Source organism: Cydia splendana, chromosome Z (genome assembly GCF_910591565.1).
Source record: "Cydia splendana chromosome Z, ilCydSple1.2, whole genome shotgun sequence".
In the NCBI taxonomy this organism is placed as follows: Eukaryota; Metazoa; Arthropoda; class Insecta; order Lepidoptera; family Tortricidae; genus Cydia; species Cydia splendana.
Genome location: NC_085987.1, coordinates 15,679,241 through 15,751,329, shown reverse-complemented (window position 1 = coordinate 15,751,329; position 72,089 = coordinate 15,679,241). Strand labels below are relative to the sequence as shown.

Below are 72,089 nucleotides of genomic sequence, written 5' to 3'. Positions count from 1 at the left end.
TACCGCCGACACCCGATTGAAATCCGGATCCGACATCCGACATAGTGAGAACAGCGGCAACGACACACGATTAAAAATCGCCACGACATCCGACATAGTGGGAACGAGCTCTCAAAGTCAACTCACATAATTTCTACCTCTATGTAAAGTACAGTCAACGATAAACACATAGTTAACACTTTCTCACCACTTATACCATTGTAACAAGGCGAAAAATGAAATGTAGTGTAAATAAAACCTAGCTCGATAATACCGTAATATTAATCCATCACCAAAAAAAATACATAATAAGTACTATGCCAAATATGCTAAATGCTAAGTATCAAAATATTTCTAGAGCACCAACCTCCTAATTTGTTTACATTTGTTTAGGAGTTGTAAACATTGCAGTTTTTCGTTATACAACGCTACACGTCGACTTCGCACATTGTCGTAATGATTTACGAGTTTAAATAATAGTTTGCGAACCTCACTCAGTATAGACATTTTTAATATTATTTAAAATAAATACCTCATAAACCGCAAACAATTTGAATGAATGACATGAATTGACAACTGACTTTTAGCTTTTTTTTTAAATCATAGACGATTGGTGATACAACAACGAAATATCTGTCAACAATTTTTGGCTAGCCAGACTCTATGAACGCTTAAAAATCTTGTGAGTCGTACTGCCACGTACGCATTTCAGCAAAGCCATACTTTATTTGCTGTTACGACGTATTATTTGATTATAACTTGAATATTTCAGGAATTATAGTGGTAACACACTATCGCACCGCACCAAGGTCATTGTGCGACGCACCCATAAGTAAGAGCGAGAAAGCGATATCTCTTTCTCGCTCTTACTTATCGGTGCGTCGCACAATGACCTTGGTGCGGTGCGATAGTGTGTTACAAACTTTAGTAAGCATAAGTTGACATTTTTAAGGTGAAACTAGAAAAAGGGCGGGAAACTTCGTGCGCGGCGGACGCGGTTTTCGTAACTAAAGTTTTGAAATTGTATTTTTAAAGGATTAGAGTCTGTATTTAGTGAATATATTTGTAGATTTAGCTTTAGTTTTTAATTTTATTAAGTAGTTAGGTGTACATATAGGGGTAAGTGCTAATTATATGTAATTTATATGGGGGATGGCCAGACCCCCGACCCTGGGGGAACGATTCCCTCAGGGTCAAAAACACCAATAGATATTTTAATTTCTGCGATAGAGTCATCGATGGATGCTGATGCGTCAGTATCAAATACTACGGACGTAACTTTAAAGAGAAAAATTCTTTCACGGATGTGTATCAATTGTAATAAAAGAAAACGCAAATCTGGGTCAAGCAAGAAATAAATACAGATTGTGTTTGCGTTGCTGAAGCAAAATTAAAAGAGAATGCTACCAATCATCCACAGCCAACAGTAAATCCGAATCCCATTGTAACCTCGAATTCTGAAAATACAAATACTCTTAATAATAACTCCCCACCTACTCATGTGCCTGTTGGTCGTGACCGCTACCAACAGTCTGACATTGCACCTTTTGTTGTACATGTTCAAAAAGAAGCTACCAGTGATGGCACAACTCTCCATCCTATCACTTTTGGTCGTTTTATGCGACAAAATAACATTCAAGGTGTTGTGAACGGCAGTCTAAAGAGAATTGGCAGAAATAGAGTCAGCATTGCATTTGCTACACACACTGATCCTAACAATTTTTTAAGTAATGACAGCTTAGGAAATAACAAATACAATGATTTCCTCCCAACTTCCAATGTCACACGAATGTGATGGGAGTGATCAAAGGCGTACCACTTGACTTGACTGATGATGAAGTACAGACTTCTATATTATCCTGCCAATTGGCTGTGGGCCAATTATAAAAATTAGAAGAATAAAAAGGAAAATTGTTGTCAATAACACTACTCGATTTGTGAATACTGGTATCATTATACTTACTTTTGATGGGCAAGTATTACCAACCCGGGTGTACATGTGCTACATGGCCTTGCCAGTAGAACTATATATATATCCAACGGTTCAATGTTTCCTTTGTTGCCGCTATGGGCATGTTAAAAATCAGTGCCGCTCAAATCCAAGGTGTTTCAAGTGTGGACAAGGTCACCCCGGTGAATTTTGTGATGTAGAGGAGGATGACTATCAGTGTTGCTTGTGTAAAGGTTCACATCAAAAAATGTTTAGAATTTAACAGACAAAGAGCTATTAAAGAAACTATGAGCAAAAGTTGCATCTCTTACATGGAAGCTTCCAAAATTCACCCGCCTGTGTCTAAGGTCTCATATGCTGAGGCTTTGCTTGCAACACCATTGTCATCTTCTCAGCACAATCTTCACAAACACAGCACGATTCACAGAGTTATCAGGATAAAATATCAGAGTTGAATAACCAATCTTATAAAAAAACTGTTTTTCTTAAACCCAGGGCTCCTGTAAAGTTAGGCAAAGGCTATGATAGGTATGCTCATTCAGAAATAGTAAGACAACCAGTTATTCATAGGGAAAATCCTGTTTTTAGTAGTGGTAACTGTAGTAGTAACAAAGAAGAAACGCCTAGTATTGATGCTATAGTAAAAGCTCTTATGAATTTAATGTCCCAATCTAACACAGTATCACCGTCCAACGTTGCAGCAGTTATTAATGCTTTATACCAACTCAGAAACAACAATAATGGATCAGAGAGCCTTAGTGGTTCAGTGGAATGTTCGCAGTCTAATCAATAGAAAACAAGATTTAATACATGTTATTAATAAACAAGATCCCTTTCTAATCTGTCTTCAAGAGACATGGTTGAGAAAGGATTCAGTGTTTAAAATACCAGGATACGTCTGTCTGAGAGAAGACATACCTGATGGGTATGGCGGAGTGGCCATACTTGTCAAAAATTCATTAACATATAATTATATCACTGTACCTGTACATAGTGATGAATTATCTGTTATAGCAGTTGTTGTAAATAGTATTTGTTATGTATCATTATATTAAAATAAACCTAATAATAACATTTTTAAAGAAATTGAAGAACTTTTTAAGTTCCTGCCTAAACCATTTGTATGCTTAGGAGATTTTAATGCTCACCATGAGTTCTGGGGCTGTGCTCAAACTTTATACTATGGAGAAAAACTGTTGGAACTAATTAGCTCATGTAATTTATGCATATTAAACACTGGATCTCCAACAAGGCTCGCTCGAAATCCAAGTGCAATAGATCTGTCCATTTGTACTCCAGATCTTGCTTCATCTATATCTTGGTCAACTGCAGTCTCCACTTGTGGTAGCGACCATTTTCCTATTCTCATTACCTTTCCTTACTTTAAGAAGCCTCAAAAGCATGTCAGACAGCCCCGTATTAAACACAAGTTGATAGACGATAAATGGGATCAGTATAGAGAGGCTGTAGAACAAAAAATTAATAATTTGCCTGAAATAAGCCATTTGAATATATTAGACAGTTCACAAGCATTTGCCACAGCTTTGGTTGAGGCTGCTAATGAAACCTTTCCATTGAAAAGTAGTGGTCCAGAATTCATTCCATCCCCACCTTGGTGGGATTCAGACTGCACCCTTGCAGTTAAACAAAGGAAGGAGGCAGAGAAAAAGTATTGTCAAGAAATGACAATACTTTGATAACTACTTAGAAGTTGCTAAATCCACTAAATAATCACTCAGAACAAAAAAGTTTGAAGGGTGGCATAGGTTTTGTAAATCATTAAGTCCTAATGTTTCACCATCTATAGTTTGGCAAAACATTAGAAGATTTAGATCAGCATTTAAAGCCACACAGAGTAAAATATCCCCAGTTTTAGCAGAACAAGTCATGGATCGTTTGGACCCACCTTACGTCCCAGAGCATCCTATGATTTTAAGGCCACTCATGTTATCTAATAATAATTCTGAAGATGTTTTAAATTCCCCTTTTTCACTTTTTGAACTGAAAGGAGTCCTTTCATCAACTAAAGACTCCGCACCCGGTAAAGACGGGATTCCTTACTCTTTCTTGTCAAAACTTGACGATAACAGTCTTTGTTACTTCCTTTCTTTGATTAACAAAGTTATGATAACAGGCTCTGTTCCTAAAGAGTGGAGGACTCAAACATTGATTTTAATACAGAAGCCGAATAAACCCAATTCAGATCCCACATCTTATAGACCGATAGCTTTATCAACTGTACTAGCTAAAGTTGCCGAGCACTTAGTAAAAATTCGATTGGAATGGTTTCTAGAACATAATAAACTTTTATCTTGTAATCAATTTGGTTTTAGGAAAGGTAAATGTACTCTTGACAGTTTAAGCATTTTTACCACAGATAGCAGAATAAGTTTATCTAGAAATTACTTTTTAGTTGCTGCCTTTCTAGATATAAATGCTGCGTATGACAACGTCAACATTTCAATCTTAAAAAATAAATTAATTTAACTAGATGTTCCCAACTTTTTGATTAATTTTATAATAAATATGTTGCATGAAAGGTATATAAAGTATTCATTGGATCAGTCAGGAAATGAAGTCATTAAAAGAACAGTTTGGAAGGGCCTGCCACAAGGATCTGTCTTGAGTCCTTTACTATACAACATTTATACTTATGATTTGGAACTTTCTGTTGAAGGGCAGGTAAATGTTCTTCAATATGCCGACGATTTGCTCTTATATGTTTCTGGGCGATCTTTAGAAAACATTAGTAAAGTATTATCATCATCTTTGGGTGCCTTAAATAATTGGTTGAATAATAATGGATTAGATCTTTAGCCGTCTAAAAGTTCTGTTGTAGTTTTTTCACGAAAGCAAACTATTCCACCTATTAACATAAATTGCAATGGTATTCCATTAGTAATTAAAGATAATGTAAAATTTTTGGGAGTTATACTGGACCGTAAACTTACTGGAATTCCTCATTTTGAATATATTGCATTAAGATGTGAACGAAATCTGAACATTTTAAGATGTCTGACAGGAGTCTGGTGGGGGGCTCACCCTTTTACTATGAGATTGCTATACAACGCTTTGATTAGAAGTGTTTTAGATTATGGCACTTTTCTTCTACACCCTGGTAATGTTAAAGCTATCAAAAAAATTGATACTATTCAGTCTAAGGCTTTAAGATTGGTTATAGGTGCAATGAAATCGAGTCCAATAAGTTGCTTACAAGTAAAATGCTGTGATCCACCTCTTACGTTTAGAAGACAGTTTCTCTGTGATAAATTCTTTTTCCGTACTCTGCAACTGGATTCTCATCCATTGCTTTTAAAATTAAAGCAATTAGCTGATCTGGTCGGAACCTGTAATTATTTGTCCCATAAGGATTCTCCTTGCCTTGTTAAGAGTTTTAAAAAATATCAAGCTTTAGAAGCACCCACTTACAGAAACGCGACTGTGCCTTTATATCAACATGATTACAACAGTCTCATTACAGATCCACATATAGTAGAAGAGCCGGCCGCAAATTTTCTAACCGACTTGATACCACGATGAAATGCACAATGGTTTCCCATAAAAGTGATGCTAAGTCCGAATTCGATAGTCTGCCACGGCGGAACTTGCCGAAAGTACGAAAAAGAAGGCCACTTCCGGTGCTAAAAAGGGGTGATGATTTAACCCATCTGATACCGAAATAATAGTTATGGCAGCAGTTAGAAATTTACATGTAGACACAGAAAAGCGAAGTCTGCCAGTATTTTTTTTGCCGGAAGTGCTTGGCAGACGCTCTCAAAGGTGGCCACCAGGACCCCTAATTTAACCCATCTGATACCACCATGAAACCAATTCCAGTCGGTAGGTATGAACCCTCATGTCAGGAATATATAAGTCTGCCAAGGCTATTCCTGCCGTAACACCTTGGCAGACGAGATTATGTGAGCAAGGTAACCATCGGTTACCCTACACTAACCCATCTGATACCACCATGAAACCAATTCCAGTCGGTAGGTATGAACCCCCATTATATGAATATATAAGTCTGCCAAGGTTTTTCCTGCCGAAACACCTTGGCAGACGAGATTATAAGCAAGATGACCATCGGTTACCGTACACTAACCCATCTGATACCATGATGAAACCAATTCCAGTCGGTAGGTATAAACCCTCATTTCAGGAATATATAAGTCTGCCAGGGCTTTTCCTGCCGAAACACCTTGGCAGGCGAGATTATGTTAGCAAGGTGTACATCAGTTACCCTACATCAACCCATCTGATACCACCATGAAACCAATTGCAGCCGATAGGTATGAACCCCCATTTCAGGAATATATGTCTGCCAAGGCTTTTCCTGCCGAAACACCTTGGCAGACGAGATTATAAGCAAGATGACCATCGGTTACCGTACACTAACCCATCTGATACCACCATGAAACCAATTCCAGTCGATAGGTATGAACCCTCATTTCAGGAATATATAAGTCTGCCAAGGCCTTTCCTGCCGAAACACCTTGGCAGACGAGACTATGTTAGAAAGATGTACATCAGTTACATGAAACCAATTCCAGTCAGTAGGTATGAACCCGCATTTCAGGAATATATAAGTCTCCCAAGGCCTTGGCAGACTTGACTTGGCAGACTGGACTTGTCAAACAAGGTATCAGATGGGTAAATGTAGGGTAACTGATGTACACCTTGCTAACATAATCTCGTCTGCCAAGGTGTTTCGGCAGGAAAAGCCCCGGCAGACTTATATATTCCTGAAATGAGGGTTCATACCTACCGACTGGAATTGGTTTCATCGTGGTATCAGATTGGTTAGTGTACGGTAACCGATGGTCATCTTGCTTATAATCTCGTCTGCCAAGGTGTTTCGGCAGGAAAAACCTTGGCAGACTTATATATTCCTAAAATGGGGGTTCATACCTACCGACTGGAATTGGTTTCATGGTGGTATCAGATGGGTTAGTGTAGGGTAACCGATGGTTACCTTGCTCACATAATCTCGTCTGCCAAGGTGTTTCGGCAGGAAAAGCCTTGGCAGACTTATATATTCCTGACCTGAGGGTTCATACCTACCGACTGGAATTGGTTTCATGGTGGTATCAGATGGGTTAAATTAGGGGTCCCGGTGGCCACCTTTGAGAGCGTCTGCCAAGCACTTCCGGCAAAAAAATACTGGCAGACTTCGCTTTTCTGTGTCTACATGTAAATTTCTAACTGCTGCCATAACTATTATTTCGGTATCAAATGGGTTAAATCAGCCCCCTTTTTTCGCACCGGAAGTGGCCTTATTTTTCGTACTTTCGGCAAGTTCCGCCGTGGCAGACTATCGAATTCGGACTTAGCATCACTTTTATGGGACACCATTGTGCATTTCGTCGTGGTATCAAGTCGGTTAGAAAATTTGCGGCCGGCTCTTCTACTAATATTAGATTTAACATAGAGTTATCTAAAAATGATATTAATCCAAAAATGGAATTTATTAATTTTCTTAATATTGAATGGGCTGATTGGCACTGTTTATACACAGACGCCTCCAAACATGGCGATAGGAGTTGCGTTGGTGTTGGAATTTTCCATTCACAATACAAAGGATTACAACTTATCAAACTGCCACCTGAAACTTCTGTCTACACTGGTGAATATTATGGTTTACTTAAAGCTATAGAATATATACTTATGCTGAAGATACCAAAAACCATAATTTTTTCAGACTCTCGCAGTGCTTTAGAAGCCATAACGAGGTTCCCATTTATATTAAGTCTCATAAACAGTCTCCAGTTGTCTTTAATATTAAACATCTTTTATATAAATGTTCACAGAAGAGTTGTGCTGTCGTGTTGGCTTGGGTACCAAGCCATGTGGGCATTCCTGGGAATGAAAGAGCTGACCAATTGGCAAATGAGGCTATTCACGTGGGAGACATTGTGCCATACCATAATTATTGTCATGAGTTCATGACTTAATAAATTTATCAAAATTTTATTTGTATGAGGATTGGAATGGGATTTGGAATAAGGAAACCTCAAAAGTTGAACATTATAGGCATATTCAGCCGTCAATTCCAAGGAAACCATGGTTTAACAGAATGTTATTTTCGAAAACTGTAACTTCTGTTTTGTGTAGAATGCGCCTGGGGCATGTTTGTTCCCCGGAGCATTTACACAGAATAAATAAAAAGCCGGATCCTCATTGTCCTTGTGGTGACTATGGGGATCTGAACCATATTTTCTTTGCATGCTCTCTTCATGATCGGTCTGATTTCCTTTCCAGCATTACGCATCCCATTTCCTACATCCATAATTTGTTTGTTATTTAGCAACTCGTATGATATTTATAAAATCATATCAGTATTTTTAGAAAAGAATGATATAAAAATATATTTATAATATTATAATTATATATATTACAGTAAATCCAATCCTTTCCTTTCCAAATTTTCGTCTTATCCGTATTTCCTAATTCCTTGTTTCCCTAACTTTTAATACCTTCGGGTGGATTTCAAAATCCTGCGAAAACTTATGGTTCGGTCTTTATAAAAAAAACTAGTAGGTTGTGCGAGTTGCAACTTTTTTATATGTTTTTAAGAACTATTATCTTCATGTTCCTTCAATTACCATATCCAATAACTTAATAGTTTTTTTTATATAAAATGTTTTATGTGTCTAAAATCATCACCGTCTACCGGAAAAATCTGAACCTTATTGTTTGCAGTGAAAATTATAGCATACCTATCGTACGATTGCGATTTTTCTTTTACTTATATCTTTTCCATGTTGTTGTTTAACACATGGGAAAATATGCAATAATTCCTTCACCGAGAAAGTACATTTAAAAATATTATAATTTTGTCACGAATATTCGTCAACACCGTCATGGTAATGTCAATGTGAGCTTATCTCCGTGTATGAACAACGAAATACCGCTAAAGGTCCTTGCCCTATTTTTCACTTTAATATAGAATGCCAAAAATGATTTCACTATAAAGTCACATCATTGAATCGTGAGAAATATTACGAACAAATTTGTAAAACGTAGTTTGTCACAACAGAGCATCATCACCGTTATGCTTTGGTTTAAAAAAGTTACAAATGATAGATTAGAAATAATTATTGAAATGAATGGCAAACTACATGAAGTTTATTGTGTAGCATAGACATTAACTACTATTATTCGTATTCTAGAAATAAAAACAAGAAACTCTCAAATCGTCAACACCATACCCATCATCACCGGGAAAAAATGACGACCGGTGATGATTTCATGTGTATGGTGATGACGGTTCTCAGAAACTTTTCTAGTTATTTTGCTATAATTCATTATGAAATTAAGCTGTATGTTTGAAAAACGTTCTCTATGTCTTCTAACACTATATAATGTCTACCTAACTATATGTCTACCTTATAAATGTAGAATAAATGTAGAATAAATGTAGAAATGTGCTACACAGCGGAACGCAATAGCGATTAATTGAAGCTTCAATATCTTCGTTAAACATAAACATAATTGAAATGCTAATGGATAATGAATATATTATAAATAATTATAATATAATAAAATAATTCAATTATTGCGGAACACCTATTTTAGTAGGTATTTATGTATTTTAATTAAATATCTGAACTTTCCCTTGGTTCCCTGCTGGAGAGTGACTATAAAATTGTGATCTGATACTCACAATAAAGAATAAAAGCGTTTTTGTTTATTTTAGGTATCGTTAAACCTTTGAAGTAAAATTAAAATTGCAAGAAATGTCGATAGTTTATCGATATGACTTTATCGACATGGCTACAGCAAGGTGGGCCACATTGTTAATCGTACACTAAACAAAAGTGGTCCCACTGACAGCTCGCTTGGAAGGTATCTCTGTATATTACTATATCTATGGGCGCAGCGACCCAAAGTGTGTCTTGGCCTCCAACACGACTGCTCGCCACTTACTGATCCCGGTCCTGTGCCGTTTCTCGCCAGTTCTCAATCCGTAGCTCGCGCAGATCAGCGCTAACTGCTAAATAATCGTGATTATTTAAATTTAACGAAAGATATTTAAAACCGGAGGCCGCTACGTACTGTATTTTGTATTTAAGTACATACCTTTTGAATACATCAAACTAGTTTTTTTGTTGCTGGGTTCGTCGATCAAGAACTCAAAACAAAAACGGCCGTTTTAACTTTGGACGCATAGATTGACGAATCCAGCAACATAAAAACTAGTTTGATGTATTCAAAAGGTACTTAAATACAAAACACAGTACGTAGCGGCCTCCTTTTTTAAATATCTTTCGTTAAATTTTAATAATCACGATTATTTAGCAGTGGCGCTAGTGTGCACGTTGATGGGCGTTAAAACCCGACGTTGGCGCTTTTTTACCGTTTCTAATATTTGTGTTCATATGAACGCTTAAAACTCACTTGTGAGTCGTATTCCCTGCCTTTTGAACGTGTAGTAATAAAAACACGGTTCGTTTTTAAGTAGTTTATTTCCGTATTCCAGTAAAGATTTAACATTTAACATTTTAATGGTCGGGTCGTGACTCGAATTCTATTATACATACACTTGGTCAAGCAGATCTTGTCAGTAGAAAAAGGCGGCAAATTTGAAAAATGTAGGCGCGAAGGGATATCGTTCCATAGAAAATTTGAATTTCGCGCCTTTTTTTACTGACAAGATTTGCTTGACCGTCTATATTAACAATTGGGGATCGATCTCCCACATAGTAATTTATTACGAATGGTACGACATACTATGGATACAAACGCATCTCAGCACAGCCATGACGATTGACACCAAAGATTGACACTTGACAGCCAACTGACAGGCGCCGGCGCTTTTAACGCCTGTGAGAACAGATACACGGAGTTCCGTATGCTCAATTCAATTTAACACCAACGCTCAACGCCGAAAATCGAACAGTGCTCGATAAAAAAGCGCCGCGATTAAAAACCGCCTTCGTGCGAATACATACATAGTTATCCATTTGTGTCATTCAAACGCTTTTTTAACGCGCGTTGAAAAAGCTCTCGTGTGAATGGGACCCAAGGGCGCATACTAACGAGCGCTTTTTCAACGCGCATTAAAAAAGCTCTTGAATCCGTCCGCACGCGAAATTAGATTTAACGATCAACGCTTAAAGTCGAAAAGCCAACAACACTTAATAAAAAGCGCCACCGCCATCGTGTGAATAAATACACATGTATCCATTTGTGTCAATCAAACGCTTTTTTAACGCGCGTTGTAAAAGCGCTCGTGCTAGTGAGGCCGTATATCGTACCATTCGCATTCGTAATAAATAACTAAGTATGTGGGAGAGCGATCCCGTATTGTTAATTCTAGAAGTCGTAAATCTTTACCGGAATACGGTCAATACGGAGATAAACTACTAATAAAAATGAACCGTGTTTTTATTACTACACGTTCAAAAGGCAGAACAGGGAGTACGACTCACAAGTGTTCGGTATGATGGAGACAACGTACAGTGCGAATCATTGAGGTATATGTATCATTGAGGTATATGTTATACCTCAATGGTGCGAACTAGTGATCCAAAAGACACGAGCCTTTAAGCTCTTTTTTTAAGGCTCGTCTCATCTCTCGACGCCTAAAAGGCTTAAAGACTATTTAGCTCTTTAGCCCCCGAGCCTAGTTCTTTTTAAGAGCCTAGACTCTTGGGGCTAATAACCTTATTAAAAGACTAATTCATAATTTATTGCATAATAATCATGTGGTTACATTAGGGTAAGTTCACACATGACATGAACCCTGTTAGGGCACAGCAAATGTTTCTTAAAACTAAACTATAACTAGGACGTGCAGTGCATATTTTAAAAGCTAAAAGTCTTTATCTAAATATTAAGACTCGACATTTTTTTAGCCTCGAAGCCTTTTAGGCTCAAGGCCTAATGTAACAAAGGTTGTTACTACTACGTTTAGCTGACCTAAGTTTAAAAAGTCTACCGTACGAAACTGATAATTTTATTTAATAGCACGACTTTTGGTCGTTCTTGAAATTTTGTTCAAATAAAAACGTCACTTTTGACACATATGTCAGTATCAAACAAGTGACAAAAGTGACGTTTTTGTTTAAAGAAACGTCACTTTTAACACTTGTATGGATGGGATATGTCAGTGTCAAACAAGTGACAGAAGTGACGTTTTTGTTTGAAGAAACGTCACTTTTGAGACTTGTATGGATGGGCTATGTCAGTGTCAAACAAGTGACAAAAGTGACGTTTTTATTTAAATAAACGTCACTTTTGACACTTGTATGGATGGGATATGTCAGTGTCAAACAAGTGACATAAGTGACGTTTTTGTTTGAAGAAACGTCACTTTTGAGACTTGTATGGATGGGCTATGTCAGTGACAAAAGTGACGTTTTTGTTTAAAGAAACGTCACTTTTGATACGTGTATGAATGGGATATATGTCAGTGCCAAACAAGTGACAAAAGTGACGTTTTTATCTAAGAAATGTCACTTTTGACACTTGTATGGATGGGATATGTCAGTGTCAAACAAGTGACTAAAGTGACGTTTTTGTTTGAAGAAACGTCACTTTTGACAAGTGTATGAATGGGATATGTCAGTGTCAAACAAGTGACAAAAGTGACGTTTTTGTTTGAAGAACCATACCATACTATTCCATGTTACCATGCCAAAAATACCGTACCATACCATACCGTACCTTACCATACCATACCATAAAATAGTATATTATTACGGATTTGAGATACAACTATAGCGCCTGGATAAAGTTTAAAGAATGATTGCTATTCAATTAACGTAGGTAAGCATAATATGCTAAACTTTAATTGGAAAAACTGGTACTTACAACTAGTTTAAAGGGATACTTTAGTTTTATCTACATACGGTGTAGTGTAGACTATCAAATCTTTACTCACCTACTATTATCTAAGTAATTAAGTATGAATGCATTCATAAAAGTTAAGAGTTTATATAAGGCTCAAGTTCTTTTTAAGGTTTTAACCTTAAACTTTAGACTTTAGACTTTCTGAAGGCCTACGAAGCACTATACTGTCAGGACCCTTTCTCTGAAGAGACTATCTCGACGGGCGAAGATTTGATGCGTGAAATATCGGCTAACAGAAGGGAAAAATGGTGCGAAGCTGTGAGCAATATCGATATGACCCATAATAGCAAGAAAGCATGGTCAAGCTTGCGCAAACTCACCGGTGAATCGCCTTCACCAACGAACCCAGGCCAAGTCTCGGCTAACCAGGTAGCTACACAACTTCTGCTTAACGGCAAACCCACTGGCTGCGTGCCCAAATCGACACCGATACCCGTTAACCATCAGACTTGCACCAATCTCAACAAGCCCTTTACCCACCACGAACTCGAGACTGCCATGAAGTCACAAAAAAATGGTAAAGCTGCTGGCATTGACGATCAAGCATCTTGGGCCGAAAGCCAGGAACTGGCTCCTGGAACTATTTAATAGCTGTCTCTCGTCACTCAAAATCCCAAAAGCATGGCGCAAATCGAAGAACGAAGTAATCGCACTCCTCAAGCCAGGAAAGGACCCCTCGGAACCGAAAAGTTAACGTCCCATATAGAGATATAGCATAGCAGAGGCTATGCCACACTTATAAGCTGCTAGAGCGATTACTCCTAAACCGCCTCGTCCCGATTATTGAACCGCAACTAATCCCAGAACAAGCGGGATTCCGCTCGAGAAAGTCATGCTCGAGTCAAACGCTAAAGCTAGCACAACACATAGAGGACGGGTTCGAGCTTGGCTTGGTTACAGGAGTGGTCTTTGTGGATCTAACAGCCGCATACGACACTGTGCTTATACAAAGGCTGCTCTTAAAGGTTAAGGATATGACGGGTGATGCTGGATTCACGAACGTTCTTCGCGAACTGCTCCACAACCGCCGATTTCAAGTACACCTACAATCTGAAAATAGCCGCTGGCGCTCGCAAAAAAATGGTCTCCCGCAGGGTAGTGTGCTAGTCCCGATGCTGTTTAACATATACACCAATAATCAGCCAAACCAGCAGAAAACGCAGCGATTCGCATACGCAGATGACCTAGCACTAGCGGCTCAAAGCGACATCTTCGAGGGTCCAGAAAAATCACTGTCCGCGGCCTTAAAGGGTCTAACGACGTACTATGAGATGAACTGCTTGAAAGCAAACCCCCTAAAAACTCAGTCGTGCGTATTCCACCTTCGAAACCGGGATGCAAATAGGCAGCTCAATGTTGCCTGGAATGAAGTCGCTATTGAGCACTGCCCCTGCCCAAAGTACCTCGGAATAACCCTAGACAGAACATTGTCCTTTGAGACCCACTGCGTAAAAACACGTCAAAAGGTTAGTTCGCGAAACTGTCTGCTGCGAAAACTCACTTCAACCCACTGGGGCGCGTCTGCGCACACCCTTCGCACTACTGGCCTGGCACTGTGCTATTCAGCTGGCGAATACGCGTGCCCGGTGTGGCACCGCTCTACTCACGCAGGACAAGTTACCTCGGCACTTAATGACACCTGCCGCATAATCACCGGATGCCTTAAACCAACTCCGCTTAATAAACTATACCCTCTGGCAGGAATTGCGGCCCCGGAAACCCGCAGAGAAGTAGCGTGCAGCGTCGAGAAATTGAAGCAGGAACAAGACCAAAGGCATGCCCTCCACGCCCACAAGCTACCACCATCCCGTCTGAAGAGCCGCAGGAGCTTTATGCGGTGTACTGGAGTCATTCGGATTCCACCGCCCCAAAACCGACTAGTCCAATGGGAAAGTACCCGCGCCCCTCCTGACGACTACGTTCGCCCCGCTGAAACGCTTCCCGCCGGGCATAAACAACGGTGGCCGATCTGGAAAGCCTTGAACAGATTGCGCTCCCGGGTCGGCTGCAGCAAGGAGAACATGCTGAGGTGGGGTGCTCTATGCGGGTCAGACATCCAATGCCCATGTGGGACGGCTCCACAAACGATGGAGCACCTGATATCCTGTCCAGCGTGCCCGCATGCCTGCTCGGAGCAGGATCTCCGTGATGCGACAGACGGCGATAAATGTCGCTACCTTCTGGTCCCGTACAGTCTGAAACCATCGCCACGAGAAGAAGAAGAAGACTTTTAGCCTTATTAAAACCTTTAGCCCTTTGAAACCTTTTTCATTAAGCCAGCTCTAAAAAGAACTCGGGAGCCTTAAATTTCGGGCTAAATGGGCTCGAGTCCTTTGGAACACTAGTTCGAATAGTAGAAAATAAATGAGGGCGCCACCTACGTAACTGTCACATTTTTGACGTAAAATGCAAACATGGCAACAACAATTTAGTATGGCAATTTTTAGTTCCATTTTATTTAATTTCTACTATTTTATGTCGCTCTATCTTCGAGCAACACCGGCTTCCGACACATCGGAAGGGAGGGGCCCAAGCGATATCTCACCGTACAAATCTTTCTGCCATTTTTCGCGGGGGGAAAGTTGCACACAGTCGCACTTCTCACACACTTACATACAAAATCCAATCTGTAATGACGACACAAATACATAGAAAATGACTCACGTCAAAGACAAATCTTGCAAACCTCGATCTCTTTTTGTGTACGGACGAGTGACAAGTGTCACAACACGCACACTAACACATTTTCGTTGAAGTATGTTATTGTATTCTGAGAGATGAGAAGTCGGATTTGTCGCTCGACCGATCCGCAATTTGTACTGAGCGAGCAAAATCGATAAATCCAACAATTACATGAGACTAAAATATAATAATTGTGTTTGAATGTAATTAAACGTATGATATGTAAAAAAAAAATATTACATGTGAAATGTAACACTTTCTTTTTGTAAATTTGATGTCCCCGACCTCTTTTTATAACAAAAAACCGAGCAAACAGGCATTTTTGTGCAGCAGTGTTCACGCGCGCGTCTGGACTCGGTCTAGTGAAAAATCCAAGTGCAACTAGTTTTATTACCCGCGCTAGATTAGATTGACGCGCTAATCTTGTACCTCGGCAGAGGGGAAATAGTGCGAATGCTGCCTCCCTTCCGTGTTGCTCGAAGCGCTCTATAGATGGCTGCCGGATGCTGCTGGATGCCATCTTGGCATAGAAAGTTTAAAATATACTTCACGATTTTTTTGAGTGAAGTTGAAAAATAGCAGGAGGAAATAACATGTCAAGTGGTTGTTTCCCATTTCCCCCAAAGTGATTCTTAAGCCCGCTCCAGACTCATGCGCGAATCGCGGCGCGAAGCCGCGAACGCGAGTGTGGAGTCAAAATCGCAGATCAGCGAAATCGACTCCACACTCACGTTCGCGGGTTCGCGCCGCGATTCGCGCACGAGTGTGTAGCGGGATTTAAGCGTTCATATGAACATGCACAAATATTAGAAACGGTAAAAAAGCGCCAACGTCGGGTTTTAACGCGACGCTTTTTAAGCCCTCGTCTGGCTCTCGTGCGTATTGGGCCTAGCATGGGCCTAGGCAGATAATGTTTTTCGATGTTCGCGATTGACTCTCAGACCAAACCAGGAGTATATTAGGATTGGGCCCCATACATTCCCCGACTCACCTCTTTCCGCTCAGACAATATACTTACCTACTATACTCTTTGGCACAAACTCTAATGATGCATATTATGCCATTAAGCTATGTCAGTAGAAAAAGGCGGCATAATAGAAAAATCTAAAATAGGATTGAAACTTGGTGTAAGCTCGGAGGATACCAAAAATTTAAAGGTCAAACTCCCACCTATATATTTACCCCCTATATGTTAGTCGCACCTATTTCTACTGACAAATTAGGTTGCTAGAGTATACTTTGGTAGTTGAATTTCAGGGGGTAAGTGTCCAGACGGGACAATTTTCGCGGGTATGTGGGATGTGGACTAATATGTATGGACGCAAAAAAGTAAAGCAGACTTCAAAAAGGACAAAATCAAATATCATCCTGTTTTATATGCGCTGAGCCACTGATACGTTTGAAGTCGGTGCCAAGCCAAATCATAAAAGCGCCAACAAGCCGTCAACCCGAAAGCCGACCCTGGTGTAGCTCGATAAGAAAGAAAGAACCAGTATTGTAACTATTTGGCTTGGCACCGATTTCAAACGTATCGCAGCTAGCGCATATAAAACGGGATGATATTTTATTTTATCGTATTTGAAATCGGTTTTACTTTTTTTAAGATTAATTTTATTTTTCCATTTTTAGTTTTTCTAACGAGTGATATATGCATCATACTTACTTTACTCTTTGTATGCATCATTCTGCAACTTCTGTAAGACTCGTTCCTGTCTGGCCAAACTGTCATGTCACTAAACATTTATTGCGCTTTTGGTGCGTTCCAAGTTTCAAGGTCTGGATCTGTAGCCATGAAGATTTGGGGAGTAGATCTCATGGAACCCATCATCAGAACTAGACCTTAACACAAATGCTCCTTCAGGCCCCAATTTCACATCGGTGACAGGTGCGGCGAATTGTAAAATCACTGTTGCTGACGTCACAGGCATCCATGGGCTACGATTACCACTTACCATCGGGCGGGCCGTACTTCTGTTTGCAACCATCATTGTATTATTTAAAAAAACTTTATTATATCGGATAAAAACAGATATTTCTCCTGCGAAGTTTCTGACAATTGTCAAAGATTTAGAAGAATTGTAGGTAATTCTTGACAGGTAATGAGTTATATGTCGGAATTTCGTGACAATTGTAGTGTTTCTTGTGACAATTGTCATAAACTTAGCAAGAGAAATATCTGTTTTTTTCCGATACCATAAAGTTTTTTTTAATAATACAATGATGGTGGCAAACAGGAATACGGCCCGCCCGATGGTAAGCGGTAACCGTAGCCCATGGATGCCTGTGACGTCAGCAACAGTGATTTTACAATTCGTCGCACCTGTCACGTTGGTGAAACAGGGGCCTGAGCCTCTACCATCAGTTTTAACATTGACATAACGCTCACGTCTACGTAATTTACTTTCTGTACATCTCGCTTGCACTATTGCTCGCATATGCGAGTACGAGCGAGATGCATAGAAAGTAAGTTACGTAAACGTGAGCGTTATGTCAATGTCAAAACTGGTGGTAGCCGTACTGGCCCCTGTGGTACCTATCAAACATAAAAATAAAGAGGACAAATCGCCAAAAGTGAAATATGCGTTGTTAAAGAGTCCCGTTCTGGTCATCATCAGCAGTTCCACTTCATCAAATGGCACTGTTTTGGATGAAAATGCTTGGTTTGTTGATGAAAATACTATAATCGCTATATGTGTCTATATGCTAATTGCTATATGGATTCCTTATAGATCCCATCATCAGAACTTGACTAAAACGGGACCAACTATATAGGGACTATATACACAAACAAAAAAAAATTCCAAATCGGTTCAGAAATGACGGAGTTCTGATGAGGTAACATACCTAGGTACATACAAAATTTAAATAAAATTACGGTCAAATTGTTAACTTTGTCAAGTGGGTTAAAAATGAAATTCAAGGACATTGGCTCGCCGATCCAACCAAAGAGAGATACAACTATTTAGTCGTGTACCTACGTGTGGACGCTATTTAATTTAATTTCTGATCAAATAGGCAACTTGTTTGTCGCCTGGACGGGCCTTAAAAATAAATATAAACCGTATCAGCCGTTTTATTTAAAACTATTTTGAATTACATATAACAAAAGCATGAAATCCCTACTAGTATCCCATGACTATAGAAATGCTAATGTGTAGCTATTTGAAATAAAACTAAGGCTGATTTAAATTTTCCTTGGCAGCTGGAGCTGGCTGCGTGGCTGTCACGTGGCCTGTAGCGTCTATCGGTGAGTAAGTAGTAGTAGTGTCGATTTTGATTTGGTTTCTCTGGAATTAAATGATCTTTTAACAAACATCTGCTTAAAAACTTTTTTTTTTACAATACTTGCTCCTGTATCTACACTATCTATAGGTACATAACATAATATTTTTCAAATTTTCGAGTGTGTAGGTAGAGGTACCTATGTAAGTATAGAGGATATCATGGAGTACGGCCGTTTATATATCTGAAGATTCTTCATGGATACTGTCAAATCTTATAAGATATGTCTCCCATTTCTGTTCATGGACGTTTTATTGGTTGTGTTAGATGCCTTGCACCAAATAATGTGCTTATTTGGCCCGGGAGCAACGAGATCGTACCGTGTACCAAAAAGAAGGGGAGAGGGGAAATGGTCGGCTCCCCAGGTCCAATCTATGCTACATTTCTTCATGCTCTTAGCAACTAGGGCAAGTTATATATCATTTTTGTATAATTTACGGACGAGGAATTCATTTTTTAAATAATCGTTATACCTTTTCATACAAATAAACTGATTTTTGCACAAAAAATTAAAATTATATGTATTTTTTTAGGACAATTTTGGCCTTTACAATCACAGTGTGGCGATTTCTACTAAATAAAAAATTGGACAATTTAGCTCATTTATTCCTCATTCTAAAAAGTATCACTTTATAATAGGCACTCATATATATATTTTTTAATAATAATTTGTAGCGCGTGGCGGTGACGATTTTCATTTAAATTGAATGATGGCCAAAGTTAAACATTTTAAAATGTAAAAAAAAAACTGAATCTGGCAAGTATTATATTCTTTGATCTGGCATTTGAAAAGTATGAATACAATGTTTTAATATTTTACAGATAAATTACAGCCGTAATTTTTACAATTAAAATGGGTTTCTGCCACGCTATTATAAGGCAGAAGACTTTATTGCTAACAAGGTATGCCCACCAAATACGCTCATAAGAACGATATATTCTATCGATATAGGCTATGCACTATCTAATGATAGCGATAGCGGTACAGCCTGAAATTCGGGAATCAGCTGCAAATGGTGTTAAAGGTATGAAAATCGGCACGATTAATCTTTAGGCCATTTGAATCAATTTGACCCGTAGCACCAAAAAGAAACAAACGGAAAGGAGTTATGACGTCATCTTTTTTTTATATAGAAAATAAAAAAAAATTGTTCAGAAACCCATCGTGTGTGGTATTAAATGAAAGGGCATTTTGAGCCGGTTCTAAAAATATATCACATTATTATATTTCCGTCACTTGCATTCAATTAAAATAATAGTAGATTGTACAACAAGGGCATAAAGTGACCCATTTTTATCCGAGGCAATTTTTTGGTCTGAGCGAAGCGAAGACCAAAATAGTAGACGAGGGTAAAAATGGACATTTATGCCCTTGTTGTACACTCTGCTTTTCACTTCGATTGCGAGGAAAATATACAAAAAATCAAATATTTTAGGTTATTTTAACGTATTTATTCAAAAAATTGTTCTTGGGCCGGTCGGAGGCGCGGGGCACGCCGATCGGGAGAGCGCCGGTCAGGGGCGCGCCGGCATCGCTGGCAGTTTGTATGGCAGAATTTGGACTTTATTGCTAAGTCAATAAGGGTCGTAATAGATGATTTTACTTTATGCTCTAGAGCATAAAATGCGATTTTATGTCGTCTACGCACGACATCAAGGTGCACTTTTTGAGCATGAGCAGTGAAAAAATATTTTTCAAAACAAACCAAGTTTGGGCTCCTCCAGATACGAAACCGTTGAATTATTTTTTGTAAAATATACCTTAAGTAATACCCAATAGCCTCATATCTAACCCCAAGAAATTAATTTCGAAAATATTTAGTTATTAAAAAAAAAAAAAAAAATATTACAAATTGTGATCTATCAATCTATCAATGAAACGGCCTCCTAGCCTAGTCGATAGTGACCCTGCCTATGAAGCAAGAGGTCCCATCATCATCATCACACAAATAAATGCCCTTACCAGGGCTTGTATATATGTGTATATGGGCATTTATTTGTGTGATGATGATGATGAACACACAAATAAATGCCCTTACCAGGATTCGAACCTGGGACCTCCTGCTTCATAGGCAGGGTCACTATCGACTAGGCTAGGAGGCCGTTTCATCGATAGATTGATAGATCACAATTTGTAATAATAAAAAAATTTTAAAAAATACTAAAACTAAAACTAAATATTTTCGAAATTAATTTCTTGGGGTTAGATATGGGGATATTGGGTATTACTTGAGGTATATTTTACAAAAAAGAATTCAACGGTTTCGTATCTGGAGAAGCCCAAACTTGGTATGTTTTTTAAAAAATATTTTCGAACGAGCGAGCGAAGCGAAGTGAAGTTCTTACATTCGACTTTGAACACACGGCTGGCTAGGGGCACGTCCCGCCATTTCGATGTTTTTAAGCTGAACTATCAGAGGATAGTTTGATACTCGATAACTTAAGTAAAAATGTTCTAATTTAAATGAAATTGGGTGAACGTATAGTTGAGGGCATTATATTTTAGTCATTAAATTTTGAACTGGCTCGAACAAGAGGTTATTGAGCTAGAAGAGCTGAAAATGCTAAAAAGCTATTTGTGAGGGGTCTTGCTATTCTGGTCATTTTAATTGCAAGAAAATTTAGTCGAGTTTGGTATCAAATGAAAGTGCTCGGTTTAAACATTTATTATTTTAGGTTGTATTGTAGGAACAATTGCTTCATAAGTCAGAAACGCGCATGTGACACTCTTAATATATAAACATCCATAGACTACGAAAACCGCTTAGCTTTACTTGTTAGTCTCCATAGGCTACGGTGGCTAAAATCGAGAAAAAATCTGTTTAAAAATTGAATTTAGCAAGGAGCAAGTACCAGGGCCTCATGAGTTACGAGAAGGTGTCGTTGACCAACCCGCCGTGGGGCGCGGGGCGCGGCGGCCGGGTCGCGTACCAGTATTAGATATGAGCGCCGCGCCGGCGCGCCGCCGCCGCCGACAAAATTTTCGCGCCGCCGCCGCCGACGCTGCGCTATCGGCGTGGCATCGGCGTGACCTTGTTAGATAGTACTACTTTCAGAATCAGAAATATATATTTTATTTAGTTTAGATCTTTAACAGCGCCAGTCTGAATAGCTTATAGACATTCAAAAGGTATTGTAAGTTGTAACTTATTGTATAATAAATAACTAAAAAAATAATTATAGGTCCATATAATTAAAAAATATTGATGGTAAATTCAAACTTTTCTGTTTGGTAACCGCGCTAGTACTGTTAGGGCAACGAAATGACTAATTTTGCCAGCTGGCTAGCTCATCCGTCATCATCTCGGCCATAAGACGTCCACTGCTGAACATAGGCCTCCCCCTTGGACCTCCATACGTACCGGTTGGAAGCGACCCGCATCCAGCGTCTTCCGGCGACATTAATACGGTCGTCTGTCCATCTTGTGGGTGGACGTCCTACGCTGCGCTTGCTAGTCCGTGGTCTCCACTCGAGCACTTTTCGACCCCATCGGCCATCTTCTCTGCGTGCTCATCCGTCATTCACCGCGAATTTAATCATTGCAAGCATGGATTGAATGTCTTTAAAAGGGGTTAATTTCAGATATTAAGTGTTTTCACGCCCAAAGGTCCGGCCGTTGGCTTCGAACGGAATCACGGAAGGGCCTCGGAAACGGAATCTGGTCTCATATAAGCTTGGCCATTGTTCAAATTTCAAGCTTTGCTTTCTCGCAGCCCAATCTTTGGCCTCGCATCGCTCGCATAGAAGTAAAACGCTATCTGAACCTCCAAGTTTTCGGCCCTGTTTGGAGCCTAACTTTCGGCCTCACTTTTAAAATAAATGCTTGGTCATTAGATCTTCTCCGATCTTAGCTTCACTGCAGCACGGCCTTTAACCTCGCACCAATGCACCTGCAGGAAAGCTCCAGGTCTTTAACACTATGGCATCGGTCTTTATCGGCCTTCGGACTTGCTTACACTGGACCTATAGTTCAATTCCAAGCTCTGCTCTCTTGCAGCTTGGCCTTCGGCCTCGCACAGAGGCGCGCCGTAATCGGCGCTCCGGGCATTCGGCCGTCAGCCAAGCTCACACTTGACATTACCTGCAGCTTCTGGCCTCGCATGGGAAGGCGTCGGAAACAGGTCTTCGGTGTTAGGTGGAGCTCGGCCCTGGACCTCACTTTTTGACATAAATCTGTTTTTTGGGTCGTAATTGGTTAATGACGGAGCTTGATTTTCCTCACTTCGGCTCTTTGGACTGTCGACCAGACGTTTCCCTGATACAGTCAATCCGCTACTTTTTACTAAGCACAAAAGATAAGGGCCTCGCAAAGATCTTCCGGCCAGGGCCTCGCCAAGATTAAGACCGCCTCTGATGCCGCGCGATACTGTTCATACTTTATAAAACTCTTTTCGTACCTTTATTGAATAAATTTTGCTTGAAATTGAAAAATGCACTTATTTTATAACTTCCTTACAGCAAAAACATGTTAACGGGTAAAATTTTGGTTTGAATTCGTTTTTCATTAATCAAAGGTGTTTCAAGGCCACGCCGCCGATTCGCCGCCGCCGCCGACCGATTTTGACCGGCGCGCCGCCGCCGGCTAAATGCCTATCGGCGCTCATATCTAACCAGTATGAAGGTATCACGGCTATATACTCTTATCTTAGCTGTATACCATGTATACTCGTACTTTTGGTTTGGTTTGTTTGTATGATTCTACTAGTTTAAAGACTTGAAAGTATTATTTTTGTTGACTTGTAGAAAAAGTATTCGGTGCCTGAACACGGTGCTCGACTGAAGAGCTCTCTATTGTATCGCGATTGTATGAAATACTATTTTTTATATGAAGATTTTTTTTTAAATTATGAAAATTTTGGAATCCATGATGGCGGCCATGCACTATGTCATAAAAGTCGTCATGGATGTCGTTTTATAGGTTTTAGGGGGCCCCGATTTCGAAAATGATGACCATTTTGGAATCCAAAATGGCGGCCATGCAGTATGTCATTAAAGTCGTCATGGATGTCGTTTTATACGTTTTAGGGGGCGCAGATTTCGAAAATGACGACCATTTTGGTATCCAAGATGGCGGTAACGCATAATGTCATAATAGTCGTCATGGACGTCGTTTTATAGGTTTTAGGGGACGCAGATTTCGAAATTGATGACTATTTTGGATTCGTAGATGGCGGCCATGCAGTATGTCATAGTCATAAAAGTCGTCATGGATGTCGTTTTATAGGTTATAGGGGGTGCAGATTTCGAAAATGATGAGTCATCATTTTCGAAATCTGCACCCCCTATAATGATGACCATTTTGGAATCCAAAATAGCGGCCATGCAGTATGTCATAAAAGTCGTCTTGGATGTCGTTTTATAGGTTTTAGGGGGCGCAGATTTCGAAAACGATGACTATTTTGGAATCCAAGATGGCGGCCATGCACTATGTCATAAAAGTCATCATGGAAGTCGGTTTATAGGTTTTAGGGGTCCCCGATTTCGAAAATGATGACCATTTTGGAATCCAAAATGGCGGCCATGCAGTATGTCATATTGGAAGGCACAAATTTCGAAAATGATGTCCATTTTGGATTCCAAGATGGCGGCCATGCACTATGTCATAAAAGTCGTCATTGATGTCGTTTTATAGGTTTTCTTCTTCTTTTCGTGTAAAGGGATTTTAAGGGATCAAACTTCTTAGTACTAAATTTTTGTTTGCCAATGTTTTGCCACTTCCAGCCCTCGGGGTGTAGCCCTCAGGAGATCTTCCTCAGTGCACGTCGTTGAGCACAGAGAGCACAGTCTCATGTGTAATGTTGTTTGAGGTACTCCACACTCGCAGGATGTATCACCTTGTCGCCCAATTCCCCATCTCAGGAGATTATCTTTTCACCGACCAACTCCCGTCCTAAGTCTGTTGAGAGCTTTCCATACTGGCCACTTTTGCTTTCCCCCTGGAGGCAGATGTTCCACAGCTGGCATTCGTAGCGATGTGTCGCTGAGTTGCAAGTTCCATGACTTGATGCGAGCCTCCTGAGGAGTTTGCTGCTGGAGAGCTGAATTTGTAACAAAGCTCTTCCGGGACTTTAGCCTTGCAGTAACTGGTTTGTGGCCGTGCAGGGGGTGACGCGGGTCACGCAGTTGTTTTTCTCGCTCCACAGCCGCCGCAATATCTCTGCGTATGTCCGGTGGTGCAATTCCACTCAGTTGGTATAGGTGGTCACGTTTAGTGGGTTTTAGGCATCCTGTTATTAGGCGGCAGGACTCGTTGAGAGCTATGTCAACCTGGGCAGCATGTATAGAGTTCTTCCAGGCTGGGCATGCATATTCTGCAGCCGAGAAGCTGAGTGCGAGAGCCGTTGTGCGTAGGGTGTGTGGGGTTGCCCCCCACGTAGTCCCGGTGATGCATCGCAAAATGTTGTTCCTCGCCGCCACTTTCTGCTTGGTGTTAAGGCAGTGAGCTTTGTAGGTCAGTGACCGGTCTAACGTCACCCCTAGGTATTTCGGGGCGGCAGTGTGTTCTAGCCGGCCGGTGTTTTATAGGTTTTAAGGGGTGCAGATTTCGAAAATGATAACCATTTTAGAATCCAAAATGGCGGCCATGCTGTATGTCATAAAATTCGTCATGCATATCGTTTTATAGGTCATTGTCATCGTTTTCGAAATCTGCACACCTGTTTCAAATAAGGTATAGATGCATCCTAGTAAGTCAACAACATCTATATCTACTATCGAAATGTACTTTTGATAGTAGTAGTACGAAATGTAATCTGAAAGGAATCAAGTAATGCATTCCTGTAATGAGGAATCGACATTGATTCCAATTACTAGTAATTGTAATATTTGAATAATTTATTCCTGATTCCTCAAATGGAATTGTACTTACAAGGAAGGGTACCCAACTGTACCCTTGCCAACTCTTCACTACCGGGAAATTTTTAGTTTTCATGATAAAAAAAACGAATAAGATAACCAACGTGAAATTCGAGTGAAAGGATGAGAATTATGAAACTTTGAAGTGTGTTTTTTTTTTGTAAAATATGAGTTTGAACCGAAATAACAAAACACGTGTCCATTATTTTTTCATGTTCTCTAACATATATGCAAACCAGTAATTAACTAGAAAATAGCTTGAACAAAACTCTCTACAGAAGTTAGAGCGTTTTGTCACTTTTCAGTACTTTGGAGGCCAATTTCTCCCAGGAAGATGAGTATGGGCAGCTAAAAAAAAATACATGTCCGTTATTTTAGACTACTCTATAACATATATAAAAATTAATCAAATCGTAGCTGACCAGTTGGGTACCCTTCCTTGTTAGTAATTCGGTATTGTTAGATTACAAAGTAATCTGGGAATCGGTAATCAGATTGCAAAGTAATTTCTAGTAATCGTGGAATCAATTACGAAAAGCCCATCTCTAAGACTAAGTAGCGCTGCATTCAATTGATCTTTTTGGCGAACCGCAAGTTCTCAGTTCGGGGCGAACTACCTACTAGTTATTTTAATTGATTGCAAGTGACGGAAATATTTTTAGAACCGGCTCAAAATGCCCTTTCATTTAATACCACACACGATAGGTTTCTGAACAATTTTTTTTTATTTTCCATACAAATAAAAGATGACGTATAACTCCTTTCCGTTTGTTTTTTTTTTGGTGCTACGGGTCAAATTGATTCAAATGGCCTAAAGATTAATCGTGCCGATTTTCATACCTTTAACACCATTTGCAGCTGATTTTGGTCAACCGCTAGTACTATGATATATAAGTTACTTCGGGACGCGACATGGCCACAGAAGAAATAATAGTACTACCGTACAGAAAGGACACTTCCTACAAACCCGAAGTTTGACAGCGATTCAGGGTCGAATCATGCTATCTCTTTCTAATATATAGCACTATCCCTTTCGGCTATTTAGGGTTGTCAAAATTCAAGTGATTATCTTATCTGTGGTCGTGCACGCACAAGGAAGTCAAGTGGTACCCTAATAATTGCTCGGAGCAATGCTGAGCCGAACGGAGCCGAGTTCGACCGAAGTCAGGAGTGTCTCCCCACTGACATGGCCCAGAACCCATACTATCCGGGACACGGTTCTTTACTCCGAGGGAGTTAAGCGTACAGTGCGAATAGTAGAAAATAAATGAGGACGCCTTTTCCTACGTAACTGTCACATTTTTGACGTAAAATGCAAACATGGCAACAATTTAGTATGGAAATTTTTAGCTCCATTTTATTTAATTTCTACTATTTTATGTCGCACTATACCTAAGATGGCATAGAAAGTTTAAAATAATACAACACGATTTTTTGAGTGAAGTTGAAAAATAGAAGGAGGAAATAACATGTCAAGTGGTTGTTACCCATTTCCCCCAAACTTTCAGTTTTTCATTATTTTTAGAAAAATACGGTTTAATTTTAATAAGTTACAACTTACAACAATAAGTTTAAGTACTAAATAATATTATAGATTTCGCCAATTTTGGCAATGGTCACCTTTATTAACCTTTTCGACGCCAAAACAAATGTGAAAGCACTCACTCATACGCCAAGCCGTTTTCTGCAAGACACCGAATGATAGGTCAAGGGATGTTACTTGTAACTATCGATACTTAAATATTGTTGAAGAACTTAGTGTAAAATGGACCTACGCATGCTGTGTTCATATTATATTCCTTTTAAGTAATTTCTTTTACTTAAACATTATGACATTTGAGTTTGTACAAAAGGGACACGTTTTTTTTAGTGTCCGACCGAAGGTTCGGTTTCGGTTTCGGTTTCGGTTTCGGCCAGTTTCGGCCAAAAAATCATGTTTCGGCTGTAGTTTCGGTTACGGCCGAACCTTTCGGCCGGGCCGAAACTTACGAAATGGTACTTCGGACAAAGACCAAAAGTTGGGGAATAAGTAGGACAACAATATTAATACTTACATATATGAATACTGATTAATGTATATGTACAGAAATTAATTGGTTTATTATAAAACACAATTCCAGTAATGAGGGCGCCACTGGACGGTCGACGCAGTCTTAAGAGGCTGTCAATACCTATAACGCGCACACTGTCTAATTGTATCGGAGTGAATGAGATAGCACTGTCGCATGTTACTGGGCCCTGGGCAAGAGAATAATAAGAAAACTCATCATCTTCCTCGCGTAATCCCGGAATTTTTGCCGAGCCGTGGCAATGGGAATGGGAACCTGGGGTCCAATAGACAACTAATCCCAAGAATTGGTGTAGGCACTAGTTGTTACGAAAGCGACTGCCATCAGACTGACCTTCTAACCCAGAGAGTAAACTAGGCCTTATCGGGACTAGTCCGGCTTTCTCACGATGTTTTTCCTTCACCGAAAAGCAAATAGTAATCAAATATCAAATTCGATGTCTTATTCGCTCTTATTCACTCACTTATTCAGTCATTTTCCTATCTACCTCTAATGGCAAATTTTAAGCGAGGCTAGGCTACGCTCAACTAGTGCCGCAAAGTTGATTTTCTCAATAGTTAATATTTTGTGAGGCTGAACAGCTGACTATTGATTAAAACGAAGAAAAATCCCTTAAAAATGTTCCCAGTACAGTTTTTCATACGAATACGCGACCTTAGCCTCACCTCACTTTTTACCTCAATTTACCATTGGTTTGTGTTAATTGTGTTCCACGTGTCCTCTACTTCAGCTTATCCTTTGGCCTCGCTGAGCCTTGCTCGGCCTGCGATCTCGCTTTTTAATACAATGGACATTGGTTGGAGTATGTGCTCAACTACTTATCCTGAAACCTGAAGCACGGCTTTGACTTCGCATGAAAGTTCGCCTCACTGGGGCACTTCGGACTTTTAGGCCCAGATGAAGATCGGTACCCGGCCTTGCGATATTGTTAACAAAAAATTTCGCGCTCGCTGCGGTTTTCTTGGTTGGTTTTATGGTTGACCCTGTATCTACATGTTAGCTTGACTGGTGAATGAATAGAGTTAGCCCAATAAAATTCTGCAATGATTTTGATAGCATACGCAGTGCAACTAGTGCAAATGTTATTTATACGTCATAATTTCATAGAAGTTTTGACGTTTAAAATAACACTTGCATTGCGTGTGTTATCAAAATCGTTGCAGAATTATCTTGGTCTAACTCAAGTAATTTTCTTACAAAACTGCTTAATTAACATCAATCTCAAGGACATTTGGGTATTGACAGCCCCATAATATGTGTGTAAAAGCGGTTTTATGTCATTTTTTCAACGATTTTAAGAAGTCTAGAAAAGTTTCGGTTTCGGTTTCGGTTTCGGCCGAAACTAGACCCAAAGCCGAACATTCGGTTTCGGTTTCGGTTTCGGCCAAAAAACATGTTTCGGTCGGACACTAGTTTTTTTTAAATAATGATAAAGTGCAAAATGTTTTTACATGGCAAAGTCTTTATGGCATTGACATAAAGAGGAATACATTTTCTATAGGTATAAATAAGTTTGACACATCAGGATGGTGAACTGCATTCCGAAGTCTGAAAAACGAATTCCGGATTGTGCTTACCCTTTCACTCATACGAAGTATTACTTAAGAGGGAAGAGGACGGCACGATCCGAAGTTCGTTTTTCGGACTTCGGTCTATTTTTCTTACTTTCGTTCACTATAGAAAAATATACGTGAGGTTTCCTTATACACCCTCCCCCAAGCAACGTGATCTATCGTGATTTTTTCGTGATCCCCCCTCCCTCTATCGAACCTCGCGTGATTTGTGCACAAGCCCTTGACAACTAGTCCCATGATTTGACGTAGGCACTAGTTTTTACGAAAGCGACTGCCATCTGACCTTCCAACCCAGAAGTTACCGGACTAATCCCAATAAGGCCTAGTTTCCCACTAGGCCTTATTGGGATTAATCCGGTTTCCTCACGATGTTTTCCTTCACCGAAAAGCAACTGGCAAATATCAAATGATAATTCGTACATAAATTCCAAAAAACTCATTGTGGTACGAGCCGGGGTTTGAACCCGCGACCTCCGGATTGAAAGTCGCACGCTCTTACCGCTAGGCCACCAGCGCTTTTTGCGAAAAAATTAAAGTTACTTACATACTTATGTTTATTTTTCACATTATATGAGGTTAGTAGCAGAGGAAATACCTAATACTCATGAAATGTTTTTAAAAACAGGACGAAATCCGTACTTACGTTTTTTAAGTTTAAGTCCGATCTTTCTTCGAAAACATATTCATCAGGTACAGGACTTTCTAAAATTCGCGATAACTCTTCAGTATCCATGTCTTAGTAAACCGATATGTAATAAGATGAATAAGATAACGCCAGCACTACCAATAATTGAAACGTCTCATGCGGACTCATTTATCTGTCAATGGCGTAGGAAATGTAGCAATATAGAATTTTCCATATATTATTTATTGACAAGAGAAGGGATGCGACACATTTAATTAACAAGCGAGAATTATATATCGGTAGTTCCATTTTCAATACATATATTTTTTTACAGGATGTTAGCACAAATGTTACTGTACTAAGGAACATTATAATTATCGAACATTTAAATTATTAATTACAATTTAAAGTGAAAAATATTGTAACGAATGCAAATAAATATGGTAACGAATTTAGCGAAACATAATTACAATATTAGATTTGAATGTCTTGCCACATCACTAAAGACGGATTAATCGGTCAATGGCGTACGAAATGTGCCACAATTAGACTAATATCAAATGTCTGAAAAGCCACGAATTTCTATTTAAATACACAACTGAATTGTTAATTTTACTTGGGAACAGGAAGAATATTTATTTAAATATGTTATACCCAAAAGAAGATTCTTTTTTATATTATCGGAACCTTTTTAAACGCTATTTTTCTTACGACTCATATTTACGTCATTGGCGTTGAACCTGCGGTGCCAATATATATGTCGTTGGCGTGGAAAAGGTTAACATCATTATTTGGTAGGTACTCAGGCACTATAAAGAAGAGCGCTGGTGGCCTAGCGGTAAGAGCGTACGACTTTCAATCCGGAGGTCGCGGGTTCAAACCGGGGTGTAAACCCGCGACGAGCCGGGGCTGGTACCAATGAGTTTTTCCGAACTTATGTAGGCACGAAATGTCATTTGATATTTACCAGTTGCTTTTCGGTGAAAGAAAACATCGTGAGTAAACCGGACTAATCCCAATAAGGCCTGTTTCGCCTCTGGGTTGGAAGGTCAGGTGGCAATCGCTTTCGTAAAAACTAGTGCCTACGTCAAATCATGGGATTAGTTGTCAAGCGGACCCCAGGCTCCCATTAGTCGTGGCAAAATGCCGGGATAACGCAAGGAAGAAGAAGAAGAGGCACTACACTATAAAGATATTCTCCCGGCAAGAACATAGAGTTTAGAATAATTTTCATTCCATTGATAGGTGAAAACCGCATGAAAATCCGTTCAGTAGTTTTTGAATTTATCGCGAACATACTTACAAACAGACAGACGCGGCGGGGGCTTTGTTTTATAAAGTGTAGTGATATATATACCTACTTACATTCTCTACCAGTTAAACTTCAGTCAGTTCAGTTCAGTATCTCCTTGGATTTGACGGGCCTATAAATCCCGGTCTTTTGATAGGCTTGCGTGGGGATATAGAATATAGATCCAACACGTAGATACCCCTTGGAGAGCTTTAATGTCATGTAAAACGCCTGCTGGAACTCGTTCACAGGCGCAACATCAGTTATTATTAATATGTATAATAAGAAAATAACTGGTAGAGAATGCCATTTGGCATTAAGTCCGCCATTTGCACATTGTTGTATATATTTTGTGCAATAAAGTTTAAATAAATAAATAATGGACCCGGGTATGTCCTTAAATTACGTCCAAGACCACCGGTGGACGGGTAGCAGCGTCCCTCAAATTCGCGGTGTACTCGACTGCGATCGTCAACCCGCCTGCCAAGCGTGGCGATTATGGCATTCACCCCCCCATCACGCAGAGCACAATAAAACCACGGCCTCGAGGTTCCGGCGACCCCCGGTGCTCTGGCTATGGTAGCGGTCAGGGCATTAGCGGGGTCAGGGGTGCTAAGAATCTCCGGCAAAGATCCGGCTACCCGCCCCGACGACGACTGGCCCTGGTAACACACAACATACGCACTATGAGGACTGACGAAAAGATCTGCGAGCTGGAAGAGGAACTGAGCAGGTTACACTGGGACATTGTAGGGTTATGCGAAGTCCGTAGAGAGGGGGAGGACACGACAAAACTGAAGTCTGGTAACTTGCTCTACCACCGGGAGGGCGACCAAGAGTCCCAAGGTGGTGTCGGGTTTCTCGTTCACAAGTCCCTCGTAAACAACATAATAACCATCGACAGTGTGTCGAGCAGGGTGGTATACCTAATACTCAGAATATTCAAAAGATATTCGCTGAAGGTCATTCAGGTATACGCACCGACCTCGTCACACTCCGATGTTGAAGTAGAGGCTATGTATGAGGACGTAAGTAGGGCCATACATACTTCTAAAACCTACTTTACTGTTGTTATGGGGGACTTCAACGCAAAGTTGGGCAAGAGAAGCGGTGATGAGTTGAGAGTGGGGCAATTTGGGTACGGGCAACGGAACCCTAGGGGTCAGAGGCTGGCCGACTTTCTGGAGAGAGAGGAACTCTTCATGATGAACTCTTTCTTCCAGAAGCCGCCTCACAGGAAATGGACCTGGATGAGTCCTGACGGTTCCACGAGAAACGAGATAGACTTCATCATGACCGACAAGAAACGGATATTCAGTGATGTCTCTGTGATCAACAGGGTAAAGACCGGTAGTGATCACCGAATCGTAAGAGGCTCACTGAATATAAATATTAAACTTGAAAGGTCCAGCCTGATGAAGTCTACGCTCCGACCTACTCGAGCCCATTTCAAAACCCCGAAAGCTTTCAACTCGAGCTCTCTAACCGCTTTGCTTGCCTAGAGAACTTGGCTTCAGTGGACGAAATCAACGACGGGCTAGTGGAGACTGTCCACACAGTAGGGTCTAAGTTTTTTAGACCTTAGAAATTGACCGAGCAAACCTTAAACCTCGTGGCTGAACGACGCTCGCTACAGTTGCAGTTTCCCGATGACGCGAAGTAGTAGGCAGATCAATAGACGTATATCTAAGTCCTTGCGACATGATCTGCGTCTCTTTAATAGTAACCGTATAAAAGAGACTATTGAGCGAAACCAAGGCTCCAAAGTGTTCGCAAAGGACAAGTCTATTAGGCAAAGCAAGCTGACAAAGCTGAAACGGGAAGATGGCAGCATAGCGTCGAGCAAAGCGGAGGTTTTAGGCGAGATCGAGAGGTTCTATGGACAGTTATACACTTCGATCGCAAAGCCCGTTGACAGCTTGGTAGGAGATCCAAGAGCCAAGCTGTCCCGACATTATACCGAAGATATCCCGGACATCAGTCTGTACGAGATTAGGATGGCCCTAAAGCAGCTTAAGAACAACAAGGCGCCGGGCAAAGACGGAATCACTTCAGAGCTTCTGAGAGCGGGTGAAACACCGGTACTTAAAGTCCTCCAGAAGCTCTTTAATTCCGTCTTGTCCGAGGGCAAAACGCCTGAAACATGGAATAGAGGAGAGGTGGTGCTGTTTTTCAAAAAAGGTGATAACAGCCTATTGAAGAACTACAGACCTGACATGTTGTGCGCTTCTGAGCCATGTCTATAAGCTGTTTTCAAGGGTCATCAACTCATCACGAACCGTCTCGAACACAGACTTGATGACTTCCAGCCTCCCGAACAAGCTGGTTTCCGAAAAGGCTATAGTACCATAGACCACATCCATACGCTGCGTTTGTGGACTATGAGAAAGCCTTCGATTCGGTGGAAGCATGGGCGGTGCTTGAGTCTCTTCAGCGATGCCATATTGACTATCGGTACATCGAAGTGTTGAAGTGTTTGTATAGTAACGCCACCATGTCGGTCCGAGTACAGGAGCAGAGCACGAAGGCGATTCCATTGCGAAGAGGCGTAAGGCAGGGAGACGTTATCTCTCCGAAACTGTTTACTGCCGTAATGGAAGACGCCTTCAAGCTCCTGGAATGGCAAGGACTTGGCATCAACATCAACGGCGAATACATCACGGCAACGGCAAAGTCGATGGAGGAACTCAGCATGATGCTCGATGACCTCAACCGAGTTTCATAACGGGTGGGCTTGAAAATGAACATGGACAAGACGAAACTTATGTCAAATGCCAATGTTGTGCCCATCCCAGTCTCTGTTGGGAACTCGGTACTCGAAGTTGTTGACTCGTACATCTACCTAGGACAAGTAGTCCAATTAGGTAGGTCCAACTTCGAGAAAGAGGTCAACCGCAACTCGGTTGGGCAGAATTCGGGAAACAACGTCATGTCTTTTCGTCCGACATACCTCAGTGCCTCAAGACGAAAGTCTTTAATCAATGTGTGTTACCAGTGATGACTTACGGCTCCGAAACGTGGTCTTTCACTATCGGCCTCATCTCAAAACTCAAAGTCGCTCAACGAGCTATGGAGAGGGCTATGCTCGGAGTTTCTCTGCGTGATCGAATCAGAAATGAGGAGATCCGTAGACGAAAGTCACCTACATAGCCCACCGGATTAGCAAGCTGAAGTGGCAATGGGCAGGCCACATTGCACCCAGAGAAGATGACCGATGGGGTCGAAAAGTGCTCGAGTGGAGACCACGGACTAGCAAGCGCAGCGTAGGACGTCCACCCACAAGATGGACAGACGACCTCTTTAAGGTCGCCGGAGGACGCTGGATGCGGGTCGCTTCCAACCGGTACGAATGGAGGTCCAAGGGGGAGGCCTATGTTCAGCAGTGCACGTCTTATGGCTAAGATGATGATGATGAAATAAATAATAAGTATGTAAGTAATATATGTATCAATAATATCTAGCTTCCTCTGCTTCTGGCTTGCCTTGACCGGCGGTCGTCCAGTGTAGAGTCGAGAGAAACCTAAGTGGCGAAATCGCTTAGATATCTTGTGGGGGCGAGTCACAGCCTGCCGGAAATAAAATTGCATACCGTGTTATTAGGCAGGCGTCCGGTTTTATATCCTATAAACCAGTCCATCGCTTTCTCCCAATAGTTCATTTTAGTTTCTTCAAATTTCAATAGTCCTTACACCCTGGCGGGTGCTGCCTCTGCGTGCGTCACATGACTCGGGCAAGGGCAGCATCTGCTCGGTGTACCCCTTGGCCCTTACATTTCATTAAAGTGCATCCGTGTTGCCTCCGTGGCTTTGACCAAAATCCGGAACACGGTGGGAACACGTGATGGGAAAGACATACCTACAAATAATTTATAGCTCATTGGTAGATTTATTGTAACCTAACCTAACCGTTTTTTGTAAGAACAAGGAAAAACTGTAAATTGGAACATAAAAGTGGACGGAAAGCGGGGGAACAATTACTTGACTAAAGTTTATTTCAATAGAACTTGCTAACTATGTAAACAAACCGCCATATTGAAATTGTCTCTGAATGATGAATTTACTAGTGATGGGCAAGACTCCTACTTACTACTTTACTAATGTCAAACCATATCGAATAATAAAATACCAAAAGTAAAAAACAAGTAGTTACTTATTTTTAATTTGTTTAATCACGATCAGAAAACAAATTAGTACTTAAGAATGATGTATTGATGTATTTTATAACCGCGGCGGTAGGTACAGAGCGTGGGTTGGGTAGTGTGTAGCGGGTTTATAACACAAACTTTAGTCACAACACTACCCATCATAGACAATTGTAGAATTTAAAAGAAACAAAACCGTCATTTCAACAGGTCCTAATAACCTAACTTATGAACCCATTTTAAACTTTTAATTAAATATCCAAGATACAGTTACATATTTATGTATTTTACGGAATGGACCGTTTCAATAGTGTATATGTGTATGGTTTCAATGGTATTTGATGAGGTGGTGTGAAAGTTCAAAGTGAAACAGTGATAAAACAAAGTTACGTTGTTTGTTTACATAGTTAGCAAGTTCTATTGAAATAGACTTTAGTTGTTTTCCCTACATGTTAGGTAGCCTCGTTTTTTAACACAGGTATTTATATTGGTTCTTATCCATGTTCAGTTCTCCTGAAGCCTGACCTTTGACCTCGCACGAAATCTCACCCTGCGACGGCGCTGCGGGCTTTTAGGGCTATGCGGACCTCGACCCCCGGCCTCTCTTTTTACTCTTTTGAACATATTTTACCATTGGTCTGTGTCCGAGCTCCGCTCTCCTACAGCTCGGCCTGTGGCCTCGCTGTGCGAAGTTCTTCTCGGCCTTCGGCCTCGCTTTTTACATACTCATATGGGTCAATTTCACCAAACGAGCATTTTTATCTAATTTCCATGGAATTTTGAAATATTGATAAGATATAACAAAATGTGATGTGATAATTCGTAGAAAAATAAAATAAAGCTAATATTACTTTCAGGGTACACATATTCATGAAATTTTGAAAGATATTTCAGTTTGAAAATTTGATCCGGGCACGGGAATTTTTCTGTCCATGAGAATTGGATTTTGCTGGCACGGGAATTAGTTTTCTAAGAATTATTCGTATTTAAACTATGTTTTTTTTAATCAAAAGTAAAATAATAAACTTTTAGGATTATTAATGACCTATTTCACATTTGAGATCTATTGCATGGTTTTAAAGCATCATTAACGATAAATGCATTAAAACTTTCGGAGTAAATTGCACCACCGATCTCAAAAAAACATAGAACCAAACCCACCGAAGGACGGAGAAACCTTTAAAAAATCACTTTATTATACTGTGACTGTACCTCTACTTTATTCAACGGTTAAGGCACAACTAAAGCATACTATGTTTGAGACACTGAGTTCCTGGTTTACAACTTTAAAGGAGTACCGACATGTTTTGCAAATTACACCGAAATGAGGCACTAGCCCGGGACACATCGTAAATTTGGTTTTATTCAATGAGTTGAGCAAACACATTATTGTGATATAAAGAATATGATAAGTTAACTAATACTTTATGCGTGAATAACCATAATAACTCCGATCTAATTCATCTAATGCCCCATCTTGAGTAATAATTTTTTGTTTCATAAAATCTGGGTGCGGGACACTCCCACCGAACATCATTTTTGGCATTTGAATTTTTTTTCTTGTATTATATAAATAATAAATAAATATTTTGATAGTGTCCCAGACAGAATATAGGCTGTAGATTATGCCTAAATTAATTCAGATTTATTGAACAATCATTTATTGCCCCGGACACGTAAAAAAGGCCCTCCTGAGAAATGCCCATACAAATAAAACTGATGATTCAAAAACTTAACTAATGAAGTTAAGGATCTTTCTGAATTAAATAAGAATAAATGTTATTTTTTTAGTTTGATTATTATTAATGATTAATAGCCATCATCTGATTTTAAGAAACATCGTTGTGGTGGATTTCAATTTTATATAATGGAATATCGTATGAACACTTGGACAGCCTTTATGTAGGTTTGTTTAAAAGTAGTATATATATTACTAATATTTATGAATAACATAGATTGTTTTGGTTTTTTAATGAGTCGTATTAGAATCGTAAGCTTTAACGATAGAATTGTTTAGCATTCGTAGATTCGCAGCGAATTATTAAAAAAGCGATATTTACTATGTATTCATTAAAATTCGCATAATAATGGCCCAGTTATAATTGTTCCACGATATATGACCTAAATAACGCTAAAAGACATATAACGTCCATAGTAATAGCGTTTAATAATTAAAATAAATGATGATTTCTAATTACCGTGCCTAGAAAACGAGGCATGGGAATTAGATTTCGTAGGAAATTAAATCGTCTAAAATCTAATTCGCATATTACAGAAATTCTATGTTATCCTCAATATTAAGATAGAAATGGGCTATGTCACACTGGTGCTATTTAACGAAAAGATGTTTAAATTATATACATTATTGTGGCCACAGAAATTATTATTGTGGCCATGGAAATTAGATAAAAATTGTCACACTATTTCATTGTTCTGTCGTAAATTTCTAGAAACTTCAGTGGGTTGTCAAAATCGTACCTTTATTATCTGTTAGAAGACACATGACAGAACAAGAAAAGGGAAGTGCAGTACAAGTCAAGGCATCACGCGCGATGTTGATTGGCTTTGAAAATTTTCAACAAAAAAAATACTCTCGAGCTCGGACAAAATTTAATCATCGATCACGAGTTATTTACCACAAAGAAATTTTGTAAAGAAGTTATTTAATATTCAACAAGTGATACTAATGTAGTTTTTAGTAGGAATTTTCATTATACTCAAAAACAGATTCCGGACAGGGCACGGGAGTAGTAATTTGAGGCTTTAAGTATTTTTAAGTGTACCCTAAAAACAAATTAATCAGTGAATTCATGTTGACCGCGGTGTGGAAGTGTGACTTCTTTATGAAAAAAAAAAATGGTACGTATTATCTGACGCTACCTTCCGATTTTCATCTCGGACACAAAAAAAATCGCATATGAATGATCTTTGTAAGCTTACAGCAAGTGACTCCGAACTCTCTTTCATGCGCATGAGAACAAAGGCTGTGTCTTCTTGGTCAGAATTACTCTCCGATGCAAGGCCAGGGCCTAACCCAGGCCGCTGGTGACCGTGTTGCACCAAAGGAAATAACTGAAAGAAAAGGAAATAAGTAACTTCCAGCTTCCTTGCTGTTTGTGTGACACACATGTTGTGCACGCGAAAGAAACAGTCCCACTAAAGGAGCAGCCATTTAGGCCGCGTAGCAACTCTTAACTCAAAACCCGCATTAGGAATGAATGACTCGTATCGGACGCCACAAACCACAAAGTAGGTATTTAAACTTAAACGGCCTTAATCTTCAATGTGTTTTTGTTTTAACGAAAGTTAAGTAAGGTGCAATACCCGCTCTTAATTGCGTTGTTAGAAAGGTGGTAGAAACCCTATTGTGTTAAGAGCGCTATTACATTTCGGCGTTGAGCGAGTTTAGGTATTTTACGCGCTGCGGCAGGCCGTGCGAGCTCAGTATGCCGATCCCTTCTACCACACTCGCACTACAATGATGGATTAAACATTCTTGATCCTTCGCGAAGCATATTGAAATCAACCATAACAACACTAACTGTACTTAACTTTTAAAGTTCTAAAACTGTTATTTGGTAAGTACGAAAATACTAAATGCAGTGCAAATGTACATAGGGGCTGTTCATAAATTACGTCATCTATTTTTGACGATTTTTGACCCCCCCACCCCTCAAATCATCCAAAAATCAAGCTTCGGATGAATCTGTTTCCTCCTACGTCATGTTACCATCATCCGATGTCCAGACCCCCCCCCCACTCCTCCCATTTGAAACGACGTAATTTATGAATAACTCGTACTTATGAAGGTAATCGCCATCGAGTAATATTCGAAAGAAATTATAGGTACCTACTCGCTTATTTACATGTTTCGTCATTGCATTTGGTACCTATAGGTTGTAAAGTTTGTATCAACGAGGGTTTAAAAACGAACTGGTACTGAGGATCTGATGATGATTAAGGTGGTCACGGATACCAATCAACCATGTAGTAACATGATTAGGCTCGTTTGATTCGTCTCAACAAGATCTTTGACACTGAAGATACACGGGGTCTGATGATGGAGCTGGAAGGTGGCCACGGGTACCAGTCTATCATGTAACTAAACAACTTCGTGTTTGGGCTCGTTTGATTCGTCTCAACAAGATCTTTGACACAAGACAGTACTCAGGGTCTGATAATGGAGCTGGAAGGTACCATTACCAATCAACCATGCAACTAAACCACATCGTGTTTAGGATCGTTTGATTCGTCTCAACAAGATCTTTGACACTAGGTGATACTCAGAGTCTGATGATGGAGCTGGAAGGTGGTCACCGGTACCAATCAACCATGCAACTAAACCACTTCGTGTTTAGGCTCGTTTTATTCGTTTCAACAAGATCTTTGACACAAGATAGTACTCAGGGTCTGATGTTGGAGCCGGAAGGTGGTCACCGGTACTAATCAACCATTCAACTAAACCACTTCGTGTTTAGGCACGTTTTATTCATCTCAACAAGATCTTTGACACAAGGTAGTACTCAGGGTCTGACGATGGAGCGCGAAGGTGGCGACGGGTACCTGTCTATCATCATCAGCTCCATCATCAGACCCTGAGTAGTATCTTATGTCAAACATCTTATTGCGACGAATCAAACGAGCCCAAACACGAAGTGGTTCAGTTACATGGTAGACTGGTACCCGTGGCCACCTTCCGGCTCCATCATCAGACCCTGAGTATTATCTTGTGCCAAAGATCTTGTTGAGACGAATCAAACGAGCCCAAACACGAAGTGGTTTAGTTGCATGGTTGATTGGTACCGGTGACCACCTTCCGGATCCATCATCAGACCCTCAGTACTACCTTGTGTCAAAGATCTTGTTGCGACAAATCAAACGAGCCCAAACACGAAGTGGTTCAGTTACATGGTAGACTGGTACCAGTGGCCACAGTCCAGCTCCATCATCAGACCCTGAGTACTAACTTGTGTCAAAGATCTTGTTGCGACGAATCGAACGAAGCCAAACACGAAGTGGTTTAGTTGCATGGTTGATTGGTACCGGTCACCACCTTCCGGATCCATCATCAGACCCTCAGTACTACCTTGGGTCAAAGATCTTGTTGCGACAAATCAAACGAGCCCAAACACGAAGTGGTTCAGTTACATGGTAGACTGGTACCCGTGGCCACCTTCCAGCTCCATCATCAGATCCTGAGTACTATCTTGTGTCCAAGGTCTTGTTGAGACGAATCAAACGAGCCTAAACACGAAGTGGTTTAGTTGCATGGTTGATTGGTACCGGTGACCACCTTCCGGCTCCAACATCAGACCCTGAGTACTATCTTGTGTCAAAGATCTTATAGAAACGAATAAAACGAGCCTAAACACGAAGTGGTTTAGTGGCATGGTTGATTGGTACCGGTGACCACCTGCCGGCTCCATCATCAGACCCTGAGTACTATCTTGTGTCAAAGATCTTGTTGAGACGAATCAAACGAGCCTAAACACGAAGTGGTTTAGTTGCATGGTTGATTGGTACCGGTGACCACCTTCCGGCTCCATCATCAGACCCTGAGTATTATCTTGTGCCAAAGATCTTGTTGAGACGAATCAAACGAGCCCAAACACGAAGTGGTTTAGTTGCATGGTTGATTGGTACCGGTGACCACCTTCCGGCTCCATCATCAGACCCTGAGTACTATCTTAAGTCAAAGATCTTGTTGAGACGAATAAAACGAGCCTAAACACGAAGTGGTTTACTTGCATTGTTGATTGGTACTGGTGACCACCTTCCGGCTCCATCATCAGACCCTGAGTACTATCTTAAGTCAAAGATCTTGTTGAGCCGAATCAAACGAGCCCAAACACGAAGTGGTTTAGTTGCATGGTTGATTGGTACCGGTGACCACCTTCCGGCTCCATCATCAGACCCTGAGTACTATCTTGTGTCAAAGATCTTGTTGAGATGAATCAAACGAGCCTAAACACGAAGTGGTTTAGTTGCATGGTTGATTGGTACCGGTGACCACCTTCCGGCTCCATCATCAGACCCTGAGTATTATCTTGTGCCAAAGATCTTGTTGAGACGAATCAAACGAGCCCAAACACGAAGTGGTTTAGTTGCATGGTTGATTGGTACCGGTGACCACCTTCCGGCTCCATCATCAGACCCTGAGTACTATCTTAAGTCAAAGATCTTGTTGAGACGAATAAAACGAGCCTAAACACGAAGTGGTTTAGTTGCATTGTTGATTGGTACTGGTGACCACCTTCCGGCTCCAACATCAGACCCTGAGTACTATCTTGTGTCAAAGATCTTATAGAAACGAATAAAACGAGCCTAAACACGAAGTGGTTTAGTGGCATGGTTGATTGGTACCGGTGACCACCTTCCGGCTCCATCATCAGACCCTGAGTACTATCTTGTGTCAAAGATCTTGTTGAGATGAATAAAACGAGCCTAAACACGAAGTGGTTTAGTTGCATGGTTGATTGGTACCGGTGACCACCTTCCGGCTCCATCATCAGACCCTGAGTACTATCTTGAGTCAAATAAATACATATAGAATGTCAGGTCGTTTCAAATATTTTTAATCCTGTCCGGTAGTATATTAAACTGTACCATTATAAATTATAATACTATAAAAACAGTGCTAGGATCAAAGTCTCTCGTTGCGGTTTACACGCACACAGTATAGCGTTTTACACGGCGCCCGCCGCACACAATGATAAAAAACCTCGTCGTCGCCGTTGAAAATGTGCGGAGCCGACCGACACACGTCCTGCCTCTACAAGCTCTGCCGCGGCACTGAGCTGGCGCAGCGCGCGTCATCGGTAATATAGAGTAGTTTTCAAAAAATTGCCAAAAAATTATAGTAGAATTTCATAAACACTAATGTATACCAACAGTATAAGCAAACGTTGCAGATTGCTTGAGTATGAAAATGACTTCGATATTAAGTAGATTTTCGTAGGAATTGACACTTGTTTCGGAGAGAAAATCGAGTTCGTTTTACTTTGATTTTCTCTTTCTCAAAGGTATGTAGGAAAAATATAGTTTGATATGCCTAAAGTACAGGGTATTAGTAATACAAAATAGCCAGGTTTAGCAGAGTAAAATTCTCAACATTTCCAAATAAGAGCTCGCCATTCAGTGCTTCACGGGGTTTTTCGGAAACGACCATCAGAAAAAAAATCATTACTAATTTAATAAGTCCTTTTTCTAATATTTACAACGATATTTATAAAGATAAGAAGACGCTTTTACTGGAACAAGCACTCATTGTTTCTAATAATGAGCGCAAAGTCCTGAATTTTGTCGACTAGTATCATCAATTTTGCATTATTTCGACTTTTCTTGTAAGAGCGCTCTTAATATGCCTTGAATGTGTGAAGCGATAGCTTACACTTTTGACGTTACTCCGTGCAATAATATTATTTTTCCACACCGTCGTCGCGAGGTCCTCGGCCCCGGGCGTCATCCAATTGTGTCGCGGCAGCCGCTGGTGGCGCCTGAACAGCTTGTGGCCCTAAGAACAAGGAAGTGCACTTCACTGACAACTAAAATGATAAACTTAGACAATTGATTCTCATTAAAACGTGTAAGTGCATTTCCTTGCTGTTTATTCGTTTGTCGTTGAACAACGCGATGTAGTGTGATAGTTCTTAGCAGGGCCACGTGCAATAGATAAAGGTGGGATCAGACGGTTCACTCGGATGAATGTTCACTCGAGTGAATGTTTCATTTACCTTTCATTTCACGTTCACACAGCTGCTGGAAAGATTATTCATTTTTTTTTCTTTCACTATGGCGTCGAATGAAGTTGTGCGTCTTCTTGGTATAAGTTTAATTTGTGATCAAACATTTAATAAAGATTTTAACAAAGAAGATGCAAATAAAGCGTCGTCGGTAGTGGCTGCGACCTTGGATCGTAAGAAATTTATTTGGAGCCTCGAATACATTGCTGAGAGAATTAGCCGATGATGATCCGAAATCGTATTTCAACGGATTGCAACGGAACCATTTGCGGATGACTTAAAGCAATTTTGTAGAACTTCTATTATTAGTAATAGATCCGTTAATAGCGAAAGAAAACATTTTAATGAGAGACAGTATACCTAGCCGAATAAAACTCCAAATTGTACCTACTGCGATACCTTGCTACTGGCGATTGTTTTGGAACTCTGGGATTCGAGAAAAATATGCAAAATCCCAATGAACGTTCATTTCTGTGTTCACATCGTTCATTTTTTGTTCATTCGGAGTACGAGTGAAAGATGCCGAATGAAAATATCCAACATTGTTGGATTCTTTCACTAATGAATTCATTTTTCATTTTTGGTTCATTTTGTGTTCAGACGCGTCACTTTGAGTGAAAGATGAATAATGAAACTAGAAAATGAACAAAAAATGAACCGTCTGATCCCACCTTAAGAGACATCTTATGCCGGCTGTACACACTCGTCGAGACACCCCGAGACAGATCGAGAACGAGTGTGTACATACTGCTCCCTCCTCGTCTCGCTTTTACTCGTCTCGCCTCGCCGTTCTCCGATTGGGTCGGAGCGGTGACGAGACTCTTGGCGAGAGGCTCTCGGCGAGTGTGTACAGCCCGCATTAGGTGGGGCAAGAGAAACCGTATCGTAAGGGAAATCGTAAAGTCCTTCTACGTACCTAAGTATCATAAATAAGCCCAAAGCCAAACATTGAAGTGGCCTTGCTAGAGGTAGCATAAAGGTCTACATCAGAAGGCCGACCGCCAGCCAATATCGAAAAATTAAAAAATGTTTTTCTGCCTTTCAGTCGCTCGAATATATGCAACATGGGCCATTATTTTTTTTGTCTAATTTTGATAAAGGTTTGACACTGAAAAGCTCCTTATTCTGGTCGAAAGAAACACGAAATCCAAAATTGGAGCGAAAAAATGTATGAAAATTCCCATTGAGTTACGGAAAATTCCATACGTTTTCCGTAACTCAGTGGAAGATTTTGTAGGACATACTGTGACATTGCGGAATTAGGAACTCTATCTATGTACCTACCAAATTTTATCAAAATCTGAGTAAAATGAAATAATGAGAACTAAATAAAAAATGTTGGCGGTAGGCACTCAGAGGCGCTACCGCGAAAATCGAAATTCGCAAGTTGCGGGGATCTGTCTCTTTTACTCCAATGAAGGCGTAATTAGAGTGACAGAGAAAAATGCCCGCAATTTGCGAACTTCGATTTTCGCGGTAGCCCCTCAGGGTTTAGGTAATAAGGCTAATAATCAAAATACCTGCGATTGGTGACGGCGGATTAATGTTTCTTTCGATCGTTTGGGCATATTTGCATTGTTTTTGTCAACGGCTACACAAGCGTGGCATGACTTGCCTTTCCTTAAATGCTTTAATGTGTCTACTGCTACCAACCCAGGGATCACCATAAAAAATACAACATTCAAAATAAACTCCACCGGTCTGCAAAATATTTTCGAAGTTAGTATTTATTATAAGAATTGTGAATCCAACGTACCTTTTATTTTTAGTATTTAAAATTCCTTCACTGATTTAAAATAATTTAGATATCGTTACGTATTTCCGTGGACTTCCTTTTAAAATTTTATTTACATTTTCGGAACGCTGGAATGTAATTAATTGTTAATGTTGTAATTCGAGCAGGAAACGTACAAGCTGACCACTCTGACTGTCCTCTTGCCCGTGTCCGGATGCACCGGCCAGCCCTTGCTGTCGTACACGACCTGGCGAGCTCGCAGGCAGCGCTCGCGATAGCGGTCGATAGGTCTCGGCTCCTCGAGGACCCAGTCCAGGCCCCACAGGCCAGCTCGCGGCCATACCAACCCCAACAGACCTTTCAACACGCCTGTTTGATAGAGAACCGTTTTCAAATCTAGTCATAATTAAGTGGGTACAATTTTTAACATGATTATACCATTATACTTACCGAAAATAAAGAAATTGAAGATGGCGGCCATTTTTAACAATTTTGACTATCCACGAATTCATATTAAGGTATATCTTTCGGATTCTCAAATATCATATTCATCATGATCGACATGATTAGAGCAAAAATGAAGAAATTAAAGATGGCGACCGTTTGTTCCAATTTTGACTACAGACTAATTGACGGACCGGACAGACCGGATGACGGACAGATTCATATTAATTATTGTCATGATTCGACCAATGTTTTTCAAAAAAAAGGGAGAAATGCAAGTAATCCCAATTAATATTGAGTAGATAAATTATTAATGTAATTTACGTTAAGGCATACCGAGAAAGAGTAACATCCCAATAACACCAATAATAACGACCGCAATGTTAATCGTTGTCACATCAACATAGTGGCAAGAGCGAGTGAAGCGGGCGCCGCGCCGTGCCGGCAAGCCCGCGGCGTCTTGCCTCGCCGCAGACATCTCCCGGCACGGCAGCCGGGGGTTGTCGCCTGCCAATTTGCCAAACACCATAAGCCCCCATTAGCACGGGAGCTTTTTCAACGCGCGGTAAAAAAGCGCTTGAATCTGTCCGCAGTGTCCGCACTCTAAATTCGATTTAACGACCAAGGCTTAAAGTCGAAAATCCAACAACGCTTGATAAAAAGCGCCACCGCTGTCGTGTGAATACATCCATGGTTATCCATTTGTGTCATTCAAACGCTTTATTAACGTGCGTTGAAAAAGCTCCCGTGCGAATGGGGGCTAAGCGAGGAGCGTATTTTTTCTCATCTGCTGGGCATGACTCTTTTCATCACATTTGCTCGAAAATAGTACATTGTGCAACGTAGGGGGTAAGTGAAATTTTGGAGACGAGGGTTTTTATTCCCGACAGCCGCACACTTCTGTCAAAGAATGACAATATGGCGGTCTAATGTTTGAAATGTCACCGTATTTAAGAATTATTTCGCTTAAAATTTAGTTTTTTCTTCGCAAGTGTGATGAAAAACATTGTGTGTAACTCCGGGGGTACGAATAACAAAATTGTAAGCTCGAGTTAATTAAATATTTTTAAACATTAAACAAAAATATATTATAAAATATATAAAATATAAAATATATTATAAACTCATTTATACCTACTTGTTTCGTATAAATTAGTGACATAATTAATAATTAATAAATAATAATCGGCCAACAGCATGTTGGGCCATGCTCAGTGTAGGGTTTCGTAGTTACCATTCTGTCAAAATAGGCCAAACGGGGGCTATTAGTAAGTACCCTTATGATACTTTTAGTTATAGTTTATAGTACCTTTTCTCAAAAATGGACGGCAAAGTCGACTTTGCCGTTTAAAAAATAGGTTGCGAAGCGCGTAGTTTATGGTCAGTCAAAAATTAAAAAGTTAAAAACATTGCAGTCTCGATTTTGGGACTGCAATGTTGCATACAAATTCCATTATTTGTCGAGTTCCAAACTTTTTAAAAGTTGAAATGGCCATATCAAATGAAGGCACAGGCCCATTAAACAGCCAAACAGATGATTAGTACCGTGACTATTTAGCTGTCTCAAATAGGTTGGCGTATTTTCGGCAGAAAAATACACTTCTATTTTTTTATTAAAAAAATAAAAAGGCGGCTAAGCTAATTTTTCCAATTGTTTCTACTTTTTTCTGTGAAAATATATACGTAAGAAAGTTGCTTTTGTAAAATATTTCTATGATATTTATATTTCTTGCACCATTTTTGAGAAAAGCACTATATATGACTCGGCTGGAAGGCTACTTGCTGGCTTCGGATTCAATTAAACGGACTCCCAAGGTCGTCCGTTTAAAACGAATCCTCAGCCTGCAAGTAGCTACTTCCGAGCCTCGACAATAATGTACTATTGCAGCGCTTTGTACTTAGGTACTAGGGATTGCAGTACCGGTACTGTTTAAAAGAACCGGGATTTTCGGTACCAGGCAAACATGGAACCGGGATTTCCCGGTATTTTCGGTACTTTCGGAACTGCCTTCTAAATTCAGTTTTTGTCTCAATTTCTAGTAAAAAAAGCGTAAAACGACCATGAATCTTTCTCTAAATATTGGTACAATATAAAAAGTACCATAGTGAAGGTACACACACTCTTATGTTTTACGATAATATGTGTTATTAAGCCTACATGCCTCTGCGTTGTATACTACTAAATACAACATAATAATATAATTTGGTTTAATCCTAAACTACATGTGATATTTAAACTGAATTGTGGCTCAGTAATATCACCAATTGTTTAAAAAGTATAAGCCGTTTCGTGAAAAAGGATAAAAAATTTAATAAGTAATCATTTCCGCATGCGTTTGAAATGGGCTGTGGCGGGGATATCTTACTTAGGTACCTATAGATAGGTATAATAACAGAACTATCAAACCGAAGAATCAAGAAATTATTAAGTTAGACTTTACCATGTCACAGTACGATTTAATCATTTTAAAATGTCATTAACTCATTATCATATGAGAGTTACTTATACGGTGATGAAAAGGAGTATTTTATTAATTATTTCGCTCGTATTTAGCATAAGAATAACTAACTATTCGTATAAAATTATTTATCGTAGAAACACTTATGCCCTTAAAGTTTAAAATTACGCAATTTCATATTGTCGGCATTGTCAAACCCATTGACTAATTTTTGTTTTGATTATACCTAATATGTGGTCAGCCGTAAAATATTAGCATCAGCCTTAGATTGATAACATATATTTCTTTAAAATACATGATAGTTCATGCTAAGTAATAGAAAACAGTCAAATAGTACCGAAAAATGTTAGTCCCGAAAATCCCGAAAGTACCGGGAGTTTAATTTTGAAATCCCGGTTCTTTGCTTGGCTCTAAATCCCGGGAATTCCCAGTACTTTCGGTTCCGGTATTTCCCGGGAGCAAACCCTATTAGGTACGTCTTTTTACTAAGAAAACAAGATTTTTAGCAATAACTCAAAAGCGACTAGACCGATCATGTTCGCTATAGTTTTCATTGAAAGTATTTATTAAGCTCTTGTTTCACGATTTTTTTATATTTTTTTGACCCGTGGTTCAAAAGTTAGAGGGGAGGGGGGGACACATTTCTTTTTCTTTCGGAGCGCATATTTCCGAAAATCTTAACTATATCAAAAATGGTTTTAGAAGACCCTTATTCGTTTTGAAAGGCCTATCCAACGATACACCACACTGTAGGTATTCATTAAACACAAATTTTAATCGTGGCTGGCTGATTGATGGATGATTTCTGCCTTCGATGCTTAACCTGTCAAAAAATTACAATATGCGGACGAATGATTGAAGTATTTTACAGATGGCGCCAGCATAGCTTGCTCTGTAAATCCCTAGATTGTGTCAAATTCTTGTTGGAATTTTATGCCCTGTACGCAGGCCCTTTAAGCCAGTATAAGCCAAATCTCATAAACCAAAACTAGACACAGGGGAACGCTATGATGGCGCCATCTATGCAAACCTTTGATACTTAGTTGCCAACTCCATTGATTAATCATACCGTAACAGATGCAGTCGCAATGCCACACGCAGTAGCAGTGATCGCTTTTCTTTATGAGCGCATCCCGAACTGCGACCGACTCGCCGTCCTCATTTAAGAGGTAAACTATGGCAACAAAAATAAAAACAAAGAAAGTTAGGCCACCTGTTTACACTTTGATTAGTGATTACTTGATTAGTGAGAGTTCATACATTTGTTACTTGACTTTTTACCTGGATCAGCGAAAGATGGGCCCTGTGACAATTCTGATATTTCTATTAGTGATGCCAAAGTATCGATAATTTTACTTTTTTTAGGGTAATGGTTTTATTGTACAATAACAGCCAAGTCAGTTAAAACGTTATATGCAAACTTATGTTATTTTTACAGGTTTAATGAGAAAAAAAGCTCATGTTACTCATTTGGGCTGGGTTGACGTCATCTCTCAACTAAGTAGGTAACATTTTAGTTCTACATATAATCTTTGCTTTTAAGGCGAGGTATGCCCGAGGAAAATTTTCAGATTCTGTCAAATTACCCCATTTCACACACAAGCACACTTCACGCACACTACCTCACTTTACTGGGACAGGTCAGTGACCCATCCTGTTTTTTTTAAGATGCAAATGAGAGTATTTTGAGTTTCGTGTTAACCACTTGCCTCCTTTGAGGAAGAGAAACTCTAAAAAAGTTCCATTGAAAGAAGGAAGAGAAACAATATATTTTATCTTACTCTCCTTGTCTGTGCATGTCACATGTGACGTATTTAAATGTAAATTAACTAAAATCGAAATCATTAGATACGCGTACTAAATAAACCGAATAAATACAGAAGTCGTCAGATGAAAAACGTTATTTAGGTACTACTCTATTCAATAGGGCTTTCGATAAGGCGCAAAATCAATTCAATGATAATTTCATTGAAATCATATGTGTATTCCGATGATGTTATTATTATATAACTTACTTACCTTAGCTTAGCTTCAATCTGTATATATTTAGTTGTAGTACCTAGCTAATAAGAAAATTTTGCATGCTTTTTCAAGTGAAATGTAGGGGAGAGCGGGGACAAACGTAACGGCGGGTGGAAAGGAAAGTAACTATTGCTCTGTAGGTGTATCTAATAGTCAAAACACCATTCCGCTGCTATTACGTGATAGACAGTGGCGCCCCCTTCACTTGCATTCAGTCGAAACAGGCGCCACGTGCTATTAGGTTGTGTGAGAGGACGCAACGTGATTTTTCGAATCAAAAGTACGTTTTTCGACTTTTAGTTATTTGATGTTTACGTTGTATTAAAATACATACATTTTCTGAATATTTGCATATCCCCTAGAGTGGCATTGTCCGGCTCCCGGTCTCTACGGTAAGTGGCGGGGAGCCGGGATACGGACAGACATAACAAGCCGTTGAATGGCGGCGCCTCAGATTTAACGGTGGGTTGAGGTTGAGTGGCGCGGCCATTTTGGAAAAATATACGTCAAGTGGCGGGGCCTCCAGGAGGGTCATCACGAATTTTGCGCGTGTTAGAAATATGACCGTTTCTCAAAAAATATGTATGAATGATATATATTAACTATGTATTATTGAATTCAGCATAAAGTGGTTTATTTGATTGTATACCAATGAATTACATTCTATTTTATGTGAATTATGCTGGACTTGATCAAATCTCATATTATTACCAATTTTTTTCTACTTTCATGTATAAAAATACGTATAATTAGGAAATAAAACAATTGACTGTAGAAAAAGCAGTTTTTATGACAAAACAATACATTTAATATGATTCACACAGTTCTAACAAACTTTATTTTACGCGGGAATTCGACCGTTAAGGAATACCATCCTTGTTTATTGACGAATGCATCTTGCAAGAGTGAACAAGCAAGGCATAGTTTTAACGGTTTTATTTTAGGCGCGAAATACGATGTCGCACAGAGGCCGGGAGACGGTCTCTGCCACTCACGGGCTTGTTATGACGGAACCGTCTCCCGGTTCGCCGCCAATTAGGGAAGTGTCCGGCTCCCGCCCTCTGCCACGCAGGGGCATATTTTAAAAAATGGCCGCACCATTTCTCCTACCCTTCAACCGGAGGCCCTGCCACCCGCAGGGATATTGATTATTTATTAGATTGATTGCAATTTATTTTCTCGAGCACGTTCCGTTTCAAAGATATCTTTCATGTTTTCAGAAAAATGCGGTCGGGTACAAAAGTAACAAAGCCGTATAGGTACAAAAGTAACATTTACATCCCATAGAATATATACCTATTGAATCTAATATGGTGTCACATGCTTAATGCGTCAATGATGATTTAAACCAGGGCTCTCCAAACCCCGCCCCGCGGGCCAAATCCGGCCCGCGAAGCGTTCCAATCCGGCCCGCCGACAGCGGTCCAATCCGGCCCGCGGGAGCCAGGCTCCAGGTGTTCAGCCCTATCAGTAGCAACCAGATACAACCCCCCCCCCCCCCCCCCCCCCCCCCCTCGGCGCCGACAGTGGCGCGCGCGAAAATGCTGAGGCGCAATATGGCCCTCAGGTAAAAAAGTTTGGAGACCCCTGATGTAAACGATGTATGCCATATTTGTGAGTGAAAAAACTCTGGCCCTGAATTATCTGAGTAGAAAACATGTTTATAACAGAATAATTGACCTCATCACTTGAAATAAAAACAATGTCTAAAGAGGACTTAATATTGATTTGTTTTCTTAAAATGCTAATGTTTATGTAGTTAAAATGCAAATATTAAAGTGTGTGATCAATAATAATTTACATATGTATTTAATTAGTACTTTTTTGATTTCATATACCTATCATATTATATTAATTACAGCCCACTGTGTCTTGTTACTTTTGACCCACACGTGTTACTTTCTGCACGCCAACGGGGTCATGAGTAACAAAAGACGATTATTTAGTCACTCTGGTACTTACATACAAAATACACAATTATAAGGTTAATTAAGATGTACAGAACATGCAATGAAGTTATATATGACTACATTAATTTCATCAAAATAATAACGGTTAGCCAGAAACTAAGGTCAAAGTACAAAGTGTTGCGTTTCTCCCCGCTCTCCCCTACGCATCCAAAATTACTGTCCACCTATGTTCATCACTACATTTTTGCAAACATATCGTTATCTTTATCAATAAATAAAGTCCTGGCAGGGTGGAAATTTAATTTTGGCGGATTGTTTTTCTCTGCATCTGACTGTACAGCTACGCCAAATTTTTGGTAAACTTACGGTTATATGTTCAGAATCTGAATCTGTGTAGTTATTTAGTACGAAAATACTTAAGATTAGATAGATAAGATATGGACATTCCTCTGGTCCTTGAACTACGTCCAAAAGAGAGGTATGGGCACTGTGAATTACATCTCGCTTTGTGTGGTAGGACACGGGCTGTGTCCTACCACATGAACTGGAATGACATCCGCTGTGCTGTGTCACACAGCACAGCGGATGTCATTCCAGATCTAGAGCAGAGCTCAACCTTACCGAAATCTGCAGCCAAATAACACTAGATCCTACTCATAGGATTGTTCCTGCCGGTGAGTATGGTTGTCAGTTATCAACGAGGGTGCGGAGGGTTAGGCACGGCAACGCGCATGTACCTAACACCTCTGGAGTTGCAGGCGTCCATAGGCTACGGAGACTAGAGATGCGCATAATCGTTCACTGAGTTGAAAAGAGTGATTCATATCTTTCGCTCGCGGTGATATATATCACTCATTTAGCTCATTTAGCTCATTTCGCTCAGTAGATCTGTAGATTAAATAGTGAGTAGAGAGAGATGTCAATCAATCAGATTGATTGAATTGTTTGGTTTGATTTGTATTACCTACGCACTTGATCGTTAAAAAATATGCATTATTAGTGTTATATAAGCTATACTATACATACATTTACTACAATATACATATTAAGCAGATTTTCCTTCATACTTGGACAGGCTTAGGACTGTCAATCTAGATTTTTTAGGTTAATAATAAAACGAGGGAAAAACAAAGTTTCTCCTAAACGTACCTCATATTAAACATAAACCCCTCTAATCTAGATTGGCAATTATGATGAAAATCTGATACTATATAGTGTACATTTCATAAAAATATTAGACTATCATTACATTAATTACACTACCTAAGCCCGTCAATTAAATCTTAAACTAAAATTGGTCAACAAACGACAGCCGTGTAGTCTGCTCTCTCGACATCCAACAGTACTCTGTACATAAAAGTGCGTAAATGGGATGGTTATATAATACGCACAGCCATAAGTGCGACGAAGAAAGCAAATCACACGGTACGGATCCCGCCATGTTTTCCCGGCACCCTCCGAATTCATCCGAAACGCTCCGAAACCGTCACTCCGCATCGTCTCACTCGTTTGGCTGGGCCCGCTCATTCGATCATGAGTGGGAAAGAGCGAGCAAGTAACACCGATATAAAAGAGTTACTGAGCGAAATGAGCTAGTCAAATCTGTACTGAGTTGAAGAGTGAGCTAGTTCAATCAAAAGATACAGTTCATTTGAATCACTCGCTCGCGAACGACACATGTCTAACGGAGACTGCTTACCATCAGACGGGCCGTATGCTTGTTTGTCATCGACGAGGTATAAAAAATAAAATCAAATATGCACAGAATATAATTGAACTAGAAACTTTGTTTTATTTTATAGTAAATTTGGATAACAATCGATACATAGACAATCACAGTAAACCAGTCCGCAACGGTATTGGCCTGTAAGCCTCGTAGGCAAGTATATCTCGGCCTTCACGAGCCGCAAAAACTCACTAGGACTGAGGCTAGACCATAGTCGTTTATTTATTCTTGATTTCATGAAGGTTTGCAGAACAGCACGTAATCGCATTATATATCTGGGCGGACCTCACAGCAACAAAATAGGTGTACCGCTTCAAGATTTTCAAGTAGTACACGAAATATTTACATATCGTTCCGTATTAATAGGTAATATTTGAAGATCAAAAGTTCTCTAACATAAATACAAGATCACAAAATTGTCATCACAATCAGTTCATTGACGTTGACGTACAGAAGTCACATGGGTACGTTTTTAAAATTACGCAATATTAGGTAATACCAGCATGATGAAAATTAACTCCAATCAGTAAGTATGAGTCTTCAAACTTTTTCCATTTTAAGCGGGGTTTTAAGGAGCAAATTACTTAAATGATTTTAGAACCGTATTGTTTTAAGATAGTTTACTGCGTTTTTCAATAATTATCCCCCGTAAACAACAACAAATCAAATTTAAGATGAGACTCGAGCTCTATGTGATGATAATTAATTTACCCTATTTTTTAAATACAATTTGTCTACTGGTATACTTTTTCGTATACGTATATGATTTAATGTCAAAATAATTGCAAAACCCAACTGTCAGTTTAGTGCGCCCCGCGATAGGACCGCCTTCGTTCAAGCCCAGCGGGCATCTGATCAAAGAAGTTGCGTGCACGGGACCGCTGATATCATGTTTTTGAACTTATTTATTTAATGTTAAATTAAAAAAAAAAGTAATCGCGGAATTCGCTCAAGCATAAAATTTATTAGAAGCAGTTTTCATATTTTTATCTTTTGTGCACAAATTGTTACGAATGTTTAAAGTCCGTTTTAGACCTATGTTTGTGATCGTTTTCTATCGAGCAAAAGTCAAAACCTTAGGATTCGAATCGCGGAAGTCACTAGAAAAAGCCCTCAAGATTGCTAATTGAATGTATGGCAGCCGTATTGTGATCCAAAAAAGAGCTACGGCTTTTTAAAAACTTCGTTTTCTGAACCCACTGCACCTTAACACTAAAAGCTTGTATAGAGGTCGTATCAAGGTTTCAGAGGTGACCACGTCGTATAAAAGTCTCCGGCAATACCTTTTCAGCTAAATTGTTTTATTAGCAACTGATGTAAAGGTTTACTTCACCATTTTATAGAGCCGTTATAGTCATCTCCTAATAGAGTCTGTGGCGTTAGAATTATTTTAATTTCTATTTATAATTTCCTAAAAGTTGGTATCCAAAGGTTATCTCGAAGAGATCGCTCATTCGCGATAAGACTGCATGTTGTTTACTTCTACTCGTAATCATATTTTACATATTGTATTCTGTATTTATCAATATACATATGTATAATCGGAAGTCGACAAACGAGAAGTCCCTATGACAGCTCAAAAATGCTACGAGAATTTCGGCCTCTGCCATAAGACACTGTGATGAAGGAGGGTCAAACAGATCACTGTGTTATGTCTTTCCTGTAGACATACACGAGAGTTAAGGGCTATAAAGGCTAATTTTCTTATTTAACCCTTATCCACGTGAAAAAGTCCTCCTTTTATTTAGAGAACTATGATAAAATCATTGCTTACATGCCCACAAGCCGTTAACTATTGCCCACAGGAGAGAAAAATGTACTGTTCGCGCGAACACACTAGTTTTCTCTCCTGTGGGCAATAGTTAACAGCTTGTGGGCATGTAAGTAATGATTTTATCATAGTTCTTTAAATAAAAGGAGGACCTTTTCACGTGGATAAGGGTTAAATAAGAAAATTAGCCTTTATAGCCCTTAACTCTCGTGTATGTCTACAGGAAAGACATAACACAGTGATCTGTTTGACCCAGGAACGCGAGTTTTAAGGATATTGATAGTCATAAATCAAGGCTCATCACAACACAACGCTCATCATCATCGCAACAAATAGTCGCTCTGCAACTTAACCCTTTACCAGACTAAGGGACATAGGTATATTTCCCACATACGGCACTTCAAACATGTGTTCTATTTTCGATCAGTAAGACTGACATTCGATTGTAATTTTTGAACTGTGAGCCTGGTAAATGGTTAAGGTATTTTGCGTATTTAAAACAAATCTGAAGAAAAGGCTATAGGATACCTACCAGTGCAGTGCTGGAGTTCGGGATTCTCGCCGGGAGAGAACGCTGGCAGGCGCAGCTGCAGGCGCCGCGTGTGACGTGGTGGCAAAGACACAGCCTCGGAGGTAATGTCCTCTTCCTGCTCTTCTGAGAGCTTCACTGGATCCGAATCACAATCTCGTATTTGTACTCTAGAATTGAACACAGGAAGAAGTTAATTGCCAGGAATGCAGCAATTAATAAAATACCTACCCTAGAGGGCCTAGCCAAGATGATTATCGATATATTGTCTTCGGTTACCGCGATAGTAACTCATGAAATAAAACTATAGACACGGATTATATTGCGTATAATGACTTTATAATTCTTCCCGACGTTTAGAACCCTACTTTACAGCGTCCGTGGTCAACGGGTGATTGAGGAAAATATATATATTTACCTCTGTCAAAATTGCAATGTGCAAATCTACCCACATACTAAAATAATGAATCAAAAAGAACTATTTTCAAGTAATACTATTAAGTCAGGGTTTCTTAAAGTGGGGTCCATGGACTTACTCTTACTTACCTAAATCGCGCCACGAAGAGACCCGTGTTTGTTACTTGCACCGTCAACGTTGGTCGACTGCCTCTAGTACTATCAGCAACAATAACTGCTATTCGGCCGGGTGCACTAGAATGTATTAGAAACAAAGCTATCTTAAAATGCACGTTTAGTAGGCCAATCAAATTAGATCCAAAAATAGCGTTTTGAGGAATTCATTCCCAGCACGCTGGAAATCGTTTTAATAGCTTAGTTTGGTTCCATTAATTCCAGTGGGAATTAATTATTAAAAAAAACTAATTTGATTGGCTACATAGAATTGTAGAAATTAAATATAAATAGATTATTAAAATATTTCTATTAACTAGTATTAAACTAAAAGAAATAGTAAGTATCAACGAATAAAACACAACAAAGTTTATCTCGGAAGATAACATAACATAAAACCTGTTTTTAAAAACATAAACAACCTCCTTGATGCACCATCATTATTATGTATTTAGGCAGGGGTGCGAAACTCCTGACTTCGGCCAAACTCGGCTCCGCTCGGCTCAGCATTGCTCCGAGCAATTATTAGGGTTGGCACCACTTGACTTCCTTTTGCGTGCACGACCACAGATAAGATAATCACTTGAATTTTGACAACCCTAAATAGCCGAAAGGGATAGTGCCATATATTAGAAAGGGATAGTATGATTCGACCCTGAACCGCTGTCAAACTTCGGTTTTGTAGGAAGTTTCCTTTCTGTACGGTAGTACTATTATTTATTCTGTGATTTAGGTACATTTAGCTCAGCAGCAGAAGTAGCTTAGCGGGTTGGTGGTCATAATGATATACACATGCTCTTTCTTACTCTTTCAACAATAGGTTGTACTTTGACCATTTTGACCACATTACCTTAAGAGCAACTTCTGCTGCTGACGTTACCTTTCGTGAACTAGCTGATTGTTATCTGCTCGTGCTTCCAAATCAACTTGAGCATGGCGCGTGCTCCGGTGCCGCGTTGTTAGGAACTTGTCCGATGCTTGATTTATAACACTTAATTTGTCTGCCATGTCATTGTTTAATGCTCTTGAAACACGCACAATTACTTTTCGTCGACTCTAAAAAACAAAATGTGACTTTCTAGAGTTTGTAGGACAATTCGATATTTGATCAAACATGAGGGCTGCCATCTGTAAATTCGCCGAACCCGGTCAAAGACTTAAAAAAACCCGGACATTTGGCGTAAATCGCATTTTTTCCCCAGACGTGTATTTAAACGTTTTACCTTCTTACTTTGTACACAATAATGCCGGTAAATAATTAAATTGAATAAGGTGTTTCCGTGTTTATGTGAATAAAAAGTGTCCGGGACACTTTTCGAAAACCCCCCCCCCGGACGGCCTCCAAACTAGGACAAATCCGGGAAAACCCGGACGGACGACAGCCCCTTAACATGACTAACAGGTACGTAGTTTATAGCGCACGTATTTTGGCCATTGAGACATTGACTTACCCGGCAGCCTGGCACATTCCCAGAGCATTTACACTTTACACTATATATTTTTTTTATCTAATGCGTTTTCATGTTTGTTGTATGGTTGCACGAATGTGGATGATGCAAAAGTTTGCTTACTTGTACTCGTGATGACCTGATGTGATGACCATTAGGTAGTATATGTATAGGGTGTTTCAGCGTTGGCTAATATTTTGGCTTAACGGATAATCTGACGCGTAGGTGTTTTCGTATTCTACTTACATTCCCGTTGTAAATTTGAACCCTACGTTAGGATTATTCTCACGAGTTGGCAATAGTAAAGAACTAATGAATCACACCTGTTTTTTACTATTAGAAGAAACATTCGCAAGAGTCGTTGATGATTCGTCAGTCTTATCCACATCTAAAACATCTTCTGTTGGTACCAGTAAATAGTTGGCGTCGTCTGCACTGAAACGTACACAATGTAAAGTATTAACACATCTTAGATTTTTTACAAAAAAAGAACACTCAGTGCAGTGCCCCAGTTTATTGGGCTACCCCTTTCAAGAAACACGTCCTATTAAAATACATACTTCTAATAGGTCGCCCGAACTGAGAACTCGCGTTTAGCCAAAAACTATAAGTAATAGAGTGAGTTATAGACGTAAATTTTATTTCAACGCTGATTGTTTGAAAAATTTGAAAATAGGATATTTGACTGTACCTATTTAAAATAAATTACCTATTTTACACCATTTACACCATGCATGAAATAAAGCACCAGAAAATCAATAGAGAAACGTAGACAGCAGTTATTTTTAGACACAATTTCTATTTTAAAACCCGTGTAAAACAATAAAGAGTAGGTACTTAATTTGATCGTGGCGTCACATGCCAGTGTTTAATATAAATTCAAAAGTAGCAGAATCGTTTTGTCAGATCGAAAAAAAACCGGGCAAGTGCGAGTCGGACTCGCGCACGAAGGGTTCCGTACCATAATGAAAAAAATGCAAAAAAAAAAAACGGTCACCCATCCAAGTACTGACCACGCCCGACGTTGCTTAACTTTGGTCAAAAATCACGTTTGTTGTATGGGAGCCCCATTTAAATCTTTATTTTATTCTGTTTTTAGTATTTGTTGTTATAGCGGCAACAGAAATACATCATCTGTGAAAATTTCAACTGTTTAGCTATCACGGTTCGTGAGATACAGCCTGGTGACAGACAGACGGACGGACGGACGGACGGACGGACGGACGGACGGACGGACGGACGGACGGACAGCGAAGTCTTAGTAATAGGGTACCGTTTTACCTTTTGGGTACGGAACCCTAAAAAGAGACTGATTTGACTAGTAGTCAAATACCCTATTGTCCAGACAACAGTCCACGCTACCTATGTACGCTATGGCCATTGGCCACGCATACTTGCGTTGCGTGCCCCTAGCCCTAGCCAGCGGTGTGTTCCAGGTTGAATGAGAACTTCGCTTCGCTTCGCTCGGATCGAATCATAAAAAGTTCTAAACCGTACCAAGTGAATCCATGCTGTTAGATATCGCGTTCACATTCTCTTCTAATAGAGGCACTAATAAACTTAAACTACTCTTAGGTAGAAAAAAATCTTCTCTCGCTACACGATTGACTGGCTTGTACCGCACGTTCATGTCTGGGCTGCTCCACTCCGGTGACATCGAACTAACACTGAAGAATTAATAAATATTATTTTGTAAGTATGTACAGTCAGCATCAATTATATTATAGCTGCAAAAGTGGTCAAACAGTAGGTACACCATATATTTGTTACGGTGTGACGAACTATTTGGCCACTTTGGCTGCTACAATATATTTGACGTTGACTGCATCGTAGCGGCAAAAAATCTTATTGCTATTTTTTTGCAGGCATTCATTCGAATATTCGTGAAATTAGGCTTTATATCATAGGTATTAGGCTTTAAATCTCATTACCTTTCGCTGCCTTCGTTTTGCCTTTATTTATGCCTATATAATATATTATGTATGTATGTATATATGTATTTATTATATTTGTATTTATATATTATATTAAAGCATATAATAGTTTTCGTCTTATTTTTATTTTATTTATTTTTTATTAAATGTATATCGGCACTACCCGTTCAATGTTGTAAGTCCTTAGTTTCCTGCTACCGAAAGGTTGTCTGGAAGAGATCGCTTCTTAGCGATAAGACCGCCTGTTGTTACCTAGCTTTTAATGTACATTTAATTTTCTGTGTATTTTTAACTGTATGGTGCCACAATAAAGAATATTTATTACTAGCTGAGGTACCCGGCTTCGCTCAGGGAGCTGACATGAGAATTGGGTAGAGGTTGTAATAAAAGGATAAACTTTCAAATATATTTAGGTATATAGTAAAATATATATATGTATGTATATATATATATATATATATATATATATATATATATTACTACAATACCTTTACTTTACTTTATTTCCAACTCGAGAGCAATCTACGTATAGTTGATCGTGAGAAAAGCATAGGGAATAGGGATAACTGGAAGTGTTTGTCGAAAATCTCCTGAGAGTATGAAGGCTTCGAAACGTCCACAGTGTTCTAGAATATTCCACAACATTCGAGTGTGTTCTGGAACGTTCCAGATCACACCAATGATCTGGGACATTCCAGACTATTACCGAACTTTCCACAACATTCCAGAATGGTCCGGGATGTTCCCGAAAGTTCGAATCTCATGACGGATCTTGTTTTACTTACCTACCCATATCAATAGGTAGCTCCACCCATACAAAAAAGTCTTCGAATGGTTCACTATGTTCCAGAATATTTCACAACATTCGAATTTTCTGGAATATGCCGCAATGATCTGGGATGTTCTCGAACAGAATGAAATGTTCTGGAATGTTGTGGAATGCTCTCGAAGTATCGAATATATACTCTCAAATGTTTTGGACTATTCTAGAAATATCTAGAGGGCAAAACTTTCAGCCCTTATATCTTTAAAACTACGCCCGTCAGGTAAAATGGTAACCTTCTCCATGGAAATACAAAAAAGGCTTTGAATAGTACACAATATTCTATAACATTCCATAACAGTCGAGTGTGTTCCAGAACATTTCACAATGATCTGAGATATTCCCGAACATGGAATGAAATGCTCTCGAATACTTTAGAATGCTCTGGACTGTTCTAGGAATGTCTAGAGGGTGAAATTATCTGCCCTTTGTCTTCAAAAGCACGCCCTTCAGGTAAAAACGGGTATCTTCTTCATGGAAATACAAAAAAGCTTCATATAGTCCACAATGTTCTAGAATATTCCACAACATTTGAATGTGTTCTGGAACGTTCCACAATGATCTGGGATCCTGGATTCTAGGTTATTTCCGAATATTCGACAATATTCCAGAATATTCCGGAATGTTCTCGAACATTTGAACTTCACCACGGTCTTGCTTTATATACCCCTACCAAAAGGCTTCGAACGGTCCAGAATATTTCACATTTGAAATTGTTCTGGAATGTTCCACAATGATCTAGAATGTTCTCGAACATTCGACAACATTCCAGAATGTTCTGTAGCTCCACCCCATATTAAAAAGCTTCGAATGGGCCACAATGTTCCAGAATATTCCACAACATTCGAGAGTGTTCTGGAATATTCCACAATGATCTGGGATGTTCTCGACCATTCGACAATATTCCAGAAAGTTCTGAAATGTTGTAGAATGATCAAGAACACTCTCGAATGCCAGTGGACTGTTCTAAAAATATCTAGAGGGTAAAAATATCTGCCCTTTATCTTTAAAAGCACGCCCTTCAGGTAAAAACGGGCATATTCTTCACGGAAATACAAAAAAGGCTTCAAATAATTCACAAGTTCTAGAACATTCCACAACATTTGAATGTGTTCTGGAACGGTCCACAATGATCGGGGATCCTGGATTCTAGGCTATTTCGGAATATTCGAGAACATTTTCGTGTGTTCTCGAACATTCGAACCTCACGACGGACTTGCTTTATATACGCCTACCAATAGGTAGCTCCGACACTATAAAAAAGGCTGCGAATGATCCAGAATATTCCACATTTGAAATTGTTCTGGAATGTTCCACAATGATCTAGAATGTTCTCGAACATTCGACAACATTCCAGAATGTTCTGTAGCTCCACCCCATATAAAAAAGGCTTCGAATGGGCCACAATGTTCCAGAATATTCCACAACATTCGAGAGTATTCTGGAATGTTCCCCATTAATGATCTAGAATGTTCTCGAATATTAGACAACATTCCAGAATGTTCTGAAATGCTGTGGAATGCTCTCGAATACTCTTGAATGTTCTGGACTGTTCTAGAAAGGTCTAGCCGCCGAGACGGCTTCGAATGTTCTAGAATATTCCACAACATTCGAAAGTCTTCTGGAATGTTCACAATGATCTAGAATGTTCTTGAATATTCGCCAACATTCCCGAATGTTCTGATATGCTGTGGAATGATCTCGAATACCTACTCTCGAATGTTCTGGACTTTTCTAGAAATATCTAGCCTCCGAGACCCGAGACACCTCACCAGGTACAAATTTTTGTAGGTATATATTTCACGATCTATTCTGAACTTTATTTTATTAAGTTAAGGTTCAAAATTCAAAAACAAAAACAACTGCTTCTGGGTTTCAAAGGGCGAAACTTTCAGCCCTTATATCTTCAAAAGCGCACCCTTCAGGTAAAAACTGAAAACTTCTTCATGGACGGGAAATAGAGGGCTACCACTCTATATAGCTTCCTTGATCGTATCGGGACTCATTTTTGAGTTTTAGCGGCACGCACATTGTACACTTTCTTTTATTATATATATTGATTATTTATTAATATTTGTACTCCATTTTGGATTTCACGGGCCTATAAATCCCGGTCTTTTGACAGGCTTGCGTGCGGATATAGATGTAGAGTACAACACGTAGAGGCCCCTTGGAGAGCTTTAATGTCATGTAGAACGCCTGCTGGAACCCGTTCACAGGTGCAACAATAGACACCCATGAACCGGTATCAGCAGGCATTGGGACTACGTATTGTAGAAAAAGTGAACAGTATACCGGTCTAAGTATAGATTGAAGTTTGGGTGGACAATGAGACTGGGCGGTTACATATCAGAATACCGAAAAGTGATTTACCTAATGTTGAATCACCTATGCTTGATTCACTTATTTTTAAATTACCTATCGATCATTTTATCTAAACATTGACTGACCTAAGTTTATAATACCTAAGCTCAAATAACCTAATGGACGAAACACCTAATGCACGATATACCTAATGCACTTTTTACCTATTGCACGTTTCACCTAAAGCTATTATACCTAATGCACGAATCACCTATAGCTGATATACCTAATGAACGATGTACCTAAACTTGATTTACCTAATGGATGAAATACCTAAAACTGTTAAAACTATCGCACGAAATGCCTAAAGTTGATATACCTCCAGAACGAATTACCTAATGTCGATATGCCTAATGCACGAAATACCTAAAGTCTGTATACCTAGCACAAAATTCATATCATTTTGCCGAATGATCAAGTGGCAACTCCACCCAATAAATCGTATGATTTCCCAACCTTACAGTAGAAACTGTTTGTTTGGATAGCAACTTAAAAATACACTTTTTGAAACGCTTCTTTTTAGGTAGTAGAATGATTTCGTAAGTCTAATACAAAAGTAGTTATCTTATCTTATCTTATCAAAAACTTAATTTTTGTAAGTTAACATCATGAGTATCATGACTACACATCGGTAACTCGTGGCATTTAGGTAGCACTTAAATGATTAGTGATGAGCACACATCGGTAACTCGTGGCATTTAGGTAGCAGGCACAGACTAGTGATGTGACAATGTTCTTCCTATACGAGTCGAGAAAAAGAAACCACTAAAAAAAGGAAATTAATTAAACTAATATTTTAAGTGCTACCTAAATGCCACGAGTTACCGATGTGTAATCATGACGATGAAATAAAAGTCGGTTTTGGCACTGTTTAGTCGCAGTTAACCTAACACGCTCCTCCTTGCTTTGCTCGTCATCGCACCTATCTCGACTCTGTCAAATGACTAGACCTTATATTATAATAAAAAATAGTAAGCGAATTGATGATTTGGCTAAAAAAATTATACCAAATGTTGTATGTCCGAATAATATTCTACTAAACAATAATTATTTTATGATTTTAGGTATTTCGTTCATTGAGTGCATCGACTTCAGGTATTTCGTGCATTAGGTGTATCGAATTTAGGCATTTCGTTCATTAGGTATGTTAACTTTAGGTAATTCGATCATTAAGAATACCGACTTTAGGTAATTCGTGCAGTAGGTATTTTAACTTTAGGTAATTCGATCATGAGGTATACCGAGTTTAGGTATTTCGTGCATTAGGTATATCAACATTAGGTGTTTCGTGTATTAGGTATATTATATAGCTTTAGATATTTCGAGTATTAGGTGTTTCAACTTTAGGTAAATCGACCATAGGTATTCTGAGCTTAGATAAACCAATTGTAGGTGAAACGTGCAATTGGTAATTGGTTCATTAGGTGTTATGAGCTTAGGTTAATTGATCATTAGGTATTTAAAAAAATAGGTGAAACGAGCATAGGTGATTCAACATTAGGTAAATCGATTTTCGGTATTCTGATATGTAACCAACTGGGCTATTGTAGAGAGGTCGGACACCTGCCATAACAATGTTTTACACGTTATCGAGGCAGGCGGTGACTTGCCGCTGACTAGATGGGCCCCTGAAACTGCCGTCGCGAAGACGACCAGGAGCAACATCGGTGTGAGCGGCTCAGGGGTGTCGAGAGGTGTGCGCCGCTTTCTACCCAGTGGCTGTTGCCAGCTACTGTGCCAACTCGCGTCTTATGCATCTTTCACTTCCACCCCTGGAGCATATAGCTCTAGCGACTTCTCTCTGGACGGCCAATGAAGGCAAGCCAGAGCTGAGAGTCCTGCGGGTCCCCTTGGGGTCCACTCCGACCAACGAAGACACGCCGGAGACGGAGACCCTGACCGACTCTCGGGAGCACTCGGGTCTGTGGGGTCGTTACTCCCCAACAGCTCGCCACAAGCTGCCCTGCGGGCGTATTATTATTATTATTATAAACAATGATCGTATCATCATCACGACCATAATATATATGTATACTTACGTTCCACTGCACGTGGTAACAGCAGGCATCCACGTGAGCACAATGCGGACTTTACACACGCTAGCAATTAATGTATGTTATATTATATATACCTATATTGAATTTCTTATTGAATCTTATCTACAATAAAATCTAGATACATCGATTTTTCGCCCTCTTTAGCCTCTGGTTTGAAAATTAAATCGAATCATTACTTAATACCCACCGGGATCGAATTTAATACCCACCGGGCTTCCGCTAAAACTTGGACAAACTAATTATTATTTTAGAAATGTACCTACCCTAATAGTTCGAATTTTCGTTTTTTGCGCCCCTATATTGTATAACTCATCGAAATCGCTAAAGCCATCTTTGAAAATTACCAAAAAAATTATGCAAATGTATCTATCTGAAAAATATGATAGATTATTTGCCGCTACTGTATATGTAACATAAAATTAAAAGACGGGTATAAAAATCATTAACCCTTTCCATATTGGACGTTTGGTCTGCAACTTTAAGTACCCCGTTAGTTTAAATTTCATTATTTCATTAATATAGTAGGTGCATATATTTCATACAACCATCTCGACATAATATAGATTAGATCTAGAGAGAGATACGTGAGATTTTCAAGTCGACAAGATTATCTAGTCGTTACGGTTAAAGGTATACGGCACTTTTTTTACAAGTTACCCCAAATAATGAAACAAACTCAGTATCGGTTGAAAATCCCGTGTAGTGATAATGAAGTCCAGCAACGTTTTTTGAGAGGCGTGTTGGTATCTGTCGTTCTATTCAGTGAGTGAGTACCTACCTAATTGGATAATGAACAAGTTCTGTAAATAAATAAATAAAATTACCTGACTGGCACGCCTTTTGTAATGTCGTTCCAAAGAGTTTTTCCTTTAAGGGTACTTAATTTCTCAAACAGATGAACATGAACGTAAAACCATAAAGCAGGATTTTCTAGTTTATATAAAGCGTATTCTCTCTCCAAATTACCAAAATAATCATTATCTTTATATCTGCATTGTGGTTGAGGTTTACAGTTCCAGTTCGTTTTAATGTCATTCAAAACAGCACTGTCCGTTTCCTTTCTTATGTTAATGATTTCATTTTTGTCACATTTTCCAATGTCATCGGTTGCCTTACAAATATCATGGATCATGAAATATAAAAATAACAAAATAATAATCACATAGTTGAGCCATAACACCGAGTGACATTGCAGCGATGCAATAGCAACATAATTATTAAATATGCTTCCTGTATGTAATTATAATAACGAAAAAGTGTAAACTGAAAACTGGAAGTGACGTCAAAACTGGAAGTGACGTCATGACTGTTTAAGATAAAATATGTTATAGCCGGTCAAGCAGATCTTGTCAGTAGAAAAAGGGGGCAAATTTGAAAAATGTAGGCGCGAAGGGATATCGTCTCATAGAAAATATGAATTTCCCGCCTTATTCTACTGACAAGATTTGCTTGACCATCTATATTAAATATACTAATTGGGGCAAAGTGGGGTATAAATATTCAAAAAGACTGCTACTCTAATAAGTACCTTTGACAATTGGGAATCATGAAAAATCTCTGTAATTTCTGTGTTCCCATCTAAGCCATCATCTTCCTCAATGATAACATTCTTTTCGTGCCGCTTAACTCTTCCGGCAGGATGCACGCTTGTCTTCTTGTTTTCTGCCAAAATGGAATCAATTATTACATAATTTTTTTATTGTAGTGATTGTTAAAAGTAAAATTATTTATTTTGCTTGATACTCTGTGAATTTTTTTGAGTTCATTATTTTTTGCAATAAAATACGTAAAATATGGTGTGTTTTATCAAATTTGAAAATTTATTTTCATTCATAAATTATTAAGAATTTATACTTGTAGCGGAAACTGGGGAGGGTTGATCACCCCTTTTGTTTTTAGACTAAATTTTCTTAATTATTTGCAGTATGGAAAAACTTTATAGACCATACGATTCAGAATTTATCTATTCATTAATAGTTTGAATTAGAACAAATTTGTACAACAAATTAGACAATTATTTAATGAAATGCCATACTGTAGACTTTTACCATGTGTCCCCTATGTTTGGGATACTTGTTTACCCCTAAATGGCAGCCTTGATCCCAGGGGGATCAAGTGTACCAGGTTCTTGGGACACATGGTAAATTCTTTTGGAAAATATGTTTATTGGAAGAACGTGTAAGTAATTAAAATCACATAAAACAACCTTAAATTGAGTACGACGAAGGGGCAAGAGGGCATCAGGCTAAAAGCAAAAATCAGTTAAAGAGTAAAATAATAATTATGTACTTTATCTGATTCTGATGGCGATGGCGAGGCGAATGGCGGATACATACCATTTATACTGTTTTTATTAGTATTAAATTCTAACAATATTTTGGTGGTAACTACTGGGAAAAAAAATCCCACTAGTTACCACCAACTCTGCTTGGTGGTAAAAGGTGAGATTTTTCAGTAGTAGGTGGGGAAAAAAAAATCCCACCTTTTACCAGTGGTAACTACTGGGAATAAAAATTCCCAAGCCGAGTTGGTGGTAACTAGTGGGATTTTTTTTTCCCCCAGTGGTAAAAGGTGGGAAAAAAATTCCCAGTAGTTGCCACTGGTAAGAACTTGGTGCCAGATTCTCATTGATTATACAGGATGTAATCGTTAAGTGTAGCCAGGCGATAATTCCGTAAATATAACAGATATCAGAAAACTTCAAATGGATATCGAAAGTGCGTTACCTAATGAGTAAAATTACATTAATAACTTTTTTTAAATTAAAGCAGAAATATCCCAAACATTAACTTCAAACCCTCCCATACATTTAGTACGCCGTTCGTTGAAAGACTAGTTTATACGGTCTAGCCATTTCAAGTAGTTACACGTACTGATCTATTATTATCTGACGGCTTAAAATAAATACAATTTTATTTAAAACTGTGGAGTTAAACTCCGTGTGTGGGTTACACACGGAGTTTAACTCCGCAGTTCGCCGAGCAGGTCCGTGTGTGTTGTTGAAATACATCATCTGTGAAAATTTCAACTGTCTAGCTATCACGGTTCGTGAGATACAGCCTGGTGACAGACGGACGGACGGACGGACAGCGGAGTCTTAGTAACAGGGTCCCGTTTTACCCTTTGGGTACGGAACCCTAAAAATGAAAGAATGAAAGAAAGAAATAAGTGGATAAAATAAAACAATTCATGAATCATTTGATAACGGTGAAATGACTAGACCGTATAAACTAGTCTTTCAACGAACAAAGTGACACGTCTGAACACAAAATGAAACTAAAATGAAAAATGAATTCATTAGTGAAAGAATCCAACAATGTTGGATATTTTCATTCGGCATCTTTCACTCGCACTCCGAATGAACAAAAAATGAACAGTGTGAACACAGAAATGAACGTTCATTCGGATTTTGCATATTTTTCTCGAATCCTGTGGGTATAACTACTACCTACTATCTAGCTAGACAAAGATAACGTAAAAGCAATAAAATGGTGTTCAAGTGGAACGAACAAAGTAGGATATATGGTATTTCTAGAGTGATTCTCAAGAAAGTGGCATCGACAGGTGAGGTGAAAACTTCTTTAGCGGCGCTGAGCACTTTTTGAGGTGGGGAAAAAATGATAAACTCGGGACAGCGTAACGCGTAACGCGTAAGGCGTCTCTCCTCTCTTTCTACCGCACGGCGAAAATGTATGCCTGAGCCTGCTGTTTCATGTAGGCGGCGCAGGGCGCTTGCGTGACTTATGTAGTTGAGTGTGCTCCACGGACCTAGAGAGTAAACCGGATAGTGTACATTAGCCAAAAAGTGTGTCCACATGAGAAGTCAAGGTGGGCCGTTGCATCTCTTTCTAATTAGGGTGACCATAAGTCATATGTATGTGGGATATTAGGATAACATTGAATATATAGTTTGGCCAGGATCTTTTCTTATTCGTGCATAGTTATATTAGTTATAAAGAATCATACTATCTTTTCGCTGTACTAGTATTATGGCCTGAAAAGGGATGGATATAGTTTCTTTTTCCTCTTCTGTACAACGCTTCACACAACCTTAGGTACTTAATTTAGTTGTTCTAAAAACTGTTATTAATAGGCGTAGATGCTGGACCACGAACATGGTCGATCCTCAGGAAGGTGGTCCGCCGTAACGTCTGTCAAGAATACAGGTATGAGTGAGAGAGATAGAGAGACAGATATGCTGACAGAACCAGAGGGTCTACCGCGAACCGCGTTCGACGTGTCGCCCCTCTGTCACACGTACGAAAGTGCTACAAAGAGGCAACACGTCGAAAGCGGCTCGGGGTAGGCTCTCAGGACACCCCCACTGCCCTGAGAGCTTTTTACAGTCTTTGCCGCGTTAGGTCCCAGGCCCTTCATAGCAAGCACTAGCCGCCCCTTTCTCAGCATCCATCATATAGACTGCCGCTTAATATATCTGGCCGCCCTAGGCCCGGGCCTACTCGGCCTTAGGGCAAATCCGCCACTGCCACAGGGTCGCGTGGGACCGCTACGCCCGTTTGCTATAGTTTTTAACTAGGACGCTTGTTACTGGAGCATAGAAACCGAAGTTTGCATCGTTTGACGAGCATCTTTCTCTGTCTCTGTAGTAGGAGTAAAAGAGAAAGATGCCCGCAATTTGCGAACCTCGGTGTTCACGGTGGTAGGCCATCTGTGCGAAAAGAGAAGAGTCGTGAAATGTAAAGAAACTAGTGGTGTGCCGTTCCCAGTAAATTTTCCAAAGAGGGTAAATTCCCAGTAACGTTTCTGGTATCGTCCCAAAAGTCAGTAAATTACCATAAAGTTCTATTTTTCTTTTATTATCAATGTGCTTTTACTATTATAACAATGTATAAATGTGTCTGTAATGTTTAAGGAATTTGGATTTCAATTTTGGCAATTATTTATTATGTATTGGTCTCATTTCACCAATTTAAACATGCAGAAATAAATACATACCTATTCATATAAACATACCTTTAAGTACGTAATAAGAATTGTGTAACACTGATTCTCATCGTGCCCACATCATGGTCACCCTAATGAGTTTGACAATGTTGACTTGTATTTTTATCGCAAAATGTAATAATTGTGGCTTCCTTGTGGAAACAATATTCCACAATTATAAATTCTTTCACTCCTACAACCTTTAACGCAACATTTATTCACCATTTTTAAGAAATTTTTCAGTCACGTGTTTTGATAACATGTCATCACACGTTAGGGATACCAATTAATATTCAAAGTTACTACAATGTCTACCATATCAAAATTAATGTCTTTTTTTGTTGTACACATGCTTGGTTAAATCAGTTAATAATATCGACATCATAATTATTTACAAATTTCTTAAAAGATATCAGAACCTTACTCTAAATATAGCACTTAAATAATATAAGAAGGTATTTAATTTCAGTAGTATATTGATATAAATACTACCACAATGGTATATTTTTAACATTGGCAACATGTGCGAGTGAGACACCGCGACCCACCTTTGCTATCTCAAGTGGACCGTTTTCTTTAGTCTGGTAAGAACGTATTTCTGGCTCGGTGATAAGGTTAAATTTAGTATGGCAAAAAAAGTGACAGTTCACTCCATCTTATAACTTCATGGTGTGCTCAGAGCATAAAAAGGTCAACCACGGCGTTGCATGAACAAGAGATTTCCTTTGGCAGGATTGGTCCTTAGGACCCAAGGATGGATTTAAGAAGTGGAGCCACCCAGATTTTTGATGCAGGTGGGGGGGTGGGGGGGTTTTAAGCGTCGGCGACGTCTGATGTTAATAATTGTTTAAGTTTAGGTTCTATGTCAAGTTTAGTATCATTTTCAAGTAAATCAAAGATGTAGACATAGATCTCATCTAAATCGGTTCAGCCGTTATTGATTCCCCATACAATCTTACACCTTCCTTTTCACTTTTAAGAGATTTTATTTTGAATAAAAACTATCCTATGTTCTTCCCCGGGACTCAAACTATCTCTAAACCAAATTTTATCTAAATCGGTTCAGCGGTTATTGAATCCCCATACAAATTTCCACCTCCCTTTTCACACCCTTAAAGGATGTTTTTTGAGATTTAAAGTAGGCTATGTTATTTCCTGGAACTCAAACTTTCTCTGTACCAAGTTTTAACTAAATTGGTTTAGCGGTTTAAGCGTGAAGAGGAATTTAAAAAAAAGTATTTTTTTCATATTTTATGTGTTATTACTTCGGAATGGTGTCATTATGATACCAGAAATGAATTCGGCATCCCCGATTTATACGAAAACGATACCAAACTTGGCCTAGTAGCTTAAATGATATAGATATCAAGATCAAGTTGAGAGCCCCCCTAAAAATTTACATCAAAAATCCCGGTGGCTCCACTTCTTAAATCCATCCTTGGGTCCTAAGGACCAATCCTGCCAAAGGAAATCTCTTGTTCACGCAACGCCGTATTTTAGGCCCAGCACCATCCGCTAATGTCATGTGTGACGGACAATGTTATTCACCAAAGAACTTTAGTCATAACGTATCATAATCAGGTCAATTATTTAAAACTGGACTTTTATATTAACCAATAAAGCTCAATGTTCTAATCTTGTACGGGCTGAAATACGAGGATCTCACAGTTACATTCTAACTTTATATCACTCAAATATAATTCAATAAAGCTACATCTTGATGAAATCGCTAATAAAAGTGAACTCTAGTACTGGTGAATAAAACTCAAAATATCATGACCAAATATATTTAGATGCGAGGTCTGCAAGGTAACTTTACAATTTCTATTCGAATTTTAAACAATTAACGCTACAAATTTAAGTTCACTGGCCAGCAATTTCGGAACTAAAGTTTTTCAATAGAAAGGAGGATGGGTCAATTATACATAGTGCTGCAAACATTTTGGACTAGTTATTGAGTTTTCACTTCTGTCGGCACTCCCGGAGTGCAACCCGTTGTTTTTTTTTTTTGTTTTTTTTTTTTACTTTTAATAATGAAAAATATGTTTTACCACTTCAAGTAGGTACCCCAAATTTTCAAAAGGGAACGGAAAATGAAGAAGTTATTTTCAAGACATACAATAACCGATACATTGAACACAGGTTAAAGTTAAGCAGGGTTACAGTAAAAAATACATTCATCTTTATTTTTTCCCTTGAACGGATAATAATACGAATGTCTCACTTTTAGCATAGATGAATAAACCTTCATACAATATTAAAATGATATTATTACATTAGGCCCCATACCAAATTCGTAAAATAATC

The 72,089-nt window shown here is 39.4% G+C and overlaps 1 protein-coding gene and 1 long non-coding RNA gene across 2 annotated transcripts; both read right to left on the bottom strand.

Moving 5' to 3' along the window:
* Positions 1–37,997: 37,997 nt before the first annotated feature.
* On the bottom strand, positions 37,998–42,825 carry LOC134804578 (uncharacterized). Its single transcript, XR_010146145.1, has 2 exons — positions 42,737–42,825; positions 37,998–38,376 (listed from the first exon to the last, which is right to left on the bottom strand). It is a non-coding gene; the product is annotated as an uncharacterized LOC134804578 (long non-coding RNA).
* Positions 42,826–44,557: 1,732 nt separating this feature from the next.
* LOC134805054 (uncharacterized) lies at positions 44,558–57,264 on the bottom strand. The gene is made up of 7 exons (XM_063778340.1): positions 57,093–57,264; positions 56,189–56,293; positions 55,646–55,812; positions 48,754–48,858; positions 45,562–45,732; positions 44,958–45,150; positions 44,558–44,747 (listed from the first exon to the last, which is right to left on the bottom strand). The coding sequence occupies exons 1-7, from the start codon at positions 57,218–57,220 to the stop codon at positions 44,558–44,560; spliced, it is 1,059 nt and encodes a 352-aa protein (XP_063634410.1). The 5' UTR covers positions 57,221–57,264.
* Between the last annotated feature and the right edge of the window lie 14,825 nt (positions 57,265–72,089).

What these genes read in the sequence shown, in the direction of transcription:
- LOC134805054 (XM_063778340.1), bottom strand. Translation starts at nt 57,220, where the DNA reads ATGGCAGACAAATTAAGTGTTATAAATCAAGCATCGGACAAGTTCCTA. An exon ending in AATCAGCTAGTTCACGAAAG is followed by an intron (nt 56,294 to 57,092) that starts GTAACGTCAGCA and finishes AATACATTCTAG; the next exon opens with TGCACCCGGCCGAATAGCAG. An exon ending in ACAGTCAGAGTGGTCAGCTT is followed by an intron (nt 44,748 to 44,957) that starts GTACGTTTCCTG and finishes AATATTTTGCAG; the next exon opens with ACCGGTGGAGTTTATTTTGA.